The sequence below is a fragment of the Temnothorax nylanderi genome, unplaced genomic scaffold (genome assembly GCF_030848795.1).
Source record: "Temnothorax nylanderi isolate EJ_2023f unplaced genomic scaffold, tnyl_v1.0 TNYL_tig0579_pilon, whole genome shotgun sequence".
NCBI lineage: Eukaryota > Metazoa > Arthropoda > Insecta > Hymenoptera > Formicidae > Temnothorax > Temnothorax nylanderi.
This window is the reverse complement of record NW_027249641.1, coordinates 38,071-109,343: the sequence shown is the minus strand read 5'-3', so window position 1 is coordinate 109,343 and position 71,273 is coordinate 38,071. Positions and strand designations below refer to the sequence as shown.

The following is a 71,273-nucleotide window of genomic DNA, read 5'->3' as shown; positions in this document are numbered from 1 at the left end:
TAAAGTGTCGATATAATTTTTATTATTTAGCAAACAACTCTATTCTAATAAAATTAATTAATAGAAAAAATAACTAATTAAATTAAATTATTGTCGGTAATTCTATAAAATGTTAAAGTTGCGTATCATATGACGGTAAAATCCTGAGAAGAGCGGATCAAGTCGCTAGTTTAGGTAGTAATCATCCGAGGGACCTAGCATCGAAAGCGCCAGTCAACTCAGTCAGCCAGGATTCACGTCAAGGCTCGAGCCTCGAGGAAGGTTTTGGAAGATAATGGATTCTTGCTGGCGATTTTGATTCACATTCCGTTCTCAATGAATTCAGATTAACGTAAGTAATTGCTCGATATAACAAGTACACATTCTCATCCCGTATATCTCGTTTTATTCATATTATACTCGTGTTTATACTTTTTCTGCTCGATTTCCGAGCTACTCTCACAACTATGAATATTAATCATATTTTCTAATTTTCCCATTGTTTTTTATTGTTGTAATGTCCTTTTAAATGCATTAATGCAGCACGGCCATTATTTCTGAGTGAAATGATTGATCGACAAGTTGACACGTACAAAAATGAAAATGATGTAAGTTTAAAGATAAGTGTATTGTGTATGTTGCTTTATTGCAAAGGAAATCAAATTTGCATAATAAGAAGGAAATAATATGTGATACATTAATAATAATTAATGTTACAACAAACAAATATGGACAGATATAAATCTGACAAAACTACAGATGGTTCTAGCTTTTGAATCCAAATTAATTAATGCAGATTTATATCTTCCATATCTGTTTGTTAATGATTAATTAATTTGGATTTAAAAGCTAAAACCATTTGTAGTTTTGGTCAATTTATAGTCAGACAGCTTCCAATGCGCCAGCGGTCATTACACATCGCGTCGTATCTTCGTTCCGACGGAGCGCGAGATTGTCGCGACATGAGCGACGAGATCAACTGCCCACCGAGATACCCTGGGCGGAAGGTACTGCCCGCAATCGCGATGCCAATGCAACAACAACCTCTGCGTCTCGCTGAACGACATCTGCGACGCACCGATGACTGCGGTGACAATTCCGACGAGAGTCCTACCTGTGCGGTGAGTTCATTTGCTGATACTCGTACTCCTTTGTAACAAGAGTGGGAAGATAAACGTTGCTGTTTCTTTGCGTAGCGAACTTCCAGTGTGACACGCACAGACGGTTCCAGTGCGCCAACCACAAGTGCATCGCAGGTATCAGTTGTGTGATGGATCGACAACTGGGGCGACGGTTCCGACGAGAACAATATGACGATGTGGTGAAGCAGACTCGTCCGTGCGATCCCGATAACCGAGTACACCTTTGCGAACAAGAAGTGCATCGACCATCTGAAACTCTGCGATCTCGGGGATGATTGCGGGGATCTGTCGGACGAGTTGGGATGCCGTGAGTTTCATTCCCATCTTCTCCGCTCCGTCACGTTCGACGTCTATATCAGACAACTATGTTGTGTTTTCAGATCACAGTCACCATTGCACGGACAATGACCGTGGCGGTTGCGCACACGAGTGCCACAATCTCGTTGACGGCGGCTACATCTGCACCTGCTATCCCGGTTACATAATCTCACCGGACAACCGGAAGCACTGCGTGGACGTCGACGAGTGCCAAACTGGTGCTCACCAATGCTCTCACATCTGCACATCTCTCAATCGCATCGGGGCTAAACGCAATCACTCGTGACCGAACAAATAGCCATCCTTCGTCGCTCACCATCGACTACGCTATGGAGCACACGCTTTACTGGTCCGACAGCAAGTCTGATACCATTGAGGCGATCATTTGGCCGGTAACAATAGGAGAATCGTTTTGAAAGGCAGACGCGCTCAAGAGTCCAATAGCGCTGGATGTTTTCGAGAACAATCTTATTGGAACCGCCAAGCAAACGGGTGAACTTATTCGACAGGATAAATTTGGCCGAGGAGTTCCGCAGACCATCGTCAAGAATCTCCCTATTCCCGGAGGCGTCAAGGTCTATCATCAACTGAGATACAATACCAGCTTGAGAATCCATGCCATGACGATCAGTGCACTCATCTGTGCGTAACGATTCCCGGCGGGCACCGTTGTCTATGCTCGGACAGCGTCGGCCTCTTCCAGCGTCTGATGAAGGACGACGAGAGGCATTGCGACGCCACAAACGAAAGGCCCCTCCCAGATCCCCTGATATGTCGCTGCCAGAACGGCGGGCGGTGTTAAGAGTTGGACGACAAGCTGGCGTGTAACTCACGTGTAACTAACTATACATAACAAGTTCAAGTCCGTGGTATCGTACGTGATTGATGATCTACCGTTGTTCGATAAGAATGCGGTGGTTACTGCACCGAAGCTGTCGGCGTATGATTCACTTGACGAGGAAGTAATAGAGAGCTATCTGGAATTCTCGCTCGCCTCGCTGTTGTTTTATACGACAAGGATTTAGGTGACATTTTAAGAGAAAGCGAGGCAGGAGCATCGAAATCGAGCGATGATGAGGATTCGCGTTACGATCGTTTTTGCAATTCAGACAAGAAGCAGCCCGGAAAAGAAAAGAAAACGAGAAGAGTGAAATCCTCGAAGATAAGAGCGGTAATAATAAAATAAAGATGTTAAAAATTAAGCTCGAACAGACGATGTGTTGTATCGTCCAGAATCATCTTTTGCTGTACATCTTCAATTTATTTGACCCTTTGTTTAATTAAACAAAAATAATTTTTATACGTAGTATACTGCACGTGCAAAATATTTGTTTATTATTACGTGTTTCATCCGTATTGTATTTTCTTCTTCGTTTGAAAATATGTGTTAATTACAATGTATTTAAGTCTCACAATTTTCAATTTATGTAATTTTAACATATAAGTATGTATCATTGATATAATCATATGTTGCCGAGGTATCAGTGACATTGTCCAAACGTAATTATATGTATACATGAAGTATTAAATATGCAAATTTCAATTTAAGTTGTTAGCGTGGAGAAAAGCGTATGCGCCTGATCAATCTCATGTACATGCATCTCATGTAAGCACAATTTAACTATAGGTTTTATTGATCGTAATAAATTTCGTACTCTCTAGGATCAATTATATAATTCTTTCGACCAATCCCTAAATCACTTCGTATTTCGCGACCATTTATTATCAATTATTTAATAAAGATTTTGCTGAAGAATTTTAGAGTAGGTATGTAATGCTAGTATTCTCTACGGTTACGATATCGTAAATATCAATTTTTCGTTTACCAAATGCAATGAAGTCTCTTATTTCTTTTGTCTGCAGTTAATACAACTAATAGTTCTACTTTATTTTGCGAATAAATGGAAGGTCAGAGACTATCATGAAATCTGTTTATCATGTATTTTTGTCGGCGCAATTAGCCTTTAAGAAGGCAAAATAGTATCTATATTAATTATAATGTAGTTTTGTATATAATTATGTATAACATTTTTTGCATAAATACTAGGCCTGTTCGTTTCGCTGCACTTTTGAACTGATGCAATAAGTTAGAATGAAACAAATATATTTCTTTCATTCTAATGCGGGATCTACAATGCGAGTCGTAAGTCGTAAGTTATAAGAAACTGACTAATCGCAGTCGATTATTCTCCTCAAATTGACTGAATTGGGCAATTTCTTACGATTTATGACTTACGACTCGCATTGTAGACCCCGTATAACTCATTGCACTAGTTCAGAAGTGCAGCGAAAACGAACAGACCTACTATGAGAATCACTATTTATTATTATTCTAGCATATCTATATATAAATATTCGATGCAAATATCAATAGAAATAATATCAATTCAAATTACGCGCTTAGTTCTCTATTTGACACGCCCGGACACGCCCATCTCCCACCACTTCGGTGAGTTGTGTGTACATACTCAGGGTGACTTTCTGAACGCACCCTAGAGGCTCGGGAGGACTCCCTCCACCCCCTGGAGGGAAGTAGCACCATCTGTGCTGCATGCACGGTTCTCATTATGTGTCGTTAGTCCTTCCAGAATATGGTAACATATCGACAGGGTACCACTACAACAAAAATTTCAAACTAAGATTTCTTTTGTTTGTGAAAAATTTCAATTTCTTGTTTTTAATTTTCAAAATTTTTAATTTTAAATCCCAAACTAAAATTTTATTTTAAATTTAAAAACTTAGGTCTATTTTAATTTAGTTTTAAGAGAGTGACCATTCTTACCGGTTTCTAGGCCCTTTTCTACGGTTTCAAATATGGTTAAAATAAATAATTTTCTTCAACGTGAAAAGAGAGAAAAGAGGAAAGATGGACCGTGCAAGAAAGTTTAGACAAAAAGAACAGGCCTAATGAAAATGAAATTAAAAGAAGACAATAATCTATATCAAGAACATATAATACGATTCCTAAATAAAAGTGTGAAGAAATTTTTGCCTCAATTTTTTTTATAATTGAAAATTTTTCTTACACAAAAGAAAGTACTAAAACGAATCGGTGTCGGAGAGTTCATGCGCGACAAGTTTTTGCTAAATTAATTAATTTTAAATTGAAACGTGTGTGCGAAATCTGGCATTTTGGAGAACACCATCCCAAGCAGCGACAATGTTTTTTAAATGTTTTTTTAATATTTATTTTTCATTAATTATACATTGTACAATTCATTGTAAAAATGATTTTTATTTAATGTTTATTAAATATTTATTTTACATTGATTATTTATTTGAAATAGTGATTTAGAGAAAATATTTATTTAACGTTTCTTTCATATTTCTTTACATTAATAATTCATTTGCAATAATAATTTAAAAAACATTTATTTAACATTTATTCAACATAATTTAATAGGGGAGAATGGGGAATGGCGGTCAGTAAGAATTATTTTTTATTTTCTGAAAAGAAATGTCTTAGAACTAAAATGAATAGTTGACGGATACTTCATCAATCATTCTTCGAAAGTAGAAGCATAAAAGTCAAGTAAGCTAATAAATAATTAAACCTGCATTGATTATAAAAATCTCTGAATTGACCGCAATTGTCCGACGTGTGGGGTAATTACGGTCGCCTCTGGATAACCGCGGTCAGCGGAATTCCAGCTTTACTGCCCCGATAGCTGCTCTGCTCGTCTGAGGACCATTTTCCTCTTTCGGTTTTTCTTGGTCTACAACGAGGCATCTTAAATTGAAAATATAATTACAATTAATGATTAACAGAAAAATTGAAATTTTAACCTAAAATTCCGGCGTTACGCTGTCACTCGACGTTTGCAGGCATGTGCCCGATGGTTACAAGTGCGCCACGACTGCAATTCCCCCGTGCGAGCGACTACCGTTACCCCAAAAACCGAGTGAATTGTTTATATTAATAATAATATATTTATACGATGCCATCGTTTTAATATGGGCGAAATGGAAGCTAAAAAGAACCAAAAAAAGTCATAAAATAACGATTAGATGTAATTTTAACTACTAAAAATTTCGCAAAACTCTTATTAAAGTACATCGATTCTTATAAGAAAAAGGGCGTAAAATAAGAATCACCAGATTTTTATTAATTTATGTTGGTTTAATAGGCACGGCATAATAAATTACTCGATAATCATGTATGTAAACGGATAGAGACAAAAAAAGTTTGATATAACTGTTGGATTATGTAAAATACAGGTGACCGGCATTGCCTGATGACCGGCATTTCCCCATTCTCCCCTATTTATTTTACATTAATTATTATTTGCAATAATAATATGAAAAAATATTTATTTAACATTTATTTAATATTTATTTAATATTTACTTCAAATATTATTTTATAATAACTATTTTGTAAGAGATGTTTTATTGAGAGATTAATTGTAAGAGACCCTAAGAGCACAGTTGACGGAAAATCGACGGCAAGTCGACTTTTATAAGTCGACTTCTAGTCGACTTCTAAAAATGGCGGAAAGTCGACTAAAAGTCGACTTCTAAATAGTCGACTTCTAAAATGGCGGAAAGTCGACTAAAAGTCGACTTCTAAATAGTCGACTTCTAAAAAGACGGAAAACAGTCAAGCGGCGCGTCATGCATCATCAATATGGCGGCGAATCTCGAGGAGGCTGGAGGACCAGATGAGTGGACCAGAGTTTACGCGAGTGCGAGGAATACGTGCCGCGAGACAGGATACGATAAGACGCCAGATAGTTCTTGCAGGTATGGCGGATCAAGTCGCGAGAAAGGTTTTGCCCGACGAGGTAAAAGAGGATCAGGATAAGGCCAAGTGGAAACATGCTTACAGGTTAGGTATGGTGTGTTATTTATTATCATCGATAATTAAGACCTATTGAATGCGACCTCTCCATTCTGTATCATCTTTCAGAACACCAGAAATGAAGGAACCTGTGTTCATGCATTCTTCGTGCGTTCTACGGAAATCAGTCCGGAATAGGTGGTTTATAAAGAGGTGTACGAAACGAATAAGATGTACATGCGAGGTGTCACGGTGATAGAACCCGAATGATTGCCGAAATTCGCCCATGCTATGCCATCTTAGTGAACCATTGGTTGATCCACCGCCAAGGTAATTTTTATCACAATTGTTGCTTTATAATGTTTTTCCTACTTATTTATAAAGATATTTATAGATATAATCAATGAACCGGGAAGATCATTTGCCGCGTGTCTGGTACATTCGGAAAGGCCGAATGGGCACTACCATCGATGGATATAGATCATCCGTGGACGGTGTCAAGTGGTTAGCGTATTTCTTCTTGGAGGGTCAAGTGTGCCCTAAGCTGAAACGATTTGTCCCGTCGCTGCTGACGACACCTGGGAGCATCACCAAGTCATGGGCCAGGTAAATCGTTATTCTATCTCCTTTTGATTTCACGTTGATTCATCGAATAGATTACATCAATTCAATACGATTTTTTCAGGTTGATACCACGCACTCAAGCAATAGTACAAACGCTGCAGTCGCAGGGAGTCGTGTCCAAACACAAACTGCTAGAAATCTGGGGTTCGGATAAAAAATGTGAGATTTTAATTTATAAAATAATATTTAGATATTATCATAGACTTCTATACAATACTAGACCGCTGACAGACATCTCGCCCGTGATGCTTGCCGCCATGTTGATTTTAGTCAAGATATTCTATACTACTATTCTATACAAGTGGTTTTATACAAGATTTCTATACAATAGTCTGGCATATACAGAATGTCCAAAGAAAGGGTTTAATACTACAGGAGTAGTGGTTCGATTTCGGCATCCAAGTACGCTACACGTCGAAGGCATGACTTACAAACTTATTTATAAAAGAAATTAATTATTTATTAAGTACAGTGAGGAGCATAAATGAGTTCCGTTACCCGGTGAGCTACGGTGCAGAGCGGTGCAGATGAGCGCGCTACCTCTAGGTCGGTTACCGACCTACTTACAGCCACGGTCGATAAAAGGTTCAAATACAGAACCGCGAACGCGTAAAAATATTCAATCCCGCTGTATTGCTCGCGCGTGCATTTGATTAAAAGAACATTTTTAATACAATTTGATACACACAATTAATATTTATTACATACAATATAACAATCATAGGTGATTATGTAATTATAATTGTATTATGCATCTGCAACTATTATTCCACCGACTAAGTATGTGTTTACTGGAATAATATAATTATAGATAATATGATAATTATAATTACAACATAATTACCTATAATTATTCTATTGTATATGAAAAATTGTTTTGCGATATTTTATAATTTTTACGATGTCGTATTATTTTCAGTATCTTATTTATAAATAAATAAAATATTAAAATTAAAAGCCAAGTAATGTTACGGCCGATATTCCGAGCAATATTAGGGTATTAATAAAAAGCTATATATACATTTTGAATTATAATTATCGAGTCAACGTTTCGACCTACTTGGTCTTTCTCAGGGCATTACATTCAAACTTACAAGTAATATAAATAAAAATAATTATAACTGTTAGAGTTCACATTATCAACACTGAAAATTATAGTCATCGCCGATGGAACGATTACGACACGCAAAAGAAATAAAGTCAAAGCCAACTTCGAATTAAACGCCGTCACAGGCCACATAATTACAATAATTGTTACCGATTACAATAAATCCTGATCTGAGTTGCAGCTGACGGAGATGCTAATTTCGTGCATTTTCTGTATATTTTAAAAGGGGCAGTCCTCTGTATGATCCTGGTATCAGCCATGCTCAACGTCGGAAATTATCATGTCCAATATTAAATGGAAGTAGAGATCGGTTTTGCGTCAAGAACCTTTTAAAATATACAGAAAATGCACGAAATTAGCATCTCCGTCAACTGCAACTCAGATCAGGATTTATTGCAATAGGTAACAATTATTGTAATTATGTGGCCTGTGACGGCGTTTAATTCGAAGTTGGCTTTGACCTTATTTCTTTTGCGTGTCGTAATCGTTCATCGGCGATGACTATAATTTTCAGTGTTGATAATGTGAACTCTAACAGTTATTATTATTTTTATTTATATTACTTGTAAGTTTGAATGTAATGCCCTGAGGAAGACCAAGTAGGTCGAAACGTTGGCTAGATAATTACAATTCAAAATGTATATATAGCTTTTTATTAATACCCTAATTAATTAATATTGCTCGGAATATCGGCCGTAACATTACTTAGCTTTTGCTTTCGACGAGCGATAACACGTCCTATTTTTTTATATTAAAATTAAAGTAGGTAAATTAAGAATTAATCGGATACGAAATCTATTTTGTAATATTTTATGAATTCCTAGATTCTTCTAATTTGAACATTAAGTTTATAATGTGATTTTTATCCATTTTTGCTTTTTACAAAATGTCTTTCCTAACATTGAAATATCTTCTTATATAAGAAGAAAATATTTTTATATGTAAGTGATGGTATCTCGTGTTTATGGTAATTGGAATTATTTTCTGCGAAAGAGAAGCCATTTTTTATGTGCTATAAATTGTGAAGAAGTATATAAAGTCTGCGATATTATCACGTAGCTGTTAACCATTATTTTCACAAATATTATATTATTTTTATTATCTTTTTTATACAAAAAATTAAGGATTAAGCGGATAGAAAGATATTCGTAACATGATATAGGGGAGACCGGGGCTATATCTGTCTACGGGGGCTATGTGTCCACAGTACTGCTATTTCAAGTTTTAAGAGACAGATGTCTCTAACATTGTAACAAGTAGTTGAAAAATGCCCTACGTAAGATACTTAAATGTTGTTTGTTTTTTTGCAATGCCTCTCGCAGACGCTATATACGTTAAAAGAAAAGCGAAAACAATTATTCACATTTTTCGACGGTCGAAAAATTTGCTGTACGACAGTAGTTTAATTCAAATTAAAGTAAGCAATTCATAATATTATCAATTAATATATAGTTATCAGGTGTGAGAAGCGTCAAATCTTAATTCCTAACCTGATGACTCTAAACTATCATAACAGAAAGCGTTCCTTAACATCGATCAAAGATTCTTAGCATTATCGTGGCAGATTTTAATATTTTATTATTATTTTTCCGATCTTTTAATCTGACCCGAGTCGGGTCGAGTCAACAAATCGAAAATCGAAAACGCTATATGTTAGTGCACGATATATCATATTATCTAAAGAAATGATTACTGGACGGATTATTAAAATTCGCTCCAGGGCCAAGCAAAACAATCGGTTCTTTTCAGAACCACCAAATATTAAGACAAGGAACATCTCGAAACTCGAAACATCTCGACAACATATATTCGACATATACTCGACAACATACTTTCTATTCGTTTAATCCTTAATTTTTTGTAAAAAAGATAATAAAAATAATATAATATTTGTGAAAAGAATGGTTAACAGCTACGTGATAATATCGCAGACTTTATATACTTCTTCACAATTTATAGCACATAAAAAATGGCTTCTCTTTCTCAGAAAATAATTCCAATTACCATAAACACGAGCTACCATCACTTACATATAAAAATATTTTCTTCTTATATAAGAAGATATTTCAATGTTAGAAAAGACATTTTATAAAAAGCAAAAATGGATAAAAATCGCATTATAAACTTAATGTTCAAATTAGAAGAATCTAGAAATTCATAAAATATTACAAAATAGATTTCGTATCCGATTAATCCTTAATTTACCTACTTTAATTTTAATATAAAAAAATAGGACGTGTTATCGCTCGTCGAAAGCAAAAGCTAAGTAATGTTACGGCCGATATTCCGAGCAATATTAATTAATTAGGGTATTAATAAAAAGCTATATATACATTTTGAATTGTAATTATCGAGCCAACGTTTCGACCTACTTGGTCTTCCTCAGGGCATTACATTCAAACTTATAAGTAATATAAATAAAAATAATAATAACTGTTAGAGTTCACATTATCAACACTGAAAATTATAGTCATCGCCGATGAACGATTACGACACGCAAAAGAAATAAGGTCAAAGCCAACTTCGAATTAAACGTCGTCACAGGCCACATAATTACAATAATTGTTACCTATTGCAATAAATCCTGATCTGAGTTGCAGTTGACGGAGATGCTAATTTCGTGCATTTTCTGTATATTTTAAAAGGTTCTTGACGCAAAACCGATCTCTACTTCCATTTAATATTGGACATGACAATTTCCGACGTTGAGCATGGCTGATACCAGGATCATACGGAGGACTGCCCCTTTTAAAATATACAGAAAATGCACGAAATTAGCATCTCCGTCAGCTGCAACTCAGATCAGGATTTATTGTAATCGGTAACAATTATTGTAATTATGTGGCCTGTGACGGCGTTTAATTCGAAGTTGGCTTTGACTTTATTTCTTTTGCGTGTCGTAATCGTTCCATCGGCGATGACTATAATTTTCAGTGTTGATAATGTGAACTCTAACAGTTATAATTATTTTTATTTATATTACTTGTAAGTTTGAATGTAATGCCCTGAGAAAAACCAAGTAGGTCGAAACGTTGACTCGATAATTATAATTCAAAATGTATATATAGCTTTTTATTAATACCCTAATATTGCTCGGAATATCGGCCGTAACATTACTTAGCTTTTAATTTTAATATTTTATTTACTTATAAATAAGATACTGAAAATAATACATCGTAAAAATTATAAAATATCGCGAAACAATTTTTCATATACAATAGAATAATTATAGGTAATTATGTTGTAATTATAATTATAATATTATCTATAATTATATTATTCCAGTAAACACATATTTAGTCGGTGGAATAATAGTTGCAGATGCATAATACAATTATAATTACATAATCACCTATGATTGTTATATTGTATGTAATAAATATTAATTGTGTGTATCAAATTGTATTAAAAATGTTCTTTTAATCAAATGCACGCGCGAGCAATACAGCGTGACTGACCATTTTTACGCGTTCGCGGTTCTGTATTTGAACCTTTTATCGACCGTGGCTGTAAGTAGGTCGGTAACCGACCTAGAGGTAGCGCGCTCATCTGCACCGCTCTGCACCGTAGCTCACCGGGTAACGGAACTCATTTATGCTCCTCACTGTACCTAACATCTTTTAATGACAATTTATACAAATAAAGTACACAGTAATATAAAATATATATGATTTGTAAAAAATTATTAAATTTTAATGATGCTGATAAAATAAAGAGGTATTGATATTGATAAACATAGATTCTAAAGTAGGAGTGACACATACAAAGCTGTAGAGATAAATAATAAAGGAAAAATATATTTTATAATTTAAAATCTATAATTTTGTAAATAAATTCACGTTAAATAAATTTACGTTATTAAATTTTCTTTAGTTAACTATTTTTATTGCTTATCCCCGCAGGGTTTGCAAGGCGTTTTTATAAGGAACGTTACCCAAACCTTTACACTACTACCCTTCTTCTCTCACTTTAACCCTTTTGGACCAACAGCTTAACGTCTCTTCCGAAAGACGGAGCCCAGTTTGCTCCGCACAAGAGCCTATCTTGCACGGAGGGGCGCAGCTGCCGGAAAAACATTCCATGTTTACATGGCTCTAGTGGACTCGAACCTGGTTCCTCAGATTACGAGTCTGGCGCTCTACCACTAGACCACACTGCCGCCCCATAAATTTTCTTTAGTTATATTGACAAATTTTATATGACAAAATGAGATCAGTGATCATTTAATTTATTATTTGCATAAAAAGTAAACATTACATATTTATGAATAATCTTTTTCTTAATATTGAAAAATAGATAAATTGTAAAAAATTCTATAAATTTTATCTGTGCTTTTTTCGATATAAAATAACCTAGCTAAAATATCATAAATAAATAAAATTATACCTTCATTCGGTAACCTCTGCATACTATATTGTTGATGTTTATATTCATTATTAAACATTTTCAAAAATTGTTGTAAAGATATTTTTCCAGTAATAAGATCTTGAATTTCCATAATACGCAAATTCTTTTGTCTTTGTGAACGTGAACATATTCGTCTTACACGCAAACCTCTTTTTGATCTTCCAAGATCGAGTTCTTGATCCGTAATCAAATTCATTATTTTTTCTGAAAAAGAAAATAATAGAATATTGCATAACTTTTGATAAATAATAGCAGATAAGACAATAAATGAAAGCAATAAATAAAGATAAAAAATAATTACCTAAAAATATCCATAAATTAGGATGTTTTGTACCAAATTTTTTTGTTGCTATGTTATGAAAAGATTCGACTATGTTATTAGTCCTCGCAGGACACTTATAAACACTAACTTTTGGAGCTGCAGGAAGTCAATTGCGACGTAAATATGCTAGAAATAAATGTATATCTGGATATTCTCTCATGCTATCTGCTTGTTCCTCTATTATTTTATAACCTTCTACAAAATATTCAGGTGGGGCTAAAGGTAAAGTCATTGTCATGAATAAAACATCAGGAGGTGCATTAGAAAGATGTAGACTTTTCCATTTACGGAAAACAGCCTGAAAACAACATTAAAAATATTTAAAAACTTTGTTTAATATATTAAATTTAAAGCATTTAAATTCGAAATTTTTTTTAAATTTTTGATTTCATCTTTTTATTTTTAAAATCTGTGCAATAAAAGAAATTCTTATACAGATTTCCGTGTGTGTCTACATAGATATTTTTTTATTAATAATACAAATTTACCTGATTATAATGAAACCAGCATCCATGACGTGAAGCGGATGGGAAATGATCACTAACTGATGCTCCTGCAGCAGTTTCATAATCTAACATAATAAATCGAATATTTTTCTCAAGATCAGGAATTAATTCTTTAATTTTTATCCATACAGCATCATAAAGCGATTTAGTTCGTGTTTCAAATAGTATAAAAACTGTTGCAATTGCCTAAAGTATGAAATTTAGGAGTCATTCAAAAAATAATTTTTTTAAAATTTAAATTAAATTTTACTGTTAAAACTTACTGTTTGAAAATGACGTATATGTATTGTATAAAGCTGTGAAACTTTAGGAATTCTCGGAAGAATCTGAATAAATAATGAAAAGGATATTTATACATCATTGTGTTGAATGAATACATCATTGTTGCAAATATATACAGAGTGTTAAAAAAAAGGTTACATGTTTTAAGAGCAAATAGTATAATATTAATCAAAATAACAAAAAAAAATTAATATGGATCTTACAATCTGATCTTAGGCCTGTGTTCAGAATGCGCTTACAACGATGTTAGCGCGCTTTTTTGTCATTCTATCTTTATCATTCAGTAAGTATGAAACAAGGATAGAACGAAAAAAAAACGCGCTAACATCTTTGTAAACGCGTTCTGAAGGAACAGGCCTTACTGTCTAATAAACATTGATCTTACAATCAAAAAGATATATATAAACTATCTTTCTATTTGAGCTTATTATTGTTCTTTTTTTATTAATCATATCACTTTTACATTATAGTAAACAAAAGAATACTTACTAATTTTAATGTTATAGCAAAATTAATACTCTTTTGTTTACTCTAATATAAAGTTGATATGATCAATAAGAAAAGAATAATAAATGCAAATAGAATGTATTTGAAATAGTTTGTATCTTTGAAAATGAGTTGTAGGACCTATGTTTATTAGACTTTTTTATTTTGATTAATACTACCTGCTTTCAAAATATGTAACCCCCTTTTTTAACGTACCCTATCTGTATATTTACACATATATAAACACACGCGCACGTATATATATATATATATATATATATATATATATATATATGGGACGATCCACGTCACTTTTACCCCCCATCTGTCCAAAATTGGTATGGACGGATTTTAATGACCAAGGGCGGAAAATGTTCGTCTTGAAAAGAGCTTTCGAAAGGCGTGTGGCATATATGCGCAATTCAACATGGCGTCATAGTTATGGCTGTTTAAAGGGATAAATTCAAAATTTCAGATCCAACATGGGCAGATAAAACGGTGAAAAGTAACTAAATTCATTTGAAACTCAGTATTTGGGAAATTTTAGGGTCGCCGATTAGGAATCTGAACGTAGAATTGTGAAATTCAAAATGGCGGATCCAATATTGCGGATGCAAATATGAAAAACGGACGAAAATTCCAGTAAATGATCTGAAAACTCTTACTGGAAGGTTTTTTGGGTCGCTGATCACGAATTTGTAGCTAATTTGTTAAAAAAACAACAGACAAACCGTGTTAATTGAAATTCTACTCTTAGCGTTACCCAAATTACTTTTAGTCCATCCAGCATTTCCTCAAGCTCTTTTTCATAACACTTCTTGTTATTAAGGCTCCTGGTCCCTAAGCCGAGAATTCTGCGTTGACGGTGGCAACGTACTGTCGCGGCAGAAATAAGGACTCTCTCCAATGGAGAATTCTGTCCTTTGTGACATGTTGACAACCTATTTTGCGTTGCGTTATATTTCTTTATTATTCGCTCTGTACTTGTGCTATAACGTTTAACGTATTCGTAAAACTCGTGAAATATAACGTATGGTAAGATTTGCAAGAAATACATATGCGGAAGGAACGTTCTCCACTCCTTTCGATAGTCGTCAAATGGCTTGTTTTCCGTATGTTTAGGCTTCGTTTTATGGCTGTTTGTTTATTTTCGAGGGAAAAGGATAGTATCCGTTAAATTTTAGAAGTGTGCTGAAACGATCTATAGTGATTTTTTATTGACATGTTTTTTTATTTCGGAAAATACCGCAACATAAAATAGGGTAATTTCTCGCCTTGATAGCAAGAAATTCAGTATGGCCGCGGTGACTACCCAGGAGCCTTAAGAATTCATGACGTGAAATAAAAATACAACAATATTGAAATATTACATGAACAAGATTACAGGATAATAACAAGAATTGTAGTAACTTAATATTACCATATAACACGCGGTTTTTGTTTCTCGCAAACGAAGTAGCATCCCGAAAAGTACAAATAAAGGCGGATGAGTATCCACTATTCGTACCTTGTTGATCTATTGGCTTTAGTGCCACAGCGTGAGATCTAGAATATAAAATTTTAATGCTTTTTATTTCTTATTTCTGTCTTCTTTATTCGTTATTCTATAAGGCGAGCGCTTCACCACAGGCAACGTTGTTTCCTAGTATTAATTTTTTTTACGTCCACTACCAAATATGGAAGACTCATCTTTAGCTGTCCATTCTGATAGATGTATAAATCCATATGATTTGTCTCCTCATAAGGGTAAAAATCTTCGATCAATTCCAAAAAAATGCAGAATTCTTTACCACAATATTCGACATGGATGCGAATTTGCAGTGGTTGCAGAAAGTACAATGCAGAGAGTCTTGATACAAGTAGTAATAACACCTCATTCTCTTCAGATGAGAATGATATTCCAGAGCCATGTAAAAAGACTTGTACGTCTAGAGAAAAAGAGCTTGAGGAAATGCTGGATGGACTAAAAGTAAAATTTCTGAGCTTGCCTCCTGACGATCCATTGCGTATATCAATTCTTACAATAGCTCCTGAATGCTGGAGTGTTAATCAAACAGCAAAAGAGTTCAATACTACAAAATACTTTGTCAAGAAAGCTAGAAAACTGAAAGAAACTGAAGGAATCCTGGCAACCCCGGTTGCAAGAGCTGGTAAGACGTTATCACCTGACATTGTTGATACAGTTCGTAATTTTTATGAGACTGATGAAAATAGTAGAATTATGCCGAACAAGAAAGATGTTGTTACAATAAAAGTAAATAACCAAAATGAAAAAAAACAGAAACGTTTAATGCTGTGTGATGTTAAAAATCTTCATACACGGTTCAAAAGAGTTTATCCACAGTTTTCAATTGGCAAATCAAAATTCGCTGAACTTCGACCGAAATGGTGCATCCTTGCTGGAGCTAACGGAACACACAGTGTTTGCATTTGCACGCAACATCAAAACTTTAAAACAATGTTTGATGCAGCCAATTTAGTTAAATATACTAAAGACTCTGATATTCCGATTCAGAAATATCAGGATTGTTTCAATTTTCTTCTATGCAAACATCCATTGCCAGCTTGTTATCTTCGTGAATGTCAGTTATGTCCAGAAAAGGAAAGTTTTTCTGATCATCTTGACAGTATTTTTCAAGAGAATTGTATATCGCAAGTAATTTTTAGTATTTGGCAAGCGACTGACAGGTGCACTCTGAAGAAAGAATGCCTTTCTACGGAAGACTTTATTCATGACTTTTGTACTAGTTTGGAGACGTTAATTCCTCATCATTTTATTTCAAAACGTCAGTCTGAATACATAAAAAACTTGAAGGATAACGTGAAAGATGGTGAAGTTGTTATTCATACTGATTTTTCAGAAAATTACGCTTATATTGCGCAAGATGCAGCCCAGGCATTTCATTATAATAATGATCAATGCACGGTCCATCCAGTGGTTTGTTACTACAAATCAGGTGAAATGGTATCTCACAAAAGTTTTGTGATTTTATCAGAGTGCACGACACATGATTCTGCCGCAGTCTATATGATGCAAAGATTAGTTGTACCTGAATTGAAGAAAATATGCTCCAAAGTCACTAAAATCTATTATGTAAGCGATGGTGCCAAGCAGCACTATAAAAATAAATATCAAATGTGCAATCTTATCCATCACAAGGAAGACTTTGGTGTTACAGCTGATTGGCATTTTCATCCTACTGCGCACGGAAAAGGACCTTCTGATGGCGTTGGAGCTATCCTGAAACGTGAAGCTACACGTGCAAGTCTACAAGCAAAACCAGATGACGCAATTTTGACAGCACAATCTCTGTTACAGTGGGCAAAAAATAAGTTTGACAACATGCATATCATGTACTACTCTGAAAAGGAACATGCAAAGATGAAAAAATTTCTTTCGAGAAGATTCGCTGCAGCACCTCAAGTTCCACAAATTTCTTTAGGCCATGCATTTCTCGTACTGCCTGATAAGAGATTACAGTACATGAAATACTCTGCTAGTGAGCAACCACTGAACATTCTACAGTACAGGTAAACTCACGAAAATAAAGCACCCCGAAGCGTGAGAGGCCAGGGGAACTCACGAAAATAAAGCACCCCGAAGCGTGAGAGGCCAGGGGAACTCACGAAAATAAAGCACCCCGAAGCGTGAGAGGCCAGGGGAACTCACGAAAATAAAGCACCCCGAAGCGTGAGAGGCAAGGGGAACTCACGAAAATAAAGCACTCCAAAGGAGATGAATTTCTACCACGTCCACGCCGTCATCTCTGGGTAACGCTAAGAGTAGAATTTCAATTAACACGGTTTGTCTGTTGTTTTTTAACAAATTAGCTACAAATTCGTGATCAGCGACCCAAAAAACCTTCCAGTAAGAGTTTTCAGATCATTTACTGGAATTTTCGTCCGTTTCTCATATTTGCATCCGCAATATTGGATCCGCCATTTTGAATTTCACAATTTTACGTTCAGATTCCTAATCGGCGACCCCAAAATTTCCCAAATACTGAGTTTCACATGAATTTAGTTACTTTTCACCGTTTTATCTGCCCATGTTGGATCTGAAATTTTGAATTTATCCCTTTAAACAGCCATAACTATGACGCCATGTTGAATTGCGCATATATGCCACACGCCTTTCGAAAGCTCTTTTCAAGACGAACATTTTCCGCCCTTGGTCATTAAAATCCGTCCATACCAATTTTGGACAGATGGGGGGTAAAAGTGACGTGGATCGTCCCATATATATATATATATATATACACTTTTACAACAAAGAATATATATACTTACAGAGAATGTTCCATCCAAAAACATTTCTGTAGAAGAAGCTAATTCTTTTAATAATTCGTCTGTACTAAATATAAAGACCTGTCTCACGACTTCATCATTTAATGATGTTGCTTTACCTTTATATATATTTTTTAAAGGTTCATAGCTTTCAAGCTGTGTTTGTAAACTTAAGAAATTTCTTGGTAAAGATGGTCAATATTTTATTTTTTCACGATAAAGAGGCGATCTCATTGTATTATACGTTAATGATACAGCTGCTGCCGGATTGTTTCGAGATACATGATCAAAAATGTCTTTGTTATTCATGTATACATTTTTACACATTTCTTTCATTTCTATTTTCATTTTTAATATTTCTGCTGCAGTTATATCTGGTGGATGATCATGTTCAAACATTAAAATGTACGTTTCACCTTCTTGTCGAAGTCTTCCTTGACAGTTAAAATTACGTCTTTTGCTGCAGCGATATATATCTTCATATCGTCTATCTTTATGATAAATGTATCCATCGAATATATATATATATATATATAGGTGCCTGCCTTTTTACCAGGAAATTCTTCCATCTACAAAGATGTATTACATATAAATAGTAATCAAATTATTAAATAAAAATCAGTAAATTGTATGTATATATGCAAGTGTTATAGAAGTTGCTACAGAGAATGCATCAAATATATTAGGTTACAATATTATTACACTTTTTGCATGTCAATAAATGTTATCAATAATAAAAATTCATAAAAATTATATATATATCTGTATACTCGGCAATATTACTCAATACAGTTCTATAATATTCAATAATCAATTCGATTATGTTTTGTGCTTCTAAAAAAGTTATGTAACAATTTTTTGAGATTTTCATGCAGAATAAGGGCCAGTTTCACCAACGTCGATTAATTGTAACCTTCGATTAAACTCACTCTTCACCTCTTTCTAACTGTCCCTCTTAGAAAAAGACGAACAGTGAGTTTAATCGAAGGTTACAGTTAATCGGAGATGGTGAAACCGGCCCTATGTTGTTATAACTGTAATATATTATATGTAATTTTTTTAGTAAATTAGTACATAATATACCAAATTTGATCGGTTTTTTATTATATTCTTCAAGGAGAGCGATTCTAATCTATATACATATATAAATATTTCGTTTAGTCTATTAAATATAAGAAATTTAAAACAATAAAAATCTTAAAATGCTATAACAAAAAGATTTCTCAAATTTTTATCTATTTATTATTTCTTTATGATTTAAATTCAATAAAAAATGTTAATTATATACCTTGCAATCTGTTGACAAAAATTCTACATCTACTTTTTAACTTTTTTTAAAAAGCTGTATGCTCCTTTGATCGCGTGTCGCGTATAAAAGCAGTCATAAAAGCAGTCCTGTGATTGATGATCCGCTAATTCTGCTTCCGTGCAATCCGCTCCATGGGACTTCAGCCGTATGTTATAAAGCAGAGAAAAACCTGAGAGCGGCTATCGCAATTCACTTGATGCGTAAAGTCACTAGCAATTATTTCCAGATCCTGGTAATTCGTCACGATACATGTCTGATCGAATAACTGACGCAGTGGACCTTGCTTAAACCTAGATACAACGCTATCCTCCATATCAAGGTCGGTAAATGGCGCGTCGGTAGCGACGCTACATAAGGGGTGCGTTCGGGGAGCTCGCTATCACGCTACCAACGCTAACACTACAAATTGCGTTCGCAGAGCAAAGATAGCGTTTGCGAATGCAAGCTCTATGAACAGCAATAGCGTCGCGTTTGATCTAACCTAACTTCAAATATTAACCTAAAAATTGAAATCATGGAGCAAGCTATGGAGCAAGAGGAGCAAATCATCACGCATTATAACAATCGCGAAATTTTAACGACTGCCGTTGTTATAATACGTGAAATAATAGATTCTTCTTCTGATTCATCATCAGAAAGCGATGATGAAGAATTAAAAATAATAACAGATTGTAGAAATGTAAGAAGACGTGTTCCAAGAATTTTAAATTACGTGTCACATATAATACCAAATTTAACTAAAGAAGAATTCAAAGCCCATTTCAGGTATGGTTTATTAATATTAATAATTTTTGTTTCAAAAAATTACATTTTACGTCTTTCATATTTCATGTCTTTGCCATTTAGGATGTTACCTGAAACTTTTGATTATATCTTATCTTGTATCGAGCAAAGATTAAAAAGGGTAATACCTGGAACACCTATGATTGATCCGCGTACACAATTTCTGTTAGCATTATGGAGAGTAGCTACTCCAGATTCTTTTAGGTAATAGAATTATTGTTAAATATTTAATATATTTAATGATTTAAGTTTTACAATTTTATGTAGCTTTTTATTTCTTTATGCTTAGGTCAATTTGTGAACGATTTAATGTTGGAAGAAGCACTGCTTTATATATAACAAGGAGAGTGACAAAGGCACTCAATGAGCTTGCGCCTGTTGTTATTAAGTGGCCTACAGATGACCGATTAAACGAAGTGTGGGCAGGATTTGAAAATGCAAGTGGATTTTCTAAAATTGTTGGAGCTATAGACGGAACACATATCAACATTCCAGCCCCCAAAAACAATCCCGAATGTTATATAAATCGCAAAGGTCACCATTCCATCCAACTTCAGGTGTGTTTATTGTTTTACTTCAAATTTTATTTCGTAGTCCGTTTTTATTTCAAGACTGTCTTAAGCAATATCTAAGGATACGTTCTCAGTGAGCGCGTCACGCGTCGCGACACGCATTGTGAGTTTAAGCAATCAAAACCTCCCCACGTAATTACATCAATTGCGAACGAGGGGACAAAAATGGGAAGTTTTGAGTTTACATGTTTATATTTTTCTTCTTATTTAGGCTATTTGTGACCATAAATGCCAATTTATTCATTGTTATGCTGGACATGTTGGATCTGTCCACGATCAACGGGTATTTCGTCAATCAGAAGTTCAACATTATTTGGGAGATGTAACAAAATTCCCACAAGATAGCCATTTGGTTGGTGACTCGGCTTATAAATTACATGAAAATTTATTGGTGCCATACCGTGACAATGGCCATTTAACAGAACGACAGCGAAATTATAACTTCTGCCATTCTTCGGCAAGAATTGTCATTGAGAGAGCGTTTGGCCTTTTAAAAGGTAGATTTCGTTGCCTTTTAACTACACTTGCCGTAGATTGAACAGATTTAATTCCTATGCATATTCTTTCTTGTTGCGTCTTACATAACATTTGTTTAATGAGAGGTGATGAACTTAATTTTGAAACAAATGACGTAGAACTTACTGATATAGCAGACAATGTTGAAAATGTTTCTGCCGTTTCTAATGCGGGTGTTGCTAAAAGAGATCTGATATGTGAAAGATTAAGAATGAGACATGTGTGACTGATTAAGGTGTGCGTGTGTGTTTTGATAATCATTTAACCCAATCTTGTACATTATTTTTACTATTTCCTTTTATTATAAAAACATAAAAAAATATCTTTACATGTAGTAAATAAATGTCTTTTTTAAAATAAATGCTTCTTAACTCTTATATATACTTATATATATATACTTCTTTATAACTTGTTATATAAAAATACTTTTTTTTATACAACTTAACTTTTATACAAAATAACTTTTTCTTATACCAAAAATAAAATAAATGTAATAAAATAAAATAAATCAATTAATGTTTTATAATTTTTTTAAAATTTCGTCAAGTTTTCCCATCAATTTCTCTTTCACTTCCATTCTCTCTCTATGTCTCTTCGCTTTTTCTTCCTCAGCAATTTTTCGGCTTTCTACAATTGCTTGTGCAATGTCACTTGTTTTACGTTTACCTGCAAATATACATATTATTCAGATTTTATCGATAACACTATCTTTTACTAGAACTTCAATACAAATAGTAGCAAAAACTAATTCAATTTACAATTTGTAAATTGTGTGCTGACTTACAAGATACTTTAATATTTACATCTGAACTTTCATTGCCAGAAGTTTCAGAAAAGGTCGACACGGAGCTGGTACTTGCTTCATCATTATCAGATTTTAAAGATACTTTTCCAGTAGAGGAAATTGTTGATAAAGGCCTCATTGACGGTTTTTTTCCTAGCAGATTGTCCATCAGCTAAACAATTTATAAAATTAATATTATAAACTTGTATTAAAATAAATAATCATAATGTATTACTTTATACATACTTTACGTCTTATATTAAATAATATTATTAAAGAACATAGTAAATATTTGTTATATGCTAATAATTAAGTTATTTTCAAACCTCTGTAACTTGAAGAAAAATTATTGCTATCAAATCATAAATAAATTAATAAAGCATTTAAAAATGTAAAGTTTCAACTATAATGCACTATCAATCGTTTTTCAAAATTTCTTTATTCTTCTGTATTTTAAGAAAAAAGGAAAAAATTCGATGATTTTTTTATTGAGTGGACTTTGAAAATAACTTAATTTTTAGCAAAATATAAAATATTCCCTGTTTTTATAGTAGTGTATATTATATACTTACTTCAAAATATTTCCAAGATCTTTTGTCATTGCCCGATTTGTTATTATGGTCCTTTATAGATTTGTATGTCCTCTTCATTGTGTTAACTCTTGTTGTACATTGTTTTCCTGTAACCTTGTAACCCTTATTATTTAATTCTTGAGCAATTTGTTCCCATGCCTTTTTTTGGGTAATTTTTCCTGATTTCATTTGTTGCTCTCGTTGCCTATATTCTTCAATTAAGAGCAATATTCCTTCATGAGACCATCTAAAACCTATAAATAAAAATCTTGTCATATGTTGTGCTAGATTAATAAAATATTAAGTCTGGTGCAGCGTCTACAATGGCAGTAAGTTATAAGGTCGTAAGCAAATCGACTAATTACAGTTAAGTTTTCTTATTAAAGCTTAACTATAATTGGTTGATTTCCTTACGACCTTACAACTTACTACCATTGTAGACGCTGCATTATGTTTCATGATACTAGAACTTGTTCAACCTCTCGATAGGAATAACGTAATAAAATTATAAATTTCTATAAAAACTGTAAATTGATTGGCTACACATTTTTTATTTAATTCTTGTTGCTTCCTCATGGAGAAAGCTTTGTTTTCGTAAATTCGTATATGAACCTTTGATTGCGTATAAAGTTGGATCTAGTCAACCAAATTTAAAAAAATTATATATGAAATAGGGGTAGAAGAAACCAAAGAAAAGATTGGTTTTTTAGTTTTTTTCTGCCAATATGTTTATATTGTTGTAAAACGTCGAAATATCGCCTAAAAAAAAATGTCGGTATGTATGTATGTGTGTGTGTATGTCTGTGCCAAATTTACCGAAATTTCTATAACTCCAGAACTAATCAACCAAATCTTAACCAGATATATATGAAATAGGGGTAGAAAAGACTGAAGAATATAATAGAATTATTAAAAATTGTTAATAATAAAGGGGTTACCAATTTTTGTTAAAAAAAACAACCAAGTTTACTGAAATTTCTATAACTCAAGAACTAATCAACCAAATTTTAAAAAATTATATATGAAATAGGGGTAGAAAAGACTGAAGAATATAATATAATTATTAAAAATTGTTAATAATAAAGGGATTACCAATTTTTGTTAAAAAAAGAAACAACCAAGTTTACTGAAATTTTTATATAAAAATTGTTAATAATAAAGGGGTTACTGATTTCTGTAAAAAAAAACAACCAAGTTTACTGAAATTTTAAAAAATCCGTTCCCCGTTTCTCTTACTATCACGATAAAACTGTCTACAAAACGCATTTAATAAAACACGATAGAGGTAACCTATTCTCTCAAAAAGTCCAAAGTATGAGCGCAGAATACTCGCAGAATGCTCGTAAGAAACTTACGAATTATTACGATCTCTTAATCCTTTATTTCTTTTTTACTGTACGAAATTATGCGCAATTTTAAATTCAATCGATCAAAAATTTAGTCTATAAAAAAGACAACTTCATAAGTTGATAGTTTCACATATCATATGTCATTTGGTGACATATATCATTTGGTGGTATATTTTCAATTTTTATTATATTTATACGAGAAGCGAAAATACGAAGAAATGGAAGAACATCAGAATTGTAAGTTAAAGTTATATATATATATATATATGCATGTTTAATATGTTTAATTTTAATATAAATATAAATAAAATAAAATTGTTTTAGGTGTGCAAGTAGAAACCTGCACATTGCTTCCTTATAGTTTTTAAGTGTGCAAGTAGAAACCTACACATTGCTTCCTTATACTATTTAAATGTGCAAGTAGAAACCTTCGTTCACAAAGCTTCCTCTATGAGAAAGCCAAAAAAAAATACTAATAATTACTTCTACTTGCACACTTAAGAACTATGAGGAAGCAATGTGCAAGTTTCTACTTGTACAGGGTGTATCAAGACGATACAGAGCGGTACGGCGGGTTGCCCATTCGAGCAGGCGCGCATGGTCGTTCACAATTGCGTTGACTTCGGTGCATCACCTATAATCACTCGCATATCTTTTTTACAATAAAATGAACTTTTTAGCGCCCGAAGTTGCAATACAATTGTGACGGATTTCCGTAGCAGTAACGTTAAAACAGAAGTCGAGATGACAATACAGGTTATAAAATAAATTTTATTAAGAAAACGAAAGACATCTTCTCTCTTACGAAAAAAGCTCGTACCATAGACCATCATAATCATTATATATTATAATTTTATTACTTAAATTATTTTTTGCACACAATGTTTATGCACAGGACAAAAGTCAGCAATTAGCATATGTGTGCAAATTTAAATTATAAGTTGGCTAATAAATTTCATTCAATGTAAGTTTAAATAATGGCAGAAATCACCATTAACAAATCTTACAATATTCATTTTGTTTAATTAATAAATAATTTATCATTAAATTGATAATCAATTTAATATATCAATACTAATGAGCATTATATAATTCTTTATATAAATGATGCTGCTGCATCTTAAAAATCTTAATCTTAATCTCATAAACAAGAGGTTTATTAGTATAAAATATACATTTTAAATATGATGCTAATGAATAGTTTATATAAGGCAAATTACCATAATATTTAATGAATACTTTTCAGTAATAAATTTCTTGTAGATTTATATGAGATTCAGTAGCATTATTTACATAAAGATGCTTATTAGCATCAGTATATTGAATTAATTATTAATGTTAATGATAAAATATTAATATTCTGAAATAAATGTTGTTAGACATAAGATCCGCTGATAATCGTTTTTATCGTTATAAATAACGATGGAAACGGTTATCAGCGGATCTTGTGCCTAATAACATTTATTTCAGATTATTTATATATATATATATTGTGACGTTGCAGTTTCGCTGCATCGTTGCAGCGCCCCGCCGCCGTCACAAGGCGCGGGTTTCGCGACCTTTTCACGCCCGAGGACGGTTCCACGAATCGATGCGAGATCTCCAGGGGCACATTAGTCATTGCGTTACGATATACTGATCCCTTTTATTTTGTATTATTGCGTGGCGCCTCACCGAGCTGAGACTGGAGTTCCTGAGAGGATACAGAGGAAGCGGACGCGGAGTCGACGAGAAGGATAACGGCGAGAGATCGGACGACGGAAAGCGGATCGAAGCGACCCGCGGGCCGCCGAGAGCGACGGAGCGCAGGAAAACACGCGCGCGGCGCGTGACACAGCGGCGGGCGAGCCCATCATGGCAGGGCCCCGGGACGCCGGGGCGAAATCAGCTCACCTGCCCTCCTCACATTACTGACCGGATCCCGGGATGGTTGGCCACCATTCCCGAACCGACAGGAAGGAACGCGGGGGCCAAAAACGTCCCGTCCGCTGCCGGGAAGAATCCCGGAAAAATTGCCGCGCGAGCGAAGGGCCGTTTAGCGCCCTGCGGAAAGCCGTAATTCACGGCCCTACGCGCGAATCCGCCGCGAGCCTGCGAGCTCACCCCTCATTGGTCCGCGCTCCAACGTCGCGGGGCCGCGTACGCCCGGGGTGGGGTGCGCTATCGATTCCGCCATCGAGCGAAATTTCGGGAGCATTCGTAAATCGTCCTCGGAAATCGACGCACGTCTAGAGTCAAGTCGCGGTAGTGTCTCGCATTCCGGAGCTGAGTACGACGTCCGGCTGCTATCTCTTTCGACCCTTGGGACGACGGCGAGGACCCTCGGAAGAGAATCTGCCTACGGTGAGGTTGCCTCGGTAACGTTTGATGTAGAGCCACGACACCGCTCCCCGGGTCGCGCTCTCGCTCGGGAAAATTCGCGATAATTAGTGTATTCGCCGACAAGGCGTATTTAGCGATCGATAGCGAGAGCGAGGGGCACCGGAATGGTCTCGTGGCCGTGGGATCGCGATCGAAATCTACGAACCTCTGGAGATCGCGGTAGGCGCGTCGATGACGACGTTCGATATCGCGAATACGCCCTTTTCTCGCGCCCTTCACGTCCACGACCGCGTGTCTCGTTAGGCGTAGTATTTCGCCCGGTCGAACCTTAGATTCTGTACGCGAATTAATGGCGTCAGAGGGATATTCGCGTTGGTGTAATCGCGTTACTCACGATTCGCGTTCGGACATTTAGACTATCCTCGCGATATCGGCTACGTTGAGAGATTATTCGCGGAAGGTTGTGTTTCGCCTTAAAATACCATTCGCGTCGACCTAATGTTGCGTCTCGTTATCCCTCGCGGTAATTCCGTAATCTTTCTCGCGTTAATTCGAGTATTTCGCGTTATGCCGAGTGTCTCGGCGCATCATCTTTCGCGTTGGACGATCGCTGACGATCGCGTGTGTTGCGTTCGATCAGAATCGTAATATCGGTTCTTGCGTTAGGCTAAATCGGTCATTTCGCGTTAGTTATCTTTGCGTTAGTTTAAGATTATTACTGCGGTAGATTAAGATTACGATTTGCGTTAGGTTAAGATTATTTGGCGACAGAATCCCGGCACGGGTTTGGGAACTTGCGTTCACGCGCTCCAAGCGTGGCGCATTATCATTTCGCGGTATTTCGCGCTATTATTTCGCGTTTATTTCCGTTATGTCGTAGTCAGTCGTAATTTGTACCGATATTCTATGTTATTTGCCCGCGTTATCTACCACCTGCTATTTGCTTTTGTTTTGCAAGCCCCATTGGCATTTACTGTTCATCCGGGGACCATTACAGAATAAATGTTATTCTTTATTTGTTAATGGCTTGAGTTACAACATTCGTTATTAATTAGGCGTCACCCCGCCGAATACTGCGCTGCCCTTCATCAACCCCGCCCTGCTATTAGGTCGAGCTAGCCATTCCCTCGCACACCGACTCATTTCGTTTTGCGTCTCGTTTTTGGTTTCTCGCGATTTCGCGGACGCGAATTCACGCGTCTGGCGCCCAACAAGAAAATCGTTTCGTGAAGTGTCGGAGGTGCGAGAGAATCACCGGAGAGGCCTATCATCCCGCTCTCCTTTCCCCTTTTGATCCGGCACACGTCCCGGACCGCTCCGGGATTGAAAAAGTCGTGACAAAATTTGGCGCCCAACGTGGGGCAGCCGAAGATCGTCGAAAGACCATTACGTACAGGGCATTAGCGATTCGTGCGGGTGACAAGGTTATCGCGGATTTCTTATTAATTAAATTGTGTTGTCGAAATAAAGAATGACCCTATCCTTATGTTATATATGCTATGTTTTTTGTATTGCGATATTATTTGTGTTGTGCCATCTTGTGTTCTGGTATAATTCGTTTAACCATTTATTTTCAGCTTTACATGAAATATTATCGGAAACATTAATGGAGTAAATGTGTTTGGGTGGGTTAGCGTTAGATTCGTGATATTCATTGCGGCCAAATAGCGCGTTGGAATTTGGAGAAAGTGCGATCGCGATATCATCGGAATTCTGTTTACGTCGGCGGAAGGCCGCTTCAGAAAAACTATTACTCTCGAGTTACCTTCACATTCCTTTCGCGTGTATTGTTCGCGTGTTATGTTATTCGACTTGAGAATGGAACATCGTGATGAATGAAATTTCGCGAATTTAGTGAATGATTCGGTCGGACGATTAGCGATACTTTTTTTTGGAGCACAGTAGGATTCCGTCGGTTTCTTGCGAGCGGTAGATTTAGCGTTTAAGAAGATTTTGCGATTTTTCGAAATGGATCCAATTGAGCTGAGCGACGAGTGGATTCTCCACGCTACTCGTGAACAGCGAATTGCCGAACTGAGTCGCCGCGGGTTGTCTATCGACGGATCTGACACCGAGCTAGCGCTCCGGTTACTACGTTTGTTGACGGCCGCGCGCCGCAGTGGAGGCTCCGAAAGGGCATCCGATTCGAACCGCGTAGCCAACGCTGACTCGCACCGCATGGCGGACGCTGAGTCGAACCACCCGGCCGACGTCGCGTATCTCGATATTCCGGTAGGCGACATCCGCCCGGATAGCCCGTCCGCGGGAATAGGTGCACACTCGGGGCACAGCCCTTCAAGCGCCCCCGGAGATAACGCGCATAGGGCCTCTCGGGATACGAACGGCAATTCCGCGACGACCATCTATAATATCATGCGGAAATGGGACTTAAAGTTTTCGGGCGCGCGCGGCGAGGATGCCGAGACGTTTCTGTTGCGTGTCGAGGAGGGCCGCGAATTGATCCCCGTTGCGGACGAGGATATTCTGCGATGCCTCCCGTTCTTCCTATCGGGTATTGCGCTTTATTGGTTTCGCGGGAAGCGGGAGCGCCTGACGACATGGACCGCGTTTAAAACCGCGTGGCGTACCCGTTTCGGAGACCCGGATTTTCAGTTCGCACTTCGCGACGAGATAATGCGGCGTACGCAGGGGGAACAGGAGTCCGTGACGGACTACCTGACGTGCTTAAAAACGCTCTTCGATCGATTATCGCCGCCGTGGCGCGAGGAGGAAAAGGTCGGTTACGCACACCGACATATGCTTCCCCATTTACAGACGCAGATACATCGAGACTCGGTTCAAGATATGGACGCGCTCGAACTATGGGCCGCGCGTGCAGAGGCGAGTTGCCGTGCCGCGCAGAACTATTGCGCTCCTCCCCCGCCCGAATACTCTTTCTTCCCGGATTTAGCATACCGAACGCCCAAGTGCGCTAATCGCAATCCGGGGGGGAAACAACGCGACACCGTGGCCGCGCTCGGCGTGTTCCCCGCGAATTCACTTCGACCGGCGGGAGACGTGTAATGACCGCGACTAGTCGAACCGCGAGCGTGAGGGGGGAGGTAAAGGTTCCCGTTAGCATACACGGTAAAACTCGCTACCGACTTCCATGGCCCTTTTACCGTTTACAGGATTCTGTCGCCAGTCGTGTATGAACTCGCCGATTCGTTAGGCAATTCGATGGGAAAAGTCCACATTAAGGACTTGAAACCCTATTTGGAATAAGAGTCGCCCCCCCCTTGAGCCTTTCTGTTATTACGAGAGATTTACGCCTTGAGTCTTTCCCTCCCTTAGGCTATCGCTTATTGAGGGAGAAAGAAGATCTGGGGCTACGATGGAGGCTGACCCCGACCGACTAAATCGGTGGGTCGACCGAATGCTTGCAGAGGACGACCCTGCCGACCGCGTAACCCGATGGGTTAATAGGCTGCTTCGGGTGGATCAAGCTCACCCGGGGTTCTGGCGGGCGCTGGGCGACCGGATGTTCCGGCACTCCCGGCGACATACGGGCGGAACGGAAAGGCGAGATTGGTCCCGAAGAGCGGTGGCCGCCCAGGCCACCGTAGAGACCCAAGACGCGGTCACGCAAACCGTCCCGGTAGTCAGGGAGGTCGGCACACAAGCCAGCCCGGGACGAAGAGCTTCCCCGTCCACCTCATCTGAGGGATCCCGTGAAGGAGATATGCTGTGGTGGTTGCAGCAGTCGCCCGACTGGGAGGGGGCCCGTTCGACGTCGATCTCGGGACTCCGGTCTTACGAGGCCGTTGACTGGCCGTCCGTTCCGCGGGACCCCCGCCCGGAAGCCCCACTGGCGGAAGGAGGCGAGAGGGACGTCGGCCCCGTGGCGAGGGAGACCTGCTGGAACTGCGGCTCTCCCTCCCACTTCGCCTATGAGTGCCCTCAACCGAGGCGAACAGGCCACTGCTACCGGTGCGGCAGAGAGGGGTGCACCGTCCGCACGTGCCCGGAATGCGGCGAGGCTTGGTGTAAGGAGGGCCCGTTTAAGGGAGGCAAAGGTCACGATCGGGGCCAGGAAGCTCCACGAAGGCGAGGACCTCCACCAGGGACACCCCGCTACTAGAGCGCGAGGCGGCACTACCCTCGGGCCTGGCTGGCCTGAGCGGGGAAGAGAGGACTTCGACGGCGCACCTTCGCCCCCCCTTTTTTTTCTCTTTCTTTTCGTTACGAAAATTCCGTTGTTTTTTTTGAACTCAGTCGAAATTGATTTCGCGTTTGCCCCGGATACCGCGGGGTCAAAAATTTTTTTGTGGTTTTAAAACCTGTTCCTTCTTTTTTTTTCTTTTTCGTTTTCCTTCTCTCTTCTCCTCGTACCGCCGTCTGAATCGGCCCTAGTAAGTTAAGCTCGCTTAAAAATTTTTTTGTTGTTGTCCGTAGAAACCCTTTTCGTTTGTGTGTGATCTTAACTTTAATCGGACGTTACCTAAGAGCGAATGCTGTAAGTCCCTAACGAGAGCTCAATGGGCTATGAATAAATATTTTATTGTAAATAGAGTGAAATCCTTGAACCCACCCCCGAGACCTCCGTCCCGTCGTTAGTTTCCGAATTGCGAAAAACATCGCCGTTATAGTAGTCGTCGTATCCGAGAGTAAGCGTTGCCGCGTAAGCCCGACAATACATCGAAGAGCCACGATGGAAATAAAGTTGCGCTCCCGTTCTGGGGTCGGCGCGTCATTTCGCGTTGGTGTTGGTGTGCTCGCCGAGAGCGGCGTAGCGAACTTAGCCACGGTACAAGCCGGCGTACCGGGCTACTAAGGGGTGCATCCCCGTTGTAGTCGACGCGTCCTAAGAATAGAAGGGCGGTCGACTCTGACGAAAAATCGTCGACGCGTCCTAGGAATAGAAGGGCGGTCGACACTTAGCGTGGTTAAATCGTCGACGCGTCCTAAGAATAGAAGGGCGGTCGACATTTAACATGGGTTTAGGCGGTCGGCACCAAGCGCGAGGCAGCTAATCGTCGTAGGCCATCGTAAAAGTCCGACTTGCGTCGTGTCGGTACACGAAGGGAAACGGTCGAAACTTGCGTTCCGAACTACGATTCCGAGGTTCTTGCGACGCGTGGGAAGGGGACTAGAATAAGGACTATTATTTTTGTGTGATTTTTTTTTGTGTTTTGTATCGTCACATCGTGTGTTGGTCTGGAGCCCTTCGCTGGAGATCTCGATCGCACGAGCGCTCTCACGGTAACCCCGGGGAGGCGAGTGGCTAAAGTGGAGGCAACCGAGCCCGGTATGCTCCCTCTTGGGGTGGGGTGTTGTGACGTTGCAGTTTCGCTGCATCGTTGCAGCGCCCCGCCGCCGTCACAAGGCGCGGGTTTCGCGACCTTTTCACGCCCGAGGACGGTTCCACGAATCGATGCGAGATCTCCAGGGGCATATTAGTCATTGCGTTACGATATACTGATCCCTTTTATTTTGTATTATTGCGTGGCGCCTCACCGAGCTGAGACTGGAGTTCCTGAGAGGATACAGAGGAAGCGGACGCGGAGTCGACGAGAAGGATAACGGCGAGAGATCGGACGACGGAAAGCGGATCGAAGCGACCCGCGGGCCGCCGAGAGCGACGGAGCGCAGGAAAACACGCGCGCGGCGCGTGACACAGCGGCGGGCGAGCCCATCATGGCAGGGCCCCGGGACGCCGGGGCGAAATCAGCTCACCTGCCCTCCTCACATTACTGACCGGATCCCGGGATGGTTGGCCACCATTCCCGAACCGACAGGAAGGAACGCGGGGGCCAAAAACGTCCCGTCCGCTGCCGGGAAGAATCCCGGAAAAATTGCCGCGCGAGCGAAGGGCCGTTTAGCGCCCTGCGGAAAGCCGTAATTCACGGCCCTACGCGCGAATCCGCCGCGAGCCTGCGAGCTCACCCCTCATTGGTCCGCGCTCCAACGTCGCGGGGCCGCGTACGCCCGGGGTGGGGTGCGCTATCGATTCCGCCATCGAGCGAAATTTCGGGAGCATTCGTAAATCGTCCTCGGAAATCGACGCACGTCTAGAGTCAAGTCGCGGTAGTGTCTCGCATTCCGGAGCTGAGTACGACGTCCGGCTGCTATCTCTTTCGACCCTTGGGACGACGGCGAGGACCCTCGGAAGAGAATCTGCCTACGGTGAGGTTGCCTCGGTAACGTTTGATGTAGAGCCACGACACCGCTCCCCGGGTCGCGCTCTCGCTCGGGAAAATTCGCGATAATTAGTGTATTCGCCGACAAGGCGTATTTAGCGATCGATAGCGAGAGCGAGGGGCACCGGAATGGTCTCGTGGCCGTGGGATCGCGATCGAAATCTACGAACCTCTGGAGATCGCGGTAGGCGCGTCGATGACGACGTTCGATATCGCGAATACGCCCTTTTCTCGCGCCCTTCACGTCCACGACCGCGTGTCTCGTTAGGCGTAGTATTTCGCCCGGTCGAACCTTAGATTCTGTACGCGAATTAATGGCGTCAGAGGGATATTCGCGTTGGTGTAATCGCGTTACTCACGATTCGCGTTCGGACATTTAGACTATCCTCGCGATATCGGCTACGTTGAGAGATTATTCGCGGAAGGTTGTGTTTCGCCTTAAAATACCATTCGCGTCGACCTAATGTTGCGTCTCGTTATCCCTCGCGGTAATTCCGTAATCTTTCTCGCGTTAATTCGAGTATTTCGCGTTATGCCGAGTGTCTCGGCGCATCATCTTTCGCGTTGGACGATCGCTGACGATCGCGTGTGTTGCGTTCGATCAGAATCGTAATATCGGTTCTTGCGTTAGGCTAAATCGGTCATTTCGCGTTAGTTATCTTTGCGTTAGTTTAAGATTATTACTGCGGTAGATTAAGATTACGATTTGCGTTAGGTTAAGATTATTTGGCGACAGAATCCCGGCACGGGTTTGGGAACTTGCGTTCACGCGCTCCAAGCGTGGCGCATTATCATTTCGCGGTATTTCGCGCTATTATTTCGCGTTTATTTCCGTTATGTCGTAGTCAGTCGTAATTTGTACCGATATTCTATGTTATTTGCCCGCGTTATCTACCACCTGCTATTTGCTTTTGTTTTGCAAGCCCCATTGGCATTTACTGTTCATCCGGGGACCATTACAGAATAAATGTTATTCTTTATTTGTTAATGGCTTGAGTTACAACATTCGTTATTAATTAGGCGTCACCCCGCCGAATACTGCGCTGCCCTTCATCAACCCCGCCCTGCTATTAGGTCGAGCTAGCCATTCCCTCGCACACCGACTCATTTCGTTTTGCGTCTCGTTTTTGGTTTCTCGCGATTTCGCGGACGCGAATTCACGCGTCTGGCGCCCAACAAGAAAATCGTTTCGTGAAGTGTCGGAGGTGCGAGAGAATCACCGGAGAGGCCTATCATCCCGCTCTCCTTTCCCCTTTTGATCCGGCACACGTCCCGGACCGCTCCGGGATTGAAAAAGTCGTGACAATATATATATCGTATATATATAATTTATATTAATTTTTGTATGAAATATTTCGTTCCGTGCAAAATAAAATAATTGAAATAATAAAATAATAATGTATAATAACTATGATCGACTATGATCCAGCTTTCTTGGTAAGAGAAAAATAAGGCATCCCTCGTTTGTCACGTTTACTTTATAAAATGTATTTTCATACCTTGTCACTTTGGCTTCTGTTTTAACCGATCAATGTTGAAGTCTATTAAAATTGAATGTTTCGCATAATTTAAGTGAATGTCTCGTATGTCTGATGGAAATTTGTCGAAAGCGCAGAGATTAAACAAAAATCATCAGTAATCAGTAATATAAATATTAAGATATAAACTCGTTTTTACAAGGTGGCAGTGTCTCATAAACCTGATCTCGTATGTAACCCCATACAAAAAAATCCATAGGTGTTAGAGGTCAGGAGAGCGTGGGGGCCATTCATGCAGAATGCTATGGATGCCTATCCATCTGTTAGGAAATCTTTGATTTAGTATATTACGAGCGAGAAGGGATGTATGAGCAGGATGGCCATCTTGTTGAAAGATAATATTTGGTAATACAGCCAATGGAACATCTTCTAATAAATTAGGTAATGTTTCCTCCAGGAAAGCGGAATAAACTTCTGCTGTGACGTTAATATTTTCCGGAAAGAAATACGGCCCGATAACTTGATTATCTAAAATTCCCATCCAGACATTAATATGGAATTGGCCCTGGATGTGTGTTTTCTTTCGGCAATGAGGATTTTCCTCCGCATAATGATGTTCATTATGTCTGTTTATGTCTGATAATGGAGCGTATTAATTGTTATTAATTTTTTATTAACCATTTATTCTCTAGCGGTCGACAGCAAAGAGCGATTTTCTCCAAATTTTTAGGGAATTACGTTCTTGTGATAACAAAACAATTCAGCAAGTATCTACGACAAGACGCGGTTTCCTTTAATTGTTATTATATTTTTATTAATAATTTATTCTGCAGCGACCGATAGCAAAGAACAATTCTCTCGTCTTGTCGCAAATACTTGCTGAATCGTTTTGTTATCGCAAGAACGTGATTCCCTAAAAATTTGGAGAAAATCGCTCTTTGCTGTCGACCGCTAGAGAATAAATGGTTAATAAAAAATTAATAACAATTAATACGCTCCATTATCAGACATAAACAGACATAATGAACATCATTATGCGGAGGAAAATCCTCATTGCCGAAAGGAAACACACATCCAGGGCCAATTCCATATTAATGTCTGGATGGGAATTTTAGATAATCAAGTTATCGGGCCGTATTTCTTTCCGGAAAATATTAACGTCACAGCAGAAGTTTATTCCGCTTTCCTGGAGGAAACATTACCTAATTTATTAGAAGATGTTCCATTGGCTGTATTACCAAATATTATCTTTCAACAAGATGGCCATCCTGCTCATACATCCCTTCTCGCTCGTAATATACTAAATCAAAGATTTCCTAACAGATGGATAGGCATCCATAGCACTCTGCATGAATGGCCCCCACGCTCTCCTGACCTCTAACACCTATGGATTTTTTTGTATGGGGTTACATACGAGATCAGGTTTATGAGACACTGCCACCTTGTAAAAACGAGTTTATATCTTAATATTTATATTACTGATTACTGATGATTTTTGTTTAATCTCTGCGCTTTCGACAAATTTCCATCAGACATACGAGACATTCACTTAAATTATGCGAAACATTCAATTTTAATAGACTTCAACATTGATCGGTTAAAACAGAAGCCAAAGTGACAAGGTATGAAAATACATTTTATAAAGTAAACGTGACAAACGAGGGATGCCTTATTTTTCTCTTACCAAGAAAGCTGGATCATAGTCGATCATAGTTATTATACATTATTATTTTATTATTTCAATTATTTTATTTTGCACGGAACGAAATATTTCATACAAAAATTAATATAAATTATATATATACGATATATATATATATATATATATATAAATAATCTGAAATAAATGTTATTAGGCACAAGATCCGCTGATAACCGTTTCCATCGTTATTTATAACGATAAAAACGATTATCAGCGGATCTTATGTCTAACAATATTTATTTCAGAATATTAATATTTTATCATTAACATTAATAATTAATTCAATATACTGATGCTAATAAGCATCTTTATGTAAATAATGCTACTGAATCTCATATAAATCTACAAGAAATTTATTACTGAAAAGTATTCATTAAATATTATGATAATTTGCCTTATATAAACTATTCATTAGCATCATATTTAAAATGTATATTTTATACTAATAAACCTCTTGTTTATGAGATTAAGATTAAGATTTTTAAGATGCAGCAGCATCATTTATATAAAGAATTATATAATGCTCATTAGTATTGATATATTAAATTGATTATCAATTTAATGATAAATTATTTATTAATTAAACAAAATGAATATTGTAAGATTTGTTAATGGTGATTTCTGCCATTATTTAAACTTACATTGAATGAAATTTATTAGCCAACTTATAATTTAAATTTGCACACATATGCTAATTGCTGACTTTTGTCCTGTGCATAAACATTGTGTGCAAAAAATAATTTAAGTAATAAAATTATAATATATAATGATTATGATGGTCTATGGTACGAGCTTTTTTCGTAAGAGAGAAGATGTCTTTCGTTTTCTTAATAAAATTTATTTTATAACCTGTATTGTCATCTCGACTTCTGTTTTAACGTTACTGCTACGGAAATCCGTCACAATTGTATTGCAACTTCGGGCGCTAAAAAGTTCATTTTATTGTAAAAAAGATATGCGAGTGATTATAGGTGATGCACCGAAGTCAACGCAATTGTGAACGACCATGCGCGCCTGCTCGAATGGGCAACCCGCCGTACCGCTCTGTATCGTCTTGATACACCCTGTACACTTAAAAACTATATGAAAGCAATGTGTAAGTTTCTACTTGTCTTCAAACGATTTCATTTGTGTTTCAATATCCTTAATAAAAAAAAATTCCTTTATCAAGCAATTGCAAAGAATCCTTTATATTTGTTTTATAATTGGATGAAACAATCTATCGTGATCGATTATTTATTTTGTTCATAATTTCGAAAAAAGTTTGTTCGCCGAAGCAATATTGTCTCTTTCATCGATAGGACCTTGATCCGTTCGTCATTCTCTGTCGCGCGACGTCCAATTATGAAGTGATTCGGTACTTTTGGAGGGCGGGAGGAGCGAAGGGGATACGCGCCAGTAGGCTTATCTGTTCTACCCAACAAGTAATTAATTCAATGACATTGCTCATCGAGCTTCTCATACAAATTAAACCTGACCTTTCGGTTCAGGGAGAAAAAATTTTTTTGATACAATTAGAGCTGCCATACTGCGATAATTGACGGAATAATTTTTTTTATATCACATTGAGTGAAAAAACTTATATTATTATGTGCTACAATTTTTGACAGATTATACCTATATGATTGTATGCTTCTATAAAAAATAATAAATGTCGATCTGATAATAGAAGATAAGTGACGGTGATTAGTAGTTTAAATAATCATCTAATTGATCTATTCATACAAAGATTGTCGATTCTCAAATTGATTCATCTTTCGTCTCGTTCTCGAGCGCTTGAAACACAAAGAAACTCCGGCCGTGTTGACTTGTCGAAGGAAAAATAAAGATGCGTGTGCGAGAATGGGATGGCATGACCTCGAAGGGCGCGGTCGAGTTCACACTAGACTGAAGCTGCCCTTGTGCCTAACCGGCCTTGAGACGGCTCGACCTGCCCTACCCCGACGATCCGGCATTCTCATAGCACATATGCGATTTCTCGTTCACACAAAGATCAGCGTTTCCTAAATTCACCGTTCGGTGAATAATCTTTGTGCGAAAACACGTCTAACGATGAAATCTCCTGTCCGTGGAAACGCTAATAAATAAAAATTGTATTTTAGTTCAAGTAGACTTTGACAGAATTTATCATTTGTATGGATATAATAACTTTATAATTTAAAAAAAAATTCAAAGTTTACCTTCTCCTAATTCTTCTTCCATATTATTAGGTGAATTATCCTCCTCTTCAATATTTATAGCTGCTGAACTATCCATAGCTGAAATATCCATTGTAACAGCTGCAAAAATTACTTGTTTGAATATGTAAAACATTATGTTGTAAAGAAAAAATGATAAAATTACAAACCAAGATTTTCATTTTCAGCTGAAGAGCAGCATGCTGTATCATTTTTGGGCAATGTCAGCATTTTTGGAGTTACTAGAAAAGAAAAAACTTTACAATAAAAGTGAAGTTAATGTATTACATTGTTCGCTTAATATGCGTATTAAATGAAAATTAATTACTCCATTGCCATACATGAAAACTGTTAAAATTTTTATTAAACACTCACCAGTCGAAATATTTTGACGTGCATAATTTAACAGTGCTGAAGCAAAAGCCATATCTACTGTGACGTTGCAGTTTCGCTGCATGGTTGCAGCGCCCCGCCGCCGTCACAAGGCGCGGGTTTCGCGACCTTTTTCACGCCCGAGGACGGTTCAACGAATCGATGCGAGATCTCCAGGGGCATATTATAATTGCGTTACAAATTACTGATCCCTTTTATTTTATTTTGTATCATTTGCGTGGCGCCTCACCGAGCCGAAGACCGGAGTTTCCTGAGAGGATGCAGAGGACGCGAAAGCGGAGTCGACGAGAAGGGTAACGGCGAGAGACCGGACGACGGAAAGCGGATCGAAGCGACTCGCGGGCCGCCGAGAGCGACGGAGCGCAGGAAAACACGCGCGCGGCGCGTGACACAGCGGCGGGCGGACCCATAATGGCAGGGCCCCGGGACGCCGGGGCTAAATCAGCTCATCTGCCCTCCTCACACTGCTGACCGGATTCCGGGATAGGCGGCCGCCATTCCCGAACCGAAAAGGAGGAACACGGAGGCAGACACGTCCCGTCCGCCGCCGGGAAGAATCCCGGAAAAGTTGCCGCGCGAGCGAAGGGCCGTTTAGCGCCCTGCGGAAAGCCGTAATTCACGGCCCTACGCACGAATCCGCCGCGAGCCTGCGAGCTCACCCCTCATTGGTCCGCGCTCCAACGTCGCGGGGCCGCGTACGCCCGGGGTGGGGTGCGCTATCGATTCCGCCATCGAGCGAAATTTCGGGAGCATTCGTGGATCGTCCTCGATAACCGACGCACGTCAAAGGCCAAGTCGCGATATTCTCTTCGCGTTAAGTCGCATTTTGGGAGCATTTGAGTACGACGTCCGGCTGCTCTCTTTCGACCCTTGGGACGACGGCGAGGACCCTCGGGAGAGAATCTGCCTACGGTGAGGTTGCCTCGGTAACGTTTTATGTAAAGCCACGACACCGCTCCCCGGGTCGCGCTCTCGCTCGGGAAAATTCGCGATAATTAGCGTATTCGCCGACAAGGCGTATTTAGCGATCGATAGCGAGAGCGAGGGGCACCGGAATGGTCTCGTGGCCGTGGGATCGCGATCGAAATCTACGAACCTCTGGAGATCGCGGTAGGCGCGTCGATGACGACGTTCGATATCGCGAATACGCCATTTCTCGCGCCCTTCACGTTCACGACCGCGTGTCTCGTTATGCGTAGTATTGCGCCCGGTCGAATCGTAGATTCTGCACGCGATATTAATGGCGTCAGAGGGATATTCGCGTTGGTTTAATTGCGTTACTTACGATTCGCGTTCGGGCATTTAGACTATCCTCGCGATATCGGCTGCGTTGAGATATTATTCGCGGTAGGATGTGGTTCGCCTTAAGATACCATCCGCGTCGACCTAAGGTTGCGTCTCGTTATTACTCGCGGTAATTCCGTAATCTTTCTCGCGTTAATTCGAGTATTTCGCGTTATGCCGAGTGTCTCGGCGCATCATTTTTCGCGTTGGACGATCGCTGACGATCGCGTGTGTTGCGTTCGATCAGAATCACTGGCGTAATCTCAGTTCTTGCGTTAGGATAAATCGGTCATTTCGCGTTAGTTATAATATTGCTCGCGGTACTTCCGTATATTTTCTCGCGTTAGTTTAGTATTTCGCGTTTCGTCGAGCGCCCCGGCGCCTTTATTCTTCGCGTGAGGATATCCCTGGCGATATCACATGTTGCGTTCGTTCCTTCTTGCGTTGGGACGTTACTCGCGTCGCGTTCGTTGCGTTAGTTTAAGATTATTCTTTGCGTTAGTTTCAGATTATTACTTGCGGTAGATTAAGATTATGACTTGCGTTAGGTTAAGATTATTTGGCGACAGAATCCCGGCACGGGTTTGGAAACTTGCGTTCACGCGCTCCAAGCGTGGCGCATTATAATTTCGCGGTATTGCGCGCTATTATTTCGCGTTTATTTCCGTTATGTCGTAGTCAGTCGTAATTTGTACCGATATTCTATGTTATTTGCCCGCGAGCTTTTCTACTATTGTTAGCTGTGAAATTATATGATCTCGATGATTTGGTAAGTTTAGTTTTCCTCACACGTTCTCTTGCTGCGCCTTCCGCGCGTATACTGAGTTAACGTAATTTTCCGTTTATTTCTGGCGTCCGCGTTATCATATTTTGTATTCGAAATTTGACGCCCGCGTTATCTACCACCTGCTATTTGCTTTTGTTTTGAAAGCCCCATTGGCATTTACTGTTCATCCGGGGATCATTACAGAATAAATGTTATTCTTTATTTGTTAATGGCTTGAGTTACGACATTCGTTATTAATTAGGCGTCACCCCGCCGAATACTGCGCTGCCCTTCATCAACCCCGCCCTGCTATTAGGTCGAGCTAGCCATTCCCTCGCACACCGACTTATTCGTTTTGCGTCTCGTTTTTGGTTTCTCGCGATTTCGCGGACGCGAATTTACGCGTCTGGCGCCCAACAAGAGAATCGCTTCGTGAAGTGTCGGAGGTGCGAGAGAATCACCGGAGAGGCCTATCATCCCGCTCTCCTTTCCCCTTTTGATCCGGCACACGTCCCGGACCGCTCCGGGAGTGAAAAAGTCGTGACACTACATGCAAATAATAACATTAAAGAAAATGACAAAAAGAAATAGATTTAAGCAAGAAAGAAGAAAAAGGAGAAATAGAAAAGACATTCAAAGTAAAAGAATTATCACAGTAACTCCCACACAAAGAAGAATATAAAAAATTATTAGTAAAAATTATAATTATTAGTAATTATTAGTATTGTAAGATTAAGTACATATTACAAGTAAATAAAATAGTTATTAAAAAAACTAAAAGTTTAAGTTAAATTTTAGTCACCTTTTCCTTTCTCACAATTATCAATATATATTTTTCATGTAAAAAAATTACAAAAATTTACATAAACCCGTTATACGGTTATTGTATAATTTAATCTATGCACCGTATAAGAGGATATAAAATAAATAAGTATAACTAAATTTTTTCAATTATAATAAAAATATTGAACATAACCTTCAACTTACCGTTTTCTGCTTTTACGGCATCATCGTGGCTTAATTTTAAGTTATATACTTCTTGTAATTCTGGGTCGAATATCTGTACCTCTGTAAATTCCATAGCAATCTTCTTCTTCTTCACTTTTCCTGGCCTGATCTCTACCTGATGATTTCTACCTGACTATTTCGCTTTACTATTGCACTGTTCGCACTGTTCACAGAGCTTGCAAACGCTATCGCTACCTATGCACCACCTCGGAAGGAAGAGCGTTGGTAGCGAGCAGTTATGACGTATAACACTACCAGTAATGACGTCACGACAGCGTTTGGTAGCGCTATCATAGAGCTCCGCGAACAGCCAGTAGCGCTAGGTAGCGCTAATAGCGTCTCCCCGAACGCACCCAAGGTCTTCCGCCGCACTTCGAGCTGTTTGGATCCAAAATGGCGACCACAACGCTCAGCTGATCCAAGGTCCGCGAATGGCGAACTACGCACACAGAAACAACTATTGTACGACGTGCACTAATACACAGTCACTGGATCCAAAATGGCGGCCGTCGGAAGACCTTATGTAGCGTCGCTACCGACTCGCCATTTACCGACTTTGCTCCATATCTACTAAGACAGCCTGTTTCAGGAAATTATTACGTTAAATATTTGAAAATTTTCATTATTATACCACAGAGTTTTGAGAAATTGAACGGAGGTGTACACACCCTAGCTTTAACTTTAGCCGCGTTTAAATCAGCTACATCTTGAAAATGTAATCTACATTTATTATCTGGGACATGAAAAAAGCTGGAAAACGCATCGGAAAGATCGCCGATGTGCTTGACGTGATCTCGTTGCACCTTGAGCAGATTTACGCCGCCGGTGGCAGTTTGAATGCCGTATTCGTGCAAGGTTAAAGGCCAGAAAGCTGATTCTATTTGATTTCCACATTGTCCAACTGAGATATTAAAAAAAAGAGAGAGAAAGAATGAAGAGAACAAGTCATTTTTCAGGTCCACACCGCCTTCAGTCCATACTTGACAAGATCATTTGGACATCGGTTGCACGCATTTACCTTGCACTGTAACAAATTGGCTAATTATCGTATCCCGAATCTAGACCGTAGAATCGATCGCGATTTTCTGCCGATGTTAAGGCCCGTATTCATAGCCAGTTTTATAGATGTTAGCCTTAAATTGATAGAAATAAACCTTAAGTCGTAGGTAAATAAACCAATCTTCGATTACTTTAATGTAAGATAATTTTTTGTTTTTTTTTTTCGTTTTTAAGACTAATAATAAAGCAACAAACGCTAAAATTAGACCAACAATTATCAGCAAACGATTACGCATCGATTAGGTTTTTTTGAAATTGAAAATAAAATTTTTCCGGCTAACTTAACGCTTTTTTCTTTTTTAATTTAAAAAAAATTAAGAACCAACAAACGTTGCAATTAGGCCAACAATCACCAACAAACGACCAACAAACGATTAAAAAAAAAAAATTAAAAAAGTCGAAATTGACCAGCTAAGTTACCGGAGCCCCGATTCGCCGCCATTTTTTTGCGGGGACCAATACGTGAATCCTCGCAAAAACATGGTGGCGAATTGGAACCCAACAGATCAAAGGTGCCGACAAAAAGTGCTCCTACTGGTTATGCTGTAGAGTTCCTATAATAAGAGTCAGGACAAACCGCCGCCATGTACAGCCAAATTTACGTTGGTTATACTGATTTGTCACTTTTAGGTTGTCACTTTTTGATTTGTCACTTTTAATTTCGGTTAGATTGTTTATAATTCAGTTAAGATCGTAGGTTATAAAAGTTATGTCAATTATTTATATCAATATCATATGACTTAATAATTAAATAAAATTTATTTACTTAGTTAAATATACATATGTAACATTGTTAAATATGTACAAAATATAATGTTGAATAGTATGTAGACTATATAGCACTTTGGTCTTAATTATTGTTTCTTTTTACAAACGTCATGTTTAAAATTCGCGGTTGCTTGGCTGTTACATATGGCGGACCAATCAAAAATCGTTACCACATTGGCTTAACTCTTATTGGCTGCGTTCGGAAACGTCCCCCGGGTACACACGGGTATACTCTCTTCTCCTTCTAACTCGCTGAGATAAAAGAGAAGAAAGTATACTCGTGTGCACTCGGGTGACGTTTCCGAACGCAGCCATTATAGGAACTCTATTATGTTGTGGTATAGCGGTGTAAACTAGGCCATTGTTTCTTTTTTTCATGTTCTTTTCCGTCAATGAATTGCAAGTTGCAAGGTATGTAATTAATGTCTTGTTGTATTTTAAGTTTAGATATAAGCAACAGATAAATGTTAGAGAAATTTATTTGTTACAATATTTCAGGATATGTTTTATGTTACATGTAAAAAGCTTTTTCTAAAGAAAAACTCTTATAGGTTGGAATTACTTTGTGCAATAATTGAATCACATTTATAATACATGCTGTAATTAATTAATTATAAAGTTTATATTGTGAATATAAATATGACACACACATGCACACACAATGACATTTACACATAAATTTTTTTAAACACGCAAAATAATTATTGTATAATATTGTGAGTTTAATAAATAAATTTAAAAATATATTTTATTTTATTTTATAGATGGAAATTGTAGAAGGAAAAAGAGAAGGAACTATTAAGTATATATATGAAGGTTATACATACCATTTAGATAAGCGTAATAATATTTTTTGCTGCGCTAATCGAAAATTGACAAAATGCACAGCTCGTTTGATAAAAAATAATAATAATTTTACTATCAAATGTTCACATAATCATGACCCTAATTCACAGCTTAGTGATATTATCAAATTAAAAGAAGATATGAAAGATATGTCAAAAGAAACTAGTTTCAAACCGAAAGAAATATTTGACTTTGCTTGTCGAAGGTAACATTTTTATTATGATAAATAATTAAGACTTATAAGTAATATACATTTTTATTTACAGAAATCCACTTGTGGGTTCATATATCACATATTCATTTATGAGATCAATTCTGCATCGAACAAGAAATAGCTGCTTTCCTCCTATACCAAATTCTATGGAAGAATTAAAAGATAGTTTGTTAAACTATGAGGCAGTAAAAGAAATATATAAAGGACATGTCATATCTACTAATAATGAAATAGCTATAATTTTTAGTATTGATATTTTATTAGGTGCATTAGCAGCATCTACAGAAATATATATGGATGGAACATTTTCTGTAAGTATTGTTCTTGCGCATGTTTATATATATGTGTATATATATATATATATATATATATATATATATATCTTGATATAACATTTTTAACTACATAAGTATACTATTAATTACATATTAATTTTTGTTATAGGCTGTTCCACGATTTCCACATGTTGCACAAATGTATACAATACATATTCGATACATGGAAACAGTAAGTTGAAATATTGAAATATTTCTAATTATATATATATAATTACATTCACCTTATATCACATTTGTGTAATGATAATAAATATACATATATTTTTTTTAGAACATTGCTGCAGTATATATTTTGTGTGAAAAACGTACCATATCAATGTATAATGCTATTTGGAATAAGATTAAAGAATTAGCTCCTGATTTAGAAAAAAATCTACAATTTATTATGACAGATTACGAAAGAGCAGTAATGTCATCAATGAATGAGAATTTTCCTCAATCTGAAATTCATGGCTGCTGGTTTCATTTTAACCAGGTATTTCTTTCTTTTATTCTTAATAATAAAAAATAAATTGCTGCACTTGTATTGCTTTATATAAATGTTTATATAGATAAAATTAACAAAATAAATTTTTAAAATTATATCTGTTTGTATAGGCATTGCACAACATAGGCAATTTTTGCACAACACGATAAATAGTACGATGTGTTGGATGCACACGCCCGGGAAATCGTTCCGAGTCGCGGCACACACATTTTTCTGCGCTAGTTAGCAAGCAACTATCACATTTTTATATTCTTGAGAAGTAAATCTTATTGTCGCTATCAAATACCGCGCGAACACTTATCGACTGATCCCGAGATTCCTGCGTATGTTTTTCTTTTGTCTACAGTCGCCGAAAGTCAATTGTTTCTGGCTAGATTCGCCTACACAACTTCTTGTGCAGTTGCGTAAACCTTCGCATAGTAATAGACAGCAACAATGCGATTTACTTCGGAGGAATATACCAATATGATAGTGGCCTACGGGCTAGCAGGTGAAAATACGCGTGCCGCGGCTCGGATATATGCGGAACGATTTCCCGGGCGTGTGCATCCAACACATCGTACTATTTATCGTGTTGTGCAAAAATTGCGTGAGACAGGTTGTCTTGTGCATAATAGAAGAGACATACCAGTGCGTCGTCGTGTTCGAGACGAAGAGAGAATACTCGACGCATTTTATGAAAATCCGAACAACAGCGTGCGTCGTGCAGCATGCGAGTTTCATCTCTCTCGGTACGAGGTGCATCGCACTTTACGAGAGAATGATTTGCATCCGTACCACTACCAGCGGGTGCAACAGCTTTTAGCGCGAGATCTAGAACCACGGATATACTTTTGTGAAGGTATTGTCATTATCAACTTTTTATATTCGCGGTAATTTGAGTGTACAATAATTAGAAACTGTGGAAAAAAACATACGTAGGGTTCCTCGCGCAATGCCGACGGAATTTATCTTTCCCGGATAACATTCTGTGGACCGACGAAGCGACGTTTACACCAAACGGCGTATTCAATTCCCGGAATTTCGTTTATTGGTCGGATGAAAACCCGCACGTCGTCCGTGAGGGTAATTTTCAATATCGCTGGTCCATAAACGTATGGGCGGGAGTAATCGGGAATCAAGTGGTAAGTAAAAGTAGAAAGAAAGCAATTTTCTCTTGTTGTTTAAGTGAAGAAACATTTTTATTCATTATTTCCAGATCGGTCCATATTTCCTCCCACCGCGTTTAACTGGCAATATTTATGCCAATTTTATTGAGAATGAATTGCCAGTTCTTCTCGCGGATGTGCCCCTTCGCGTACGGGCGCAGCTAATTTTTCAGCACGACGGAGCTCCGGCTCATTTTAGTCGTCAAGTGCGCGAAATATTAGACGCGCGTTTTCCGGATAGGTGGATGGGTCGTGGTGGCCCAATCGCCTGGCCGGCACGGTCGCCAGATTTAAATGTATTAGACTTTTTTGTATGGGGTCATATAAAAAGTCTAATCGAGCAGCGGCGTAATGGTGGAGAAAACGAGGTACGTGAAGCTATTGTTGCGGCCTTCGATACTATTACGCCGGACATGGCGCACCGTGCGACGCGCAATATTGTACGAAGGGCCGAACTCTGCATACGAGAGAGAGGACGGCACTTCGAACAATTTTTGCATTAAATAATGAGAGTGGATTAGGCCTACCGGGGAAACCACTATAAAAAAAACGCACCAAGCTATCTACCGCAAGGTGGTGTGGAAATGATAGCGTATCATTTTCCTGCCATCGAAAAGGCGAGAGGCTAAGAGCCAGCGCACGTACATTGCCGTAGTATCTTACGCCTTACGTACAGAAATTACGTACGAGAATGTTGCGTTACGCGGCACGTACGCAGCAAAAAATCGTGTTTATACGTTAAAATATCCTTGTGTTACCAAAATTTAATTATTACTTTAATGTAAAATACACATACAACAACTATGTTATTATTTTCTTAACATTTTCATATGTTACATTTATGTCAACGTGAGAACTTAACATTTTATGCGTATGTCATGTAGAAATTAAATATTATTTTGAGTTCTTTTAATACAATTATTTTTTAAAAAATAAAACGTCTTATGGTGCGTGTCTACCTGCGAGTAAAACTCTCGAGAGTAGCTCTCGAGATTGATTCTCGCAAATGGACATATTCCTGGAGAGTACCTAACGGAGAATGAATCGCAGCTCTCGGCGAGCGAACTTATTCAATAAGTTCCTTTGTGTCATCAAAGGAACAAACTTTTGCTATCTCGGTTTTTACTCTCAACATGTAGCTCTCAAAATACGAACAGCGTTCGAGCTTGGCGAGCTGATCTCCGAGAGTAAAATAACGTCGTGTCGATTTGCGAGTAGGTCTTGACAAGTTTGCTCGCCGAGAGTTGCGAATTCATTCTCCGTTAGGTACTCTCAGGAGTATGTCCATTTGCTAGAATCAATCTCGAGAGCTACTCTCGAGAGTTTTACTCGCAGGTGGACACGCACCATTACTCGCAGGTGGACACGCACCGTTAAAGTTATTCTAACATAAACAAAAGTTAAAGTAAAGCTTTAAATAATCGTAAACTTTGACATACAAAATAATTAAATTCACTAAAATTAAATAAATATTTCTATTACACATAATTCAAGCTAAACTAATTAATATTATCTAAGGCGTAAGACGCTACGGCAATGCCTGTGCAATACGTGTGCTGGTTAATACTTATTCGCCGCAGTGTATGTCATCTGTCGCTCGCCGCTCGCCACGCGCCGCGCGCCCCTCACCGTTCGTCACGCGCCGCGCGCCCCTCACCGCTTACCGCGCGCCGGGCACCGTGCCAGCCAAGACGCCGAGACCCGCCTCTATCGCTCCTTGCGCGCTCATTCGCTCAGACGTTTCTATTAATAACTCGTTAACTATTGCAAATTTTGCAAAATGGTACAGGACTTTTCTTTTCAGTTTGACCCAATCTACCCCAGCCATTCGGCTGGATACTTTTATTTCTAACACCCTGTATATTTATTGCATATCCCCATGGGGTTTACAAGGCGTTTTGTTTTTACGAGGAACGTACCCAAACTTCTACAAGCAAAATCGAAAACTTAAACAAATACAATCAATCAAAAATACTCAATCAAAAATACAATCACAAAACTAAATTATTACTGAATCATTCTTTCTCCTGTTCTTCTTTGTCTTCTTTCTCTTCCTCTCTTGCGTCGGTACCCCTCCCTGGCCTTCCGCCCGTTCGTCCCATCCTCATTTACACCAATCCCTCTTCCCTACCTCCCCCTTATCCTCGTCTGGCTCCATCAGCAATTTCTTTTCCAAATCCTTGGAAATTTCCTCTTCCTCCGATCTCCCCGATCTCTTCCTTAGCCTGCCTTCCATTTTCTCCTCTCTCTTCTCTCTCTCCCTATCTCTCCTTTCCACCGACTTATCTTTGTCTATCTTCACTCCTAAGCTGTTTCCAGCCTTTCTCCTCGCCTCTATCACCCGCCATTTCTCCTCTTCGTCTTTCAGCTTCACCAGAAGCGTTATCCATGCTCCTCTTTGACCCACTATACATACCTCTCTCACAGTAACCCTTATCCTTAGTCCTTCCGCAAACACCTCCTTCACCTTCTCCCAATTCGAGCCCTTGTCCCCCCATACCTCCTTCTCCGCCCTTAATATTACATTTCTCTTCCTTTGCTCCTCCTCACTACTCTCACCCACCCCCGCCCACCATTTCTTCCTTACCCCCACTCCCTCCTCTTTGTCTTCTTTCTTCCTTTTACCTCCATTTTGCTCCATTCTCTCTATCTTCCTCTCCATTCTCCTCACTTTCTCCTCAAGCTCCTCTATCCTCTCCTCTTTCTTTCTCTCCTCCTCTTTCTTCTCCTTCACCATCTTCCTTACCTTCTCTTCTAGCTCCTCTATTCTCTCCTCCTTCCTTCTCTCCGCTTCTTTCTTTTCCTTCTCCACCTTCCTTAGTTTCTTCTCCATAATCCTTTCCACCGCCTTCGCTATTATTCTTCCTTCTTCCTCCATCCTGATTAGTCCTAGGTAATCTGTAATAATTTAATTTAGTCACCTCCTCTTTCTTCCCCTTTCCTCTTTCCTCCTCACTCTCCCCCCTACTCCCCCTCTCCCTCACCTCGTTCCTTCTTCTATCTCCACCGTCCCCCCTTTTCCTCTCCTTCTTTCCTCCTCTAGTTCCATCATCCATTCCTCCCCTCCTCCGTCCTCATCTAGCACCCATCCCACCGCTTCCTGCCAGCTACCACTTCCTGATTCCCATCTCCTACAATCCTCCCACACATGCTCCCATGATTCCTCCCTGTGCTCACATAACCTACATTTCTTCTTCTCTTCCGTTTCCCAGTATTTGCTCTCTCTCATCTCATTTCCTAATCTAAACCTCGCCACCCTGTTCCATCTGCTCTCTCCCCATCCTTTCTTCAAATACCCCGGAATGCCCTCTCCTTTTACCACCTTGTACCATCTGTTATACTCCGCACCCTCGATCCTTTCCCATCTCTCTCTTCTTTGTACTTCCTTGTCCCCTCCGAACAGTTTGTGGAACCATTCTTCTTCGTCATGTCTCAGTTTTTCCAGCTCCTTCAATTCAACACCTCTGCCTTCAAAAAACTTTCCTTTTTCTCTCTCCCAGTTTGATCTTGTTTTCCCTTCTTTCTCCTTTCCCTTCACCTCCTCCCAGCATAGCCTTGCCAATTCGCTTCTCCTACCCTCCTCTAGTTTTCTCTCGAATCTCCAAGCTCTCATCCCTGCCCTCCTTCTCAGCTTATCCCTTTGCGTCTTCTCCCTAACTAGATACCATGGCGTTCTCCCATCCACTCCCAGTCCCCATCTGATATACCTTTCTTCCAATTTTTCCATTCCTTCCCTTTCTATCCATCCCCATATTTCCGCTCCATATCCCATTACTGTCCACACCAGTCTATCAAATAGCCACAATCTTTTTCCCCAGTCTCTCCCAAATCTCCTCTTCCCTATCCCCCAGATCTTCCCCATCACTGCCGCCGCCTTCTTGATCCTTTCCCTTACCTGCGCTTCTTGTCCTCCATTCCTTTGGAACATGTACCCTAAATATCGAAATTCCTTCACCTCTCCTAATTCTTTTCCTTCCCACCTCCATCTTCTCTTACTGTCCCTCCCTCCTCCTTTCCTAAATCTCATTATCTTTGTTTTCCCCACGTTCAATTCCAATCTCTTCCTACCTAGATATCCCTCTAATCTTTCAAGCATACTCCTCATTTGATCCTCATCCTCTGCAATTAACACTACGTCATCGGCATACGCCAACGTATATATCCTCTTACCTCCTAGCATTATCCCTCCCCATTTAACTCTGCCCATTTCCTCCTCCATATCTGCTAACATTATGTTGAAAAGTAACGGACTCAGCGGACACCCCTGTCTTACCCCCCTCCCCGTCCAGAACTCTTCTCCTATTTTGTTTCCCACCCTTACCCTACTTTTCGTCTCCCTCAGAATCTCCTCCGTCCTCCTCACCAGCCCTTCCCTTATTCCTCTTTCTCTCATTGCTTTTATTAATACCCCTCTATCTACCGAGTCAAACGCCGCCTTAAGATCCACAAAACATGCTATCAGTTTTCCCCCTTTCTTCTCCAACTTTCTGTTCACCAGGTAATTCAACACATAAATGTTATCTATTGTTCCCATTTATATCGATGGAAAGAGGATGTAAAACGAGGAGGAACTCATTTTGATAAATGGTACTCCATCGACCACGAAACATACGCACGATTTGTGGAAGCTAGGATGAATATGGAGCAGGTAAAATATTATAATTTCAAAATAATGTAATTTTTGCAGACGATTAATGTAAAAGGTATAAAAACGAGTAAAATAAAAAAAATATATATATAAGAACGATTCTATCTGTTTTCAGGTATTGACGAGAACGTTACAACAGTGGGCGATGAACGCAGCTTTCCCTTTTCTGTCGGACAACTTTAATTTCGTTGCCAGTAAACCTTGGGTGGAACGATTTAAGAAAAAGCACAAGATCAGGCAGCGGAAAATAACGAAGTATGTAAGCCACGCAGAATTTGCTACGATCGAGGAAGTATTGGCAGCTGCAGAAAAATTTCAAATGCAAACCAAAATACTCATTCGTAATTACGATCCTAATTTTTTTATCAATACGGATCAAACGGGTTGTCAGTACCAATCGACATATAATAGAACGCTTGCCGCACAAGGATCAAAAACAGTTTCTGTGACCAAACGAAATTTGAATAACATCACTCATTCTTACACGGCACAGTATACATTGACAGCATCAGGAAAGATTCTTCCATTTGTCTTTTTATGCATGCGAGAACCGTCTGGAAAGTTTGGTCCTAATGTGCAGAAGAAAGTAGACGAATTGAGTAACAAATTCAAGAACGTTGTTGTTACTTGCACAAAATCTGGCAAATTTACAAAGGAGATATACAAAACGTTTTTGCAAACTGTTGTGGTTCCTTATGTACAAAAAAATAATTTTATTTTAATTATTGATTCATGGGGAGGACAAACAGATTTAACTCTTCACGATACCATCTTTGAAGACGAAAAAGGAGCAACCACGTGCACTCTAAAAATAATTCCACCCAAGTGCACTCCACTTTGTCAACCATGTGACGTCTATTTTTATCGGCAAGTTAAAATTTTTATTAAAAAGATCCAAAATGCCCCCGACTTATTAAAGGAACAACGAGAAATTGCTACGAGGGAAGATGCAATCAAAATACATTCTCTACTTTTGCATCAATTAAGCGCTCCAGATTTCATTCCAATGATTCAATATGCATGGTTTGCTTCAAAATTGACGGAAGAAAGAACTATTTTTGTAAATGTTAACGATTTGTGTTTTCCGGTATCGTTATTAAAAAAACCGTGTGCTTGTCAAAACGTCGCTTTTATAAAATGTGCTTGGTGTTCTAAAAATTTATGTTTTTCTTGTTTTTACGATAAGTACCATCCTGAAACATGTTCTGTATAATACAATAAACGTTAAATGTGATTAAAATAAAATAAAAATTGTCTCCATTATCTTGCATACACTTTTTTCTTACAAAAAAGACGCATCAAAACAAAAATGTAACGGAAAAATTCACTTGATATCCACCAAAATATTATTTTTATTTAAATTAATTTAAATATTTAAATATTTTTTAAATTAATTTTCTCGTAAACTAAGGCCCGTCGCGACTTTTCCGTTTACTGACGTATACAGGGGGACACCCCCTACAACATATATAAAAATGAAAAGAATCCATTATTACCAGGGTTGATACTCCCCTTATCGGGTGTATCGGTACACCCGGTACACGGATAACCTTCCAGTCTTTCCAACATGCTCCTCATTTGGTCTTCATCCTCCGCCAACAGCACTATATCATCCGCATACGCCAAAGTATATATCCTCCTACCTCCTAACACCACTCCTCCCCATTTAACCTTGCCTATTTCCTGTTCCATATTCGCCAATAACACGTTAAACAGCAATGGACTCAATGGGCACCCTTGCCTTACTCCTCTTCCCGTCCAGAACTATTCTCCCATTTCGTCTCCTACCCTTACCCTACTTTTCGTCTCGCTTAACAACTCCTCCGTTCTCCTCACCAGCCCCTCCCTTATTCCCCTTTCTCTCATTGCTTTTACTAATACTCCTCTATCCACCGAGTCGAAGGCCGCCTTAAGGTCCACAAAGCATGCTATCAATTTTCCCCCCTTCTTCTCTAAACTTCTATTTACCAAGTAATTCAGTACGTAAATGTTGTCTATAGTTCCCATTCCCCTTCTAAAACCTGTCTGATTATGCGGCACTATTCTTTTTCCCTCCATCTCCTCTCTTAATCTCTCCGCCAGAATGGCCGTATATACCTTGTATAAAGACGGCATTATCGTCACCCCTCTGTAATCCTCTGCCCTTTTTCCTTCACCTTTCTTTACGAGTGGCGCAATTATTCCTTCCTTCCACTTTTCCGGCCATCCTCCTCCCTTCCATATCCTGTTGATATATTTCCAAGCCCAAATCTCCACCTCCTTCCCCCCTCGCTTCCAAACCTCTCCTGGAATTCCATCCCTTCCCATTGCCTTTCCGTCCCTTAATTTCTTTGTTACTCTCCTCATCTCCTCTAAGCTTATCTCCTCTTCTTCCTCTCCCTCCTTTTCCTCCCTTTTTCCTTCTTTCCCCATCCTCACCCTCCCTTCCACTCCTCCCAGGAGCTTCATAAAATGCTCTTTCCATTCCTCCTCTTCTATTCCTTCCTCAATCCCCCTCCTTTTTTTCCTCTCCTTATTTACTATCTCCCATACTTCCGCCTCCCTCCTTGCTCCCTCCGCCTTTCTCTCCAATCTCTGATTCTCTTCTTCCTTCTTTCTCTTACACGTCTCTCTAAATTCCTTCCTCTTTTCTTTGTACGCTCCACCCTCTCCTCTTCCTTTCCTCCAATTCCTTAATTTTCTTCTTGCCTCTTTTTTCGCCTCTCTACATTCTTCATCCCACCATCCTACCTTCCCCCTCTTTCCTCCCATCTCCTCCTCCACCCCTTTTATTGCCTCCTTTATTCTTGCCTCCATTTCTTCCCATTCATTGTTCAAATCTGCCGCCTTTTCCTCCATCGCTCCTATTTTTTCCATGAACCTCTTTGCTCCTTCCTCGTTCTATATCCCCCTGTTTCCCTTCTTCTCCCTCCTTTTTCTTCCATCTCCCTCTTTCCCCCTCCTTAAGGCTATTTCCAGGGGGTGATGATCCGAGTCCACTCTATCCCCCACTGTCATACTCTCTACCTTCTCTTTTACTTCTCCTTCTCCTATCACATAGTCGATCACCGTGTCTCCTCTTCCCCCCGTAAAAGTAAACTCCCCCTCCTCGTCTCCTCTCACATTGCCATTGAAGATTTCCCATCCTCTCTCTTCTATGCTATTTATCAGCCGCCTCCCCTCTTTGTCTATCTTTTTGTCCTTTGATCTTCTTCCCCCTCCGCGCTGTCCTGCCCCCTCCTCCTCTTCTATTCCTCCGCCTTCTTGTCCGGTCCTTGCATTGAAATCTCCCCCAATAATCGTAAACCTTCCTTCTTCTTTCTTCTCCATTATTAGTCCCAGCTCCTGTAGTAAATCTTCCATCTCCTCTTTCTTTGCGTAGACCCCGACAATACTCCAGTTCTCGTTACCTATCCTAACCTTTTCTTCTATTAATCCCTCCCTGCCTATTACTATTTCCGTTCCCTTCTCTTTTAACTCCTTTCTTATCCCCATTATCATCCCTCCAATCGCTCTCCCTTTTTTGTTCCTTTTCCTTGCCAATTGCACTCCCCATTCATACCCTTTTGGCAGCCTTCCTCTTATTCTTTCCCAACCCTTTTCCCCTATCCACGTCTCTACCATGACCAGGACGTCCTGTTTCTTCAGCCCTTCCCAGAACTCCTTATCTTTATTTTCCAAACCTGCTACATTCCAGAATACGATTCTCCATTCTGCTTTACTTCCCCCCTCCCCTTCTCTTCCAACCTCCGCATTTCCCTTCCCGACTTCCACCCCTCCAGCTTCTCCTCCTCCTATTCCCCCGTCTCCATTCCTACTCCTCCCCCTCCTAGTTTGCCTCCCTCCTCTTCTTTTCCTCCTCCGCTCTCCCTTCTTACCCTTCCTCTTTCATCCTTTAATACCCCCTCTTCCACGTCCCATCTCCACCATACGTTTTCCAATCTTATTCTACCTGCCTTAATCCAAGCCCTTCTTCCCTTCCACCCCTCTCTTCTCACTATCTCTCTCAATATCCAATCCGTCCTTCTTTCCTCCCAAGACAAGTCCTCCGTGATTATCTTCCTTCGTCCCGCTAAACTCCTCTTTTTTTCCATTATCTCCCATTTCTGCTCCTCATTTTCCAGCTTCAGCAGCACCATTTCCCTTCCTTTTTCCCTATCCCCCCTATTTTCTTCACCTCTAACACCTTTACTTTGGCCTTCATTCCCTTCAATAGCTTTTCCATCTCTTGTCTTCTCCCTCCCTCCTTCACTTCTAGCCCCCTTACCACTACATTTCTTCTTCTCTCCTCCTCCTCTTTCTTTTCCAACTTTCTCTCTATCTCTCTCATCCTCTCCACCACTTCCTCATTTTCGTTACCTGACTCCCCTTCTCTCTCCTCCTTCCTCTCTCCTATTTTCTCCCATCTTTTCTCTCTTCCCACCACCTTCTCCTCTAGCTTCTTTACTCTCTCTTCCAACGCTTCTCTCTGTTTCTTCCATATTTCCTCCCTTTTCATCATCTCCTCCTTCAGTCCCTTTATTTCATTCTTTATTTCCTCTTTGTCTTTTTTCCTTTCTTTCTCTTGCTCTTCCATCTTCCTTAATATCTCCTTGAACATCTCTTCTGCCTCCATATTTCCTTCCCCTTCTTCCCCTTTTTTGATCTTCGCTGGCGGTGATCTGTAGACCCTCCTTGTTTCTTTGAACCTTCCTAGGATCTCTTCCTCTGCTCTCGCCTTTGCTTCCTCCTCTTCTTTTTTCCTTTTCTGAAAGTAATCTAAGACCGACCCTAGGCTGTCTGTTCTCCCTCTCAGTTTTCCAAGCTCTTCAGCCTTTGTTGGTCTGCCCCTTGCCCTCCTCTTCCCCTCGCCCTCTCCCTTCTTTTCTTTGCCTTCTTGCTGTTCACTCTCTATTTTTCCTTCCTTCTCTTGCTCCATCCGCCGCTCCTACCTTGATTTGACCCTCCTATTCGTTATCTCTCCTATTCTCTTTCCCCTTTACCTATCCTATACTATACTCTATGCTCTGCCGTGTCTTAGTTTTCCCGTCCAGTCGCCCCTCTACACCCACTTTCGTACGTTCGTGCCTTGCCGCGCGCGCTCACTGCCGCACGTGGCTCGGCTCCCCCACCGCGACGCCCCTCTACTCTCACTATTGCTCGTGCCTAACCTGCCTCTGGCCTTGCCACTTTTCTCCCCTTAGTTCTCCTTTCCCTGTTACTCCACCACTCACCCCTTTCGTCTCCTTGCTCTCCTGCCTCCACACCTTCTCGCTCCGTCACACTGTCCCTCCTCTGCCTCCTTGTACTCTCCGTTCACTTCGCTTTCCTCACGCTCAATTTCGCACCTGTCACCTCAGTCGCTCCGGAAACGGAAGTCCTAATATTTTTAACTAATTAATGTTAATTAATTTTTGCATATTTTGCATATTTTCAAAAAATTTGCATATTTACATAAATTTTGCATATTTTATTGCATATAATTGAATAAATTTCTAATTTTTATACTTAAAATACTTGTCCAAGATAGAAAAATTAAAATGCTAGAATGGATACGCTAACAGTAGCAAATTATTTTGCATAGAGTATAGCTTTCAGCGCTTCGATTGTAAAAATAAAATAATTTAAATTAAAAAAAAATTTTTTTTAAGTTTTTGTATTTGTAAGATATATATTATTTGGTTAAAGTTTTTTTATTTTCTATTTTATTTTGCATCTGTTTCTAAAAATTTGAAATATTATTAAAAAAATCATAAATTAAACAAAATATTTATAAATTACATAAATATATATCTGCATATTCTTTGCAAATTTTAACAAATTTTTTCATATTTTTGGCATATTTTTGTAAAAATCCGTGCATATATATGCGCATATATTTCAAATTTTTCGTGCATATAATTCGAATTCTATTTATAACATATTTCAAGGAAAATCAAATCGGCGTCGTGCTGATATTGTGATAGCTCCTTTACATACAAAAAAATTAAAAGTATAATTAAATATTTGTATTTTATGCAATGTATTACAACAGGACACTTATATAATACAGTAACAAATATTTGATTTAATAAAAAAAATGATTACTTTTAATTACACACACAGGCACGAGAGAATTGGTATATAACTTTATCCTTGAAGAAATGCATTGTTAACATCTATAATAACAGCTACAATTTTTTTACGTGTTTTTTTAAATTATTTCCATATTTGTTATATAATCATAATAATTAAAAAATATATTAAGATATAACAAATAAAAAAATTATAGAATAAAAATTATAGATAAACAGTCACATGCATAATGTTTTAATGTGAAAAAATCTTAAAATGAGATACATTCAAATGTAGATACTTATTTTGCGTTTTATATTTGTTTATATTTTATATATATATTTATAAATCAATTTCTTGCCAAACAAGCATACATATGTTATACATCTTTTTCATAGTTTTTAATTTGCTGAATATATATCGATGTTTATTTATCTATATCTATGGAGAAAGTCTTAAAGATGAGGAAAAGTAGAAAAACTTTTTTAGCTTTGTTTAACAAGAGAAGAACTTTTATTTTTATTTTCTTACAGCTTTGCACAAATAAAATTGACTATTATTACTTTCAGCAGTTCAAAAATTATAAGAAAACGTAACTTACGTTATACAACTGAAGCAGAAATAGGTCTATTTTAAAAAGGCTTATCGTAATATCTATTTTAATCATAGTTCTTTTTATATATATTCCTTATTCAGTATTCGTAATATTAATATTTTAATGTGATTCATATCATCAGTGTCATATAAATGCAAACATTAATGCAATGTTTTCATCATCTTACAGATGATAATATTGTAAATGAAGAAAATGAATTACCAACTGTAGCAGAAATACAAGATAAAGCTCGTAAGTTAACATGTATTCTATTTCAAGTTATATCCGTGAATAATTAAATCTATTAAAAAATAAATTTTAAAAATAATTACTTATATAACGAATAGAATAAATATTTTTATAGGGGAAGAAGTATTACATAAGAAATGCAATAATGTTCCACTTAAAGAATTACAAATAAAACTGACAAAAATTGACGATAATACTCTACATAAAATGACAAAAAAAGATAAAATTTATAAAAGAACAATTATAAAAAGGAAGTGTTCGACAAAGAAGATAAGAATATAATTAGAAGGTAATGAATTAAACGAAAAAATTTACCTTTTCTTTATCTTTAGCTTCACAATTCTTATTAAAACACACAACATAGTACAACACTAATTTAACATTAACATTGTTGAAAATATGTTATATTTTCTCTTTTTGTTTGTATATAGAGTAATTGAGCTACACCACAAGTTATATCTATTTTAAACTCAAGTAAGATACTTTTACATAAAGTAATATTAAATTACAAAGTAATATTAACATATTTTTACAATAGACATAATAATTGCTGAGAAAATAATTTGTTCGTATAATGAATATATAGTTACATTATTATTTATTTACGTTAATATTACTATAGTAAGTTATATAAAACAAATACATTTAAATCGTTAAATTTTCTAGTTATATAATTACCGAAACACTTAAAATAAATATTTGAGAGAGCACATATTAATTTAAAACAAATAAATTACTTTTGTATCTATTGAAAGTATTTTGGTCGTAATTTTTTATTTTAGTAAAAACATTTATACATCATATTTCTTATATTTGGTTAAGCATAAAAAATTAAAGGAAAAAGAATTAATGTTTTAGATTTTGTTTTGGATTTTTACTTATAATATACTAATACTGATGCATATTACTGTACTAATTTGTAATAATAAAAATTTTAATATGTATTGAGTGTAAAATATATTATAAACAAATTAAAAAATTGAGTAATTCAAATCTGTTTTTCTTTGTTTTGATTTGGTATTAATGTCATTTGCATTACACATATAAAACATATTTATTTAATTATAATTGTAATTATTGTAATTGTAAGCTAAAATCATAATTCTTTTACTGCAGGTGAAGATGAAAATATTTATCGCATTCCTTCCGATGATTATGGCAATATTTTTGCAGATGAAATTGAAAATGAAGATATACCATATTATCCAGTGCAGTCAGTATCTGATGTACGTACATCTGACTGCTGCAGCATCTGCTTAGTAAATAAAGCAGGTCATATTTTTATTTCTTGTGGTCATTTATGTTGTTGCAGTGATTGTATCTTAGAACTACAATCAAAGAGATGTCCAATTTGTAATGTGGAATATCAAAGTTATTTAAAAGTTATAATTCCATAAGGACTTTATGTAGAATGGGTTTTAAGGCCATTCTACACACCTTCCGTAACCATAAACTTAACCGTAATGTAAAGGCCAGAGCTCAGACTTTTGCATAACGCATAACGCATATGCATAAGAAATTTGATTGGTCCAAACATGCATAACGCATATGCATAAGAAATTCAACCAATCAAATTTCTCATGCTTATGCGTTATGCAAAAGTCTGTGCTCGGGCCTTAAGGATTCAACCACGTTGCTTGATTCGATTGTATGTCACACGAATCAAGCAACGCGATTGGTCGAATCCTTACGTTACGGTTAAGTTTATGATGACGGAAAGTGCGTGTAGAATTGTCTTAATATTAGTATGTAAACATAGAATTTAAAAGTAATCTTAAAATTTATGTTCAGAAAAAGATCTTTTTCTCAATGTTTTTTAATAAGTTCCATAAACAGTTCTATTGATGATTAATTTTTTTTTACTTTATAAGAAAAAACTCGAGTCAGATGAGTTGTCACGATATAATGTGATCATAAATAATTTTCGTCATTAAGGTCATTGCGTAAAAAAGTTTTAGTCGTAATCGCATTGCTACGATTCTTATGCGTCGTCTACAAGGGCAGTAAATAGTACAGAGTAATGGCTCTGGCAGACCAGCGCGATTTGCGACACGCGATGCGCGATTATCCAATGGGCGTACAGCTCTTTTCAAAAAATTGTACGCCCATTGGATAATCGCGCGTCGCGTGTCGCAAATCGCGCTGGTCTGCCAGAGCCATAAGTAGTAAGCAGCAAACAATACCAAATGAGATTTGTCCATTTTGTCGGGAGTAACGAAATAAACAAATCCCATTTCGTACTGCTTACTGCTCACTATTATAGACGATGCATTTTACGGTTGGCCGAATCGAGCAACGCGATTGGTCGAATCTTACGGTTACGACTAAAACTTTTTACGCGTGCAATGGTTTTAGTAACAAATAATTCCACAAATGATTTATTAATTTTTTTTTTTTTTTTTTTTTTTTCAAAAACTTATAAGACAAAATTCTAGTCGAGTCAGAGTTGTCATGATATAAGATCTGTTCGTTTTAGCTGAACTGGTTGCACTAATTCAGAATTTATCTTCTTTACTCCATATTGGAAGAGAAAAGATAAACTTTGAACTGGTGCAGCCAGTTCAGTTAAAATGAACAGATCTATAATGTAATCATAAATAATTTTCGTTTGTAGCAAATATTTATATAAGCTGAGTTATAATTTGAATAGTTTAATTTTAGAGTACTGAAAAATGTTAATGTTTGCAAAGCGTAGAAAATGTCTAATTGTAAGTGCATTTGATATAAAACAGTTCTGATTGTTTTAATACAACAAAATATTAAACATTTATATATTATAATTATAAGATTCTTTGTAATTTTCATAAATAAATTTTGCGAATTCAATTTTAATGTGTAAATATTTTGTTACTTCCTTTAACTTTTTATATATATTATCAATATTAAAGCCTTATGAGCGTTGATCTTTCCATTACAAATAACAAGCTTCTATTTGCGGAGACTAGAATATTAAGCTCTCGCTTAACAGATTCTCATGCTTTGTAATGGATTTCTTTTTTACATTCGATGCAACTTGGATTTCTGGTTTGCAGATTACCATTCATCTATTACTGTCTTCTGCTAAAATAAAAATGAATATGATATAATATTTAATAAGCAGTGTGACAAAAATATCTTGTGTGCTGTAATCTTACCTTACTGTATAATTGTCATCGTAATAATCCAAGCTCCTTTAGGATCAACAAACAATAAGAAAACAAAATAAAAATATTTCTTAATGTAATTGTGCATATTTATCCTTATTTATCCCAGCACTTGTATAGGTTGTTTATTGTACATTATTTCTAGTGAAGATTTCACTGTAAATAGTAAAAAATTGATTAACTAATACATTATTAAACTTATCTTACATACCCTTAATTATTATCTACAAACTATGAGAATATAACAACAATACTCACTTTTAATTAAATGTGTCTTACATGTATATACATCCATTTTTTTGTTCAACGTTACTAATAAAATACTCGAATTACATTGTGATAGCAAACATTGCTTATCCAACTTAATATAAGAAGTGTCAAAATCCGGTAAACTTTCGGTTTCTAGGTGTTTCATATCCTTGAATTCGATATCTACGTGTCTCAGGTCGCCGATGACGAGGTCCAAATAGTGCGCTACGTAGTTTTCGGTGTCTAACTGTATTAATACTTTGAATTCGACGTCTACGTGTCCCAGGTCGCCGAAGATGGAACCTAAGCTGTGCGCTCGTAGTTTTCGGTTTCTAGGTGTTTTATATCTTTAAATTCGATATCTACGTGTCCCAGGTCGCCGATGACGTAGTCCAGATAGTGCGCTCTGTAGTTTTCGGTGTCTAGATATATTAATATCTTGAATCGGCGACCTGGAATACATAGATGTCGAATTCCAAGTATTAATACATCTAGACACCGAAAACTACGGAGCACACTATCTGGACCTCGTCATCGGCGACCTGGGACACGTAGACATCGAATTCAAAGTATTAATACATCACGGTCCACTTATTGCTATAAATGCTTTGAAGCATTCTTTGACTTATCAATTAGTAAAATTCTTTCTTTTGATTGGTCAATCGAACGCTTCGAAGCATTTGTAGCATCAAGTGGACCGCAGCTTTTATCATGCAATATAAACCGACATTAATTATTTCCACGCGATGATATTACGCAATGATAAATTAGGAAATTTGTCATAATAACGGTACGCTAGGCAAATTTACTGAAATAGTGATGTTTCTAATTAATGCTCCGAGAAGAATTGGTTCCAGATGACAATTACAATAAATTTAATTGTCTTTGATATATCCTTTTTCTTGATAATTTTGTCCGGAAAGGAAAATATGGAAAATTTACAGTTAAGTATGACTCTGCAAAAATAATAATAAATTGTTACTTAAATATATTAATAATTATTATTACCTCGCGATGACATTACAAGAGGTTAGGAATACCGGTCTGTCATAACCGGAATTAACCGTTTTGCAAGCCATTGTATTTCTATTTGTATTTTTGCCTGGCGTGTGCTCTCTGTAAATAATCAATAATTTATTGTATCAGTTCGTAAATTTACCTAGTGTACCATTGTTATGACAAATTTCCTAACCTATCATCGCGTAATGTCAAAGCGTGGAAATAATTAATTTATTATTGTTTTACAGTCATATTTAACTGTACATTCTCCAAATCTTTTCCGAACAAAATATTATTGCAATGACACCTCGCAACGAACACAGAGTAATGTAAGCAGAAAAAAAAACAAATCAGGGACAATTAAATTTATTGTAACTGTCATCTGGACCTAATTCTTCTTAGAGCATTAAGGGGATCCTGCAGCCGTATGATTTACCGACATTATCGTTTTTCGATGGATCTTTTAATTGGCTTTATAGAATTGCAAAAATCTTTTACAGAATTAAAGTTCGCACAAAAATCTAGGGTAACAAACGCGATTTTATATCAAAAACACCAAAAAATTAAAAATATTACTTATTTGGGCACATACAGCTGTCACCTAACGACAATATTTGTTTAAAACAAAAATTCTGCAGTTTATACATACATAATGTTTATCATCTGCCCTTGGGAAAACATGTAGGAATAATATCGTGCAAGTAGAAGTAAGATTCAATGCGTACAAAAAAAGATTCATCGAAAAATTATTTTAGTAATGCAAATACGGATGCAGAATGACAAGAAGAGCAGCAACAGTAGTTGCCGAATCTTGCAAGAGATGGCGAGCAATCAAACAAGGACAGATGTCATTTCGTTAGACAAAGACAGATATAGGGAAAACAAAATTAGAAAGGTTGACATTATCGACATCGAGGAAGTTCGCCTGTCACTGCAGGATCCCCTTAATTAGATACATCACTATTTCAGTAAGTATATCGTTTATTTAAATATTTCATAACAACCCTGCCGGCACTGGTACGTGTTAAAAACGTCATTATGACGTGTTAACTCGTCACACGTTACGTTACAACGACGTCTCAATTGGTGTTCGAAACGTAATTGCCACGTTGCTGTGACGTAACTAACAGCCAAATTCTTGGTGACAGAAACGTTGTAGTGACGTGTATTTGCGACTTTATGTGACGGGTTGAGCACCTATTTGCAACCTAAAAATAATCAATCGGTTTTGAGAAATTAAGATTAGTTTTTATTGTATTATATATGTTAACGGTATATATTTTTATATATTGGACAAAATAAGTGATTATATATTATTTATGTGACAGAAATTTAAACAGACAATATATATTTTATTTTAAATAAAATATAACATCTATTTTATATTTCTTTCACAATAATAAGTATAAATCATTATGTATTTTGTTTATCAATATAATATATAGTTTACATATATAACACAATAAAAACTAATCTCAACTTCTCAAAATCAGACGATTGTGTTTTATAATATAAATATAAAGCACCAAGAAAGGAGGTAATAAATAAAAATAATGTAAATATATGTTTTTGTTGCTACATTAGCCTTTTATTTTCTCTTTATATCTCTTTCTCACTCAATGTTAATAAATGTTATCAAAATACGTAACTCTTAAAATCGTCTAAATTATCAAAAGTATATCAACATAATAAAATATACGGTCATTATTTTAAAAATAAACAGTCTTTCTCTTAAAAGAATTATTATATATTATAAAGAATTGTTATATGTGTGAAAAATGTAAGTGTGAAAATAAAAATATATTCTATACACATATATAATGCACATTATGCACGTATTGCACATATAAAAAGTAAATAAAACTAATCTTTGTACTATTTATAAAACCTTTAAAATAGTTTTTATCTTTTGGTAATTATAATGTTTAGTGTTCATCATTTGATGAACACTCATCATTCAGTTCATCACTTTCCGAATTATCTGACGATGAGTTTGAACTTAATGGGGGCGTTTCCTCCTTTCGACATTTTTTTTCTTTCCTAAAACAAATAACAAGAGATATCATTACATACGAAGCGCATTGAAAAAAGGATAAAGTTCAGATTGCAGAAGATGCACAAAATATATGCATATATACATATAATAGTCATTAATATATATAGATACTCTTTTCCATGGGGCTCTGTTAAACTAATTTCTATTTCTATTTCAATTAATGTTATATATGTATATAAGTGTGTGTGTGTGTGTGTGTGTGTGTGTGTGTGTGTGTGTGTGTGTGTGTATATATACATACATATACATATATAACATTAATTGAAATAGAAATAAAAATTAGTACAACAAAGACCCACGGAAAAGAGCATGTTGCAATTATATTAATAACTATTTTGATCATAACATAGTTAATTAGAACACTCAAACAATTTGTATATATGTAATAAATTATCACATTAGAAAACTTCCACATTAAAAGAAAAGAAATTTTTTATTGACTTTTAAACTTACTCAGATTTTCTTTGTGCTCTTTGTTTTGCATGTTTTAACCATTCTGCAGCAACAGAAGAAATTTGCTCACATGTAATATCTTGATGTCGCATTTGAACAACAACTGAAAATTATAAAGCAAATGTAAATGCTAAAAGAAACAACAGTGAGTACAAATATTTTAGTAAAAAAATTTATTTATTGCTTTTGTATAGATAGATAAAATTCAAATAAATTTCAAAAAATTAAAAAAACTTGGTCAAATATAGCATTATAATACACAGCAACAATAATTAAAATTCGCAAAGTATATACAAATTTTGTGAAATATAGAATTTGAAAATATTCAAAAAGTTAATATAAAATATGTTACATTTTTATTATAACAATTAACTTCATATTTTAATAATAAACTTTTCTTATAAAATATTTTTGAGACAATGTCTTTATATCTTTTTTGTGTCATAAAAACTGAAAATTCTTAAGCATACGAATTCATATTATGTATTAACTGTTAATACATAATTGTTAATAATTAACAAAATGTCTGATAAGTGTTGCTACAATACTAGCATGCATATAGAAAAAATAAAACTAAACAGATCTTCACCATTTTGCAAACTATATAAAATATAACCAAAAATTTTATATAATTTTTATAACATAAATATATATATAAGAAAGAGAGAGAGAGAGAAAACGTACGTGTCAAAATTTTCGATATCTGCAAATTTTGAAATGCAGCCTTATGTCTTTGTCCTAACCAGCTGTACTTTTGAGCCATTTCATCAGTTATAAGATGTCAGTGGACCGCTCGACGTTTTCGCGGTGCGCGCCGTGGAAAGTACAAAAATGAGTACACGAAATAACAGTCAGTCCTTTTTATTAAAGTGGGTTACACTGGACTTCGCACTCGCGATTTCGCACTCGCTACGTTCCTCCGTTTTCTCGACGTCGATCATGTATCGCGTGCGAGTTATGATGGCTCACTGGCGTCCCGGACGGAGCAGGCGAGGGATCGCGGCCGGAGCTTCGCGTCGAGGAATTCGGTGACGTGAGAAACGCTCGTTGGCTCCAAATCGTCTATTGGTCGCGGTGCTTGCGATCACGCGAGAAACACCTGTGCCGTTTGCTCGAAAACACACAAAAAAAAGGGGGGGAGGAAACCGTCGCGATTTGGAGCCTTTCAAGCGTTCTCGAATAATGCTTGCTGTCTCGTCGAAGTTCGAGAATTTTCAGCTCGCATTTATCCAATTCTCAACATGCCGCCCGCCTCGCATTCGACGGAATGCGAAACAAACGGGGGTTGACAAGGTCGCATAGAGGAGCGTGGGAACGTCTTGGTTCAAAGCGTTATATACAATATATACATTTGAGAACTTAACCTATTTTTACAATGTCCTTAAATCTAATGAAAAACGAACGAGCTTAATTCTAACGGGATTCCGCGGTTCCCGGCGAACTGATAGACGCGGGCAACCGACAGATCTGGGTTATTGGTCGTTTTAGCTCGGAATTGGCGGTGCGTAATGTGACGACGCGAACGCGACCGTCAAGTCCGGGATGGACCTGCTGAATCCTTGCGAGTTCCCACTTTGAAGGAGGGAGTAGGTTACTCTTAAGTAAAACTAACTCGTCAACCTTCGGATTATCGTGAGATTCGGTCCATTTCACGCGCATGTTGCAATGAATGTAAATAGTCCGACGACCAAGAACGCCAGATCTGTTCGAGCATTAATTGTACGTGTTGCCATCGCGACAACCGATTCGCATTGATTTCGAGGACGGATTCCTCCGGTACGCTCGTGAGCGGTCGGCCGACAAGGAAATGACCAGGTGTCAAAGCGGTATAATCGGACGGATCGTCGCTAAGTGGAGAGATCGGTCGCGAGTTCAAGCAAGCTTCTATCTTACATAAAAGCGTAACGAATTCGGAGCGAGACAGAGGGCGAGCACCAGTCACTCGCCTGAGATGGTGCTTAAAGCTCTTCACTCCAGCCTCCCAAAGCCCGCCGAAATGTGGTGCCGCAGGGGGCACGAAATGCCACCGTACGCCGTCGTTAGCGAGAATTTCCTTAAGGGAGGGGTTGTTCACAAGCGCGCGGAAGCTGCGTTGGAGCTCGCGGTCAGCACCCACAAAATTCGTGCCATTATCGCTGTACATGTCCGATGGCAGTCCGCAGCGACTGACAAACCGTTGAAATGCCGCGAGGAATCCATCGGTGGAGTAATCCTCCACACTTTCGAGGTGGATCGCCTTAGTGGCGAGACAAACGAACACCGCGACGTAGTGTTTGCTCCCCTTTTGGCCGCGACCGACAACGGGGGTAATGTTCATAGGTCCGGCGTAATCTATGCCCGTGTGAGAGAACGGAGGAGCAGGATTTACTCGGGGACTCGGGAGATCACCCATTAATTGCGTCGGAGTTTTCGCGGAATGTCGAACGCATGTAACACATTTATGAATGTGAGATTTGATCATGCTTCGCGCGGAAATTAACCAATAATTTTGACGGAGACATCTAAGCGTGAGTTTAGTCCCTCCATGGAGAGAGCGTCGGTGTGCTTGATCGATCAAAAGTTCGGCAATATGATGTCTAGCAAGTATGACGGGGTGTCGCTCATTGTAACTCAGCGCGGAGTTTTCGAGCCGCCCGCCAAGCCGGATTAATTTATCTTTCCCGATAAAGGGGTGGAGAGAGCGTAAGGAACTTGATCGCGATACAGCGGCGTGAGCGTTCAAAGCCTTCAAGTCATCCGAAAAACAAGTCGCTTGTGCCGATCGAAGCCAAAAGACGGAGGCTTCGTGAATCTCCTCTGCGGTCAAGGGAGACTTGACGATCACCGAAGAGGCGACTTTATTTTTTAAATTCCGAACGAAACGCCGAATGTACGCGGTAATACGAAGAAGTCGGATCCAGCTCGAGCAGGAGGTGGGCAGATCCCACTCAGGAGCTGAATCGACGAGATGAACGGTAGCTTTACGCGCTTCGGAAGATACCGTTTGTAAAATGTCCTTTTCAGTCGGAGTCGGGGGGATCGGCCACGAGGCCGTGGTCGAGCTAAGCCACCGGGGCCCCGACCACCATAATTCATGATTGACGAGATCGGCGGCAGTAAAGCCGCGCGACGCAGGATTTTCCTGGGAGCGAACGTGTTGCCAACGTACGGTCGGAAGGCGCGTCTGCACCTCGGAGACGCGGTTCGCGACATAGGAATTCCAGCGGGATGGATGTTGTAGAAGCCAAGCTAATACGATTTGGGAATCAGTCCATCCAAACAAGAGAGCTCGCATCAAGCCCGTGGTGTTTCTTACCCATTCTATCAATCGAATTAATAGAACGACGGCGTTAAGTTCCAAGCGTGGAACGCTAACGGTTTTCAATGGCGCGACTTTCGTTTTGGCCGCGAGGAGGATGACTTGAATGTTAGAGGGAGAATGCACGATTCGGAGGAAAACTACCGCGGCGTAAGCGCGAGTGGAGGCGTCCGCGAAGCCGTGCAATTCAACATCGATTTTATCTTGACGCATCCCTGTCCATCGAGGAATGCGTATTTTGCTAATATTAGGCAAGTCTGAAACGTAATTGATCCACTGATGCAGAAGATCATCGGGGATGGGAGCATCCCAATCAATTTTACGGAGCCAGAGCTCCTGCATCAACATCTTGGCCGCGATGACTATCGGTGACGCCCAGCCGAGGGGGTCATACAGCTTTGCAATAAACGATAAAACGGAGCGCTTAGTATGAACTGTCACGGCGTATGGCGAAATTACGAAACGAAACGAGTCATCGCGCGGAGACCAAGACAGGCCGAGGACCTTGAGCGTGTCATCGTGGTTGATCGGATAGTCCGAGGATTCCCGTTGGTCCTCTGGAATATCCGTCAAAAGTTCGGCTGAATTCGCGGCCCATTTTCGCAGGGGGAAACATCCGCGATTCATTATGCCCACGAGTTGCTTGCGCTTCTCGAGCAGAGACAGAAGGTCGTCTGCTCCGAAAAGAACATCATCGACGTAGGTCGACTCTTCGATTATATTGACCGCGTCGGGGAAGTCTTTACCTTCGTCGCGAGCTAATTGGATAAGGGAGCGCTGTGCGAGAAAAGGCGAAGGTTTTTGCCCGTAGGTCACGGTGAGTAAGCGGTAAAGCCGAATCAACAGACTGTCGGGGGGGCGCCAAAGAATTCGTTGATAGTCCGCGTCATCCCGATGCACGAGTATTTGTCGGAACATTTTAGCAATGTCAGCCATGTACACGTACCGAAAGAGTCGCCAGCGCAGGATTATCGCGGCGATGTCTTGTTGAAGTTTAGGTCCCGCCATTAGAAAATCATTGAGCGAGGTTTTGTCGGTCGATTCGCTAGAGGCATTAAACACGACGCGTAACTTGGTCGTTGTACTCGATTCGCGTAAAACAAAATGATGCGGGATGTATATCGGGGGGTAAGGGGGGCGCTCGTCCGCCCGCACCGACTCCATGTGCCCCATCGATTCGTATTCTCTTAAAAAATCGTGATACTGCGCGGCGATTTCTGGTTTCCGCGCGAGTCGGCGCTCCATATTGGAGTACAGGAAGGAAGCCTTTCGGAATGTGTCGCCGACGCGAGGGGGGCCGTTTTTGAACGGCAAACGCACAATGTAGCGTCCTTGTGAATCGCGAGAATGAGTCGTCGCAAAATGCTTCTCGCAACGTTCGTCCTCTTCGGTGAGAGGAGTTCGAGAGGGGATACGTTCGTCCTCCCAAAAACTTTGAATTAAGGAATTTGTATCCTCGCAGGATACGCAACTCAGGACAGAAGCGGACTCTCCGGCCGGGCGCGCAGGGCCGGCGGGACCGGAGAGGATCCATCCGAAAATTGTAAGCTGGCCCGTCGGAGTGCCGACCGGGCCCTGACGTAGACCGTCGAGTAGCAGAGACCCGTATAAATCCGCGCCGATTAATACATGAATCGGGTGATTACATGAGGGATCAGGATCTGCTAAAGGTAAATCGCGTAGATGTGGCCACATTGCGGCCGGCTTCTGTTGAGAGGCTGTATAAGAAGTGATTCTTTGATATACGTAACCCGAGAAGGGAAATATCGGTCCCTGTTTGTCGCAGGGCGCGAGAGCAAGATTAACTTGTGACCGCGCGACTCCATTAAATTTTTCTCCAAAACAATGTATCTTCAGCGCGGCACGATGACGCCTGGTTCGCATCGTCTGACAAAGAGATTCTGATATGAAACTGTATGTCGAGCCTTGATCTAGTAGTGCACGTACTTTAAATGAGCGGCCCTCGATTGTACTTAAACTAACATACGCAGTGGCGAGAAGTACATGAGGCGGTTGTTTCACAAAATCTCGAGTAGCATGCACGTTTTGAACGAACGCTGAGGGCGCGGCCGGTGACTCGGAGGCAGCGGCGACTGACACAGCTGACGGAGCTGAGGACGGCGAATTAATCGCGGAAAGCGTACTTTTAGTACCAGTTTCCGTACCCTCGCGGTGAAGCAGCGAATGGTGAGCTTGGTGGCATTGATTGCACCGTCCTTTACTCGGACAATTGTTTGAAAAATGCTCGGTTCTCAAACAATTAAAGCAACATTTATGCTGTCGCGCGGCGAGTCGACGCTGCTCGACCGACAGACTTAGAAATTTATTACACTTTGCAAGACCGTGGTTTCCGGAACAACGGACGCATTTGACGGGCGAAACCGTATTCACCGAAGCACGAGCTCTATTACCGCGCGCACTATTTGACGCAGATTCGGATTGCGAAGGGTAATCCGCGAGACCGCGAATGCGAAGAGTCATGAAGTCATGAATCTCTTTATACGTAGGGTACGCATCCGTGTTGCCTCGTTTAAGATTCCATTCATTGCGCGTTCGCGAACTGAACTTTTGCGAGATAATATAAACTAGGAGGTCGTCCCACATATCGACCGGACGATCGAGATTCGTTAACGCGGCGAGAGATGCGGACACACTATCGCGAAGTTTTTTCAACTCGGTCACGTTCTCGTTTTTCATTTTCGGTAAGTCGGCGAACGAATGGATATGCGCGTGAATAATCGCGTTGCGGTTGTCGTATTCGTCGGTAAGAAGCAGCCACGCTGCCTCGTAGTTCGCGTCAGAAATTTGAATGTTATTAATCAACGACGCGGCCTCGCCGGAGAGGCTCGCTTTCAGATAATGTAACTTTTGCGTTCTTGTCAACGATTCACTGTTTGCTACGAGAGACTCGAAGATTCCGCGAAAATTCTCCCATTCAGCGAAAGCACCAGAAAAGTTCGGAAGCGAGATACGAGGCAGATGCAATGACACTCCGGAGTGCGCGTCGCGATAAGAAGACTCGTTACCTCGATACGGCGCGCTCGGGGCGTCGCTACTTAATTTACCGATGACCTCGTGGAGGTGGTCCGTCGCGTCGAGGTAGGCGTCCTCGGCGGCAAGAAATTCCTCGTCCTTGAAGTAGTGGGTCGACTTCTTCTCCTCCGCCGTAGCCGTCTGCAGCAGCTGGACATGGAGGGCTTGCACCTTTTCCCAGAGACCCTCCAAATTCGTCAGTCTCCCCTTCGTCTTAGGGAGAGTGACCTGAGCCTTGGGAAGCTTTTTGAAGTTAATCAGCGACCGTCGTAGCTGGTCAATC

The 71,273-nt window shown here is 38.7% G+C and overlaps 3 protein-coding genes, 2 long non-coding RNA genes and 1 pseudogene across 9 annotated transcripts in view; 3 read left to right on the top strand and 3 right to left on the bottom strand.

The window, feature by feature from the left end:
- The first annotated feature begins 6,054 nt into the window (after nucleotides 1–6,054).
- LOC139784056 (uncharacterized) lies at nucleotides 6,055–7,269 on the top strand. Of its 4 annotated transcripts, none has more exons than XR_011721465.1 (3): nucleotides 6,055–6,276; nucleotides 6,348–6,548; nucleotides 6,613–7,268. It is a non-coding gene; the product is annotated as an uncharacterized lncRNA (long non-coding RNA). The 4 variants fall into 4 exon arrangements; XR_011721466.1 differs by having other exon boundaries at nucleotides 6,055–6,266; nucleotides 6,613–7,267; XR_011721464.1 differs by having other exon boundaries at nucleotides 6,056–6,548; nucleotides 6,613–6,824; nucleotides 6,904–7,269.
- Nucleotides 7,270–11,538: 4,269 nt separating this feature from the next.
- On the bottom strand, nucleotides 11,539–18,474 carry LOC139784061 (uncharacterized; annotated as a pseudogene).
- Nucleotides 18,475–20,063: 1,589 nt separating this feature from the next.
- LOC139784060 (putative nuclease HARBI1) lies at nucleotides 20,064–21,442 on the top strand. The gene is made up of 5 exons (XM_071723224.1): nucleotides 20,064–20,314; nucleotides 20,396–20,536; nucleotides 20,622–20,643; nucleotides 20,722–20,889; nucleotides 21,116–21,442. The coding sequence occupies exons 1-5, from the start codon at nucleotides 20,064–20,066 to the stop codon at nucleotides 21,440–21,442; spliced, it is 909 nt and encodes a 302-aa protein (XP_071579325.1).
- A 6,973-nt stretch (nucleotides 21,443–28,415) lies between these two features.
- Nucleotides 28,416–52,116, top strand: LOC139784059 (uncharacterized). The gene is made up of 4 exons (XM_071723223.1): nucleotides 28,416–29,183; nucleotides 42,796–42,844; nucleotides 50,788–50,903; nucleotides 51,019–52,116. Exons 1-4 carry the CDS (start codon nucleotides 28,416–28,418, stop codon nucleotides 52,114–52,116), a joined length of 2,031 nt encoding a protein of 676 aa, XP_071579324.1.
- Nucleotides 52,117–63,931: 11,815 nt separating this feature from the next.
- Nucleotides 63,932–65,416, bottom strand: LOC139784064 (uncharacterized). 2 transcript variants are annotated; one of them, XR_011721468.1, is made up of 3 exons: nucleotides 65,344–65,416; nucleotides 64,660–64,762; nucleotides 63,932–64,190 (listed from the first exon to the last, which is right to left on the bottom strand). It is a non-coding gene; the product is annotated as an uncharacterized lncRNA (long non-coding RNA). The 2 variants fall into 2 exon arrangements; XR_011721467.1 differs by lacking the exon at nucleotides 65,344–65,416 and having other exon boundaries at nucleotides 64,660–64,858.
- Nucleotides 65,417–66,286: 870 nt separating this feature from the next.
- The window catches only part of LOC139784058 (uncharacterized), a 5,031-nt gene continuing 44 nt past the window's right edge, over nucleotides 66,287–71,273 (bottom strand). The window contains exon 1 of the mRNA XM_071723222.1: nucleotides 66,287–71,273. This exon is cut by the window's right edge and continues 44 nt beyond it. Within this exon, the coding sequence (XP_071579323.1) occupies nucleotides 66,287–71,273 (4,987 nt within the window).

Coding starts and splice junctions, on each gene's coding strand:
- LOC139784060 (XM_071723224.1), top strand. CDS start 20,064: ATGGAGCAAGCTATGGAGCAAGAGGAGCAAATCATCACGCATTATAAC. Junction 20,315..20,395: donor GAATTCAAAGCCCATTTCAG/GTATGGTTTATT, acceptor TTTGCCATTTAG/GATGTTACCTGAAACTTTTG. Junction 20,644..20,721: donor CAATTTGTGAACGATTTAAT/GTTGGAAGAAGC, acceptor GTTGTTATTAAG/TGGCCTACAGATGACCGATT.
- LOC139784059 (XM_071723223.1), top strand. CDS start 28,416: ATGGATCCAATTGAGCTGAGCGACGAGTGGATTCTCCACGCTACTCGT. Junction 42,845..50,787: donor ACGATTAAAAAAAAAAAATT/AAAAAAGTCGAA, acceptor TCTATTGTTCCC/ATTTATATCGATGGAAAGAG. Junction 50,904..51,018: donor CTAGGATGAATATGGAGCAG/GTAAAATATTAT, acceptor ATCTGTTTTCAG/GTATTGACGAGAACGTTACA.